This window comes from Clarias gariepinus, chromosome 13 (assembly GCF_024256425.1).
Source record: "Clarias gariepinus isolate MV-2021 ecotype Netherlands chromosome 13, CGAR_prim_01v2, whole genome shotgun sequence".
Classification (NCBI taxonomy): Eukaryota; Metazoa; Chordata; class Actinopteri; order Siluriformes; family Clariidae; genus Clarias; species Clarias gariepinus.
Window position 1 is genome coordinate 33,169,538 of NC_071112.1, and position 72,089 is coordinate 33,241,626.

Sequence of the window (72,089 nt, forward strand, 5' to 3'; positions counted from 1 at the left end):
CAGACAGGAAAACAGAATCTACTTCCTCCACATGGCGTCATTAATCTCCTCCACCGAGCTCTTCAGCTACAGGCGGCTCACACCGCGCGCAGGAGGAAGACGGAGGAAGGAGAGAGAGGAAGGAGAGAGAGAGGAGAAGAGAGAGGAAGAAGAGAGAGGAAGGAGAGAGAGGAGGAGAGAGAGGATGAAGAAAGAGGATGAAGAGAGAGAGGAAAAGAGAAAAAAGGAGAGAGAGGAAGGAGATTGTCTATTTCATCTTTAGTAAGAGCTTCATCCTGATCAGGAATCTGGAGTGTGTCCTGGGAACTCAGGGCACAAGGCGAGAACGCTCACCCTGGATGAGACAGCACACACACACACACACACACACACACACACACACACACACACACACTCTCTCTCTCTCACATAAGTTGCTTTAAATATGAATGTGTACATTATTATAAAAATAATTTTACAGAAAACGCTGCTGATTAAGTGACGCTCACATTCTCACACTTCATCCTGGATAAACAGATCACGACTGTCCTTCAAAGCTCTCACACACTGTTCTCTTCACCATGCTAATGAATCCACTATGTTCTCTCTCCCTCTCACACACACACACATGCACACACACATGCACACACACTCATCACCACTTTCATCTCTGCCACCTCATTGTGTCCTTATCCCTTAGATGTCCTTTCCTTCCTTCTGTCCCTGCATTGTGTCTCTGATTAAACCTACAATCAGCTACTAAATGTGTGTGTGTGTGTGTGTGTGAGTGTGTGTGTGTGTGTGTGTGTGTTACACACCTCCACATTTTCTCTTTCTCCTAATGACCTGACCGCCGCGGTGTTGTGTGGCTGCTGGACAAAGTTGCATTTAAAGCAAATAAAATAAATAAAGAAAGAAAGAAATCTCAAACTCACTTTTTTTTAAGAAGGTCATTATGCCTTAGACACAAAGTGCACAAAATTAAACATTTCTCTTTAAGCGAATGCCTCTGTAAAAAAGGACAGCAGCACGGGACAGAAGGAGGAGAGGTCACCTTAATCTGGGAGAATGAACGACCTGTGATATCTATCTTTTGATTGGACGTGTGATTGTGCTGTGAATTATTTAAAAAGGCATTCTGGGAAGCAAAGCCTACGAGTCAGTCTAGTATAAACAGGGATACGAGTGTTACAAGCGCCTCGAAAATGACTTTTGGATGGCTTGTATAGAAAACGTTTGTCTGGCGGAGGTGAAGGATTGCTCACCTGGGAAACCCTGACAGTGAGGATGGGTTAGAGCGGCCGAGCGGGGAAATTATTATAAGGAGAAACCATGTATGAATTAAAGTTAGCAAATTAATAACACACTGCAAAAAAAATGACGTCTCAGGAAGGGAAATATTCTTGAATCTAGACAAGCATATCTATAATTTTTTTTCAAATAAGTTTAAAATGAATCAAATATAAGATTATTTTGTTTATTATTTTTTATTATATAGTATATGTAAATATATAGTTCATTATTTAGTTTATTTCCAGTCAAATGTTACTAAAATGGTATTAAAATTACAAGAAAAAAATGTCTTGTTCTATCAGCAAATCATTTTGCTTCTTTCAAGAAATAACTGACTGAAAACTAGCAAAATTATCTGAATGATGACATTTAACATAAAAATCCTATATTTGATTTGTTGTAAACTTATTTTTTAAAAGTGGAGATTAATTAAATTATATTAAAGATATTTTTACTTTCTCACATTTTTTTTGCACTGCAGAGAACAATCCAGCTCAAACGTTATTATACTGTCCATGTTAGGATAATATATTAATATATATATAATAATTAGTGATGGACACTGTGGATAGTGAGAGTAATATATATAAATAGGAATAAACTGGTATAAATTTGCAAATGGACGGTTTTAATATAAATCCTATAAACAGATTTATTAGTTTTAATTGTTGTAAACCTCTAGCTCTTGAATCATAACGGCAGCGTAAGGAGGCAGTGGACACCAGTGTGTGTGTGTGTGTGTGTGTGTGTGTGTGTGTGTGTGTGTTGTAGGGTCAAGGTCAGCTCATTTAAGCTAGGTCAAGTTCAGGTTGCCTCTGATGCCTCCCTTATGCATTCAATTACACAGTCACCTCACTCTAAATTACCATGACAACTCAATTTACCTTTTCACCCCATTTGAGTATGATCTGTCTCAAGAAAAAGAAAATGAAAGAGAGCGAGCGAGAGTGAGAGAGATGGACATGAGAATGCCAATGGGACTTTATCTATCTATCTATCTGTCTCTCTCTCTATATATATATATAATATATAAATATCTCTTTTTGCACCACTGATTCAGGACCGATAACATTTTCCCAAAGCCCACCTACATTAATTATTAAGGACTTGTTAAACGACTTCCATCAGGACTTTAAGTCTAGGTGCTGTCCCATTAGCCAGCGTCAGCTTTTGAGGAGGCGATGGTGCCGTGTGCAGTAATGAGCGGACCCTTCACGCCCGCAGGCTGACCTAATGAAGTGGAGCTTACTGAGAGCCGCTCGGCTCCAGCGGAGCAGAGAAAAAGAAACCAGGGGAAAGTAGAAAGCTCTACTGTAAAAAGGGAAATTAAGCCCAGCGTATGTGGAGCCTGTTCCCGCTGACCTTGTTACTGTACCTGCTTAAAGCTGCCCGTTGTTCAGGTGGAAAATGGATCATGATATGAACAAAGCAGAGGAGTGTTTAATACGTCAGAGTGACTGCGTGTCTTAGAGCTGTGTGAGAAGGGGCTAAAGGCCCGGACGGACTGATGGAGCTAAAAGTCTAAGAATCCAGACCGCGGTTAGCACGTGATGCTGAATAGAGGACTTTATTATTTCATTATTTTATTCATTATCAGCCTTTTTTTTTAGATTAACAACATCCAGATGGAAGTGCTTTTTACAAAACCATAAACACTTACAGGGTAAATAATGCACCGAGACGTTTTACTGAAAGGGGCAAAAATGTTATTTTCTGATGGTTAAAAATAATGTGATTAAAAAGAAAGAATAATAAACATTCAATTTCATCAGCTTCAGTGTAATTTAAATAAATCAGCCGTAAAAATTAACACCACAAAACATTAACATGATGACACAGGTTATTAGTTATACCCCGTCCGTCCTGTCCGATCCCACCGAAACGCACCAGAACACCCAGTGCACCACTGCTCACCGGGACCCAGGGCTCGAGGCCCCCCCGACCCCGCCCACAAACTCCCCACCAGACATACAAGTCCGATCCACACAACCCTCAGCACCCAAAGCATCCGCTGCTAACGTCCAGGTGCCAGACATCACAGCGCCCCCCAGAGGCCCTGCGGAGCCACAACCCGAGGGGACAGGTCCGCCTGGGTGTCATAAAGGGAGCCTAAAACCCAGGTGTGTTTAATGATAATAGTTTGAAAGTTATGTCTGGTCAGTGTCAATGAGACAAAATTACACTTGTAAACTTAAGTAGAGTTATTTTTAGTATTTTTCCATACTTAATTAAATGTTAAATTAAAAGAACAAAGCAAGGACGACAAAACAGGTCGTGAGGTTAAATTTAACCTGTGCTGAAAATTAAAAAGAGAAGGAGAAAAGATGGAGGACACAGAGATATGGCTGAAATGAAGTCCATAAAGTGCTGTGCTAAGCATTTGGAAGTGTTTCAATACCTCCTTTAATTGATGAAAATTAAATGACCTTAAAAAATTAAGAATGCTGGTTTTAAAGCCACTTTGTCGGTGATGTGGGCTTCTGCATGATTCAGTGAACTCAGCTCCCCAAAGCCCCAAAGGACAAAGCTGTTATAGGTTACAGCCCCCATCGCCCTTCACTCTCTACACAAGGTAACGTCTCCCGTGCCCAGCTGTGGTTCGGCTATTTTTGGACAGGACAGCGTTGGCTGAGTTACGAAATCTAGCCTCCTGCATGAAGATACAATCAATTTTGTCTTCCTGCTCTCTCTCTCTCTCTCTCTCTCTCTCTCCTCCCATTTTTAGTTTGAAACAGAGCGCGCGAGAGCAAACCGTCCTCAGTCATTGATCAGAAATTCAATTCAAAAGCCTATAAATAAAAACAAATGAGTCTCCCGGTCCTCTCTCAGAAGGTGCCAGCTGTATGGAGATCAAATCTATAATCCTTCAGCTGCAGACAGGAACGGCTCCAATAATGGCTCTGACCAAATCATTCACATGCAAAAAAATTCAGTGTCGGTTGAATTATATGAATTTGGTAAGAACAGAACGATCGCAGTAGTTCGACATAAAGGATTGCTCAAACTTTCTCATATATAACTAGCTGAAGCCGGGCTGAAATAAGCAATGGGAGGAAGAGTGAAGGGAGTTAAAGGGAGTGGCCAAGTCTAAATTAAGATGTTACATGTGAAGTTTCCAATAGGACCTTGACATAACTTGTGACCTACTCACGGCTCCGTCACAGCGCAGAGGATTTGAAATTCTATTAGATTTACTGATGAAAAAAGAAAAAGGCAAATCTATAGCTCAACTCTATCAGCCAATTACTGTTGTTAAAGTAGAATTAGATGGGTATTGACAATGAGAAGAGGAGAGAGGATTAGGCTGACAGGGCGGCCGCACGGAGGGGACAGAGACAGAATTAAGGGAGATGGACTTTTAATAAAAAGGATTGTAATGGAAGGCTATTTTAATTCACAGCACTCTGTAACAAAATCACTTCGCCGCAGTTCAAGTACTTTGTGTCCTGAGGAAGAGCAGAAAAGAACCTGTTCAATCCTTCACGCGGTGGAACGCTACGTATAGAACGCGCGTCTGAAAGCTGGAACGTTTATAAAATCTGTTCGTTTAAGCGTAAAAATGGAACATCGTACAATACGAGGTAATGAGCACAGCACAGGAGACTGTGTGTGTGTGTGTGTGTGTGTGTGTGAGAGAGAGAGAGAGAGAGAGAGACTCCACTGTCAGATCTTTATTTCTTATTGGAAAACTAGCTGGAGTTAATATTGACACAGCGAGGTATGAATCAATACATTGAGAATGAGCAATACATTTTAATTTCAAACCTGTTCAAACTCCAGCAGCAAATCCATGTGGTTAAGCCGCAAAGAGGCCACGAGGGAGGGCAGAGGAGCGGGCGTTGGGTGAGATAGAAATTTTCTCTAGATCAAATTCTGGATCAACCTTCTCCACCGTGACATTTCCTGTCAGCTGATATAAACTGGACGATGCAACTTTTTAATCCACGCTTTAAAACGTTGGAGCCGAGGCCTGCGGAGGGCGCCGAGAGAGTCCACAAGACATCAGGAACAGCAGAGGACAGTAAAACAGCGGGAGTCGCGTTATATTGGGTCAGAAAAACACCACAAAGTCCTGCAAAACATTATTCTGAAGAAAAGCTAATTTTAACAGAAATCATAGGATTCGTGTGTTACAGGTAAACCGTACTGTACGCTAAAGAAAAGAGAAAGAAAAGCCTCCATCATCAAGCAAGTCAATAACGAAGCTATCGCTTATACAGTAAATACCGGTTTTATTTGGTATTTGTGTTGTGGTACAGAAGCAAAGACTCGTACTATTATCTGGAACACACTGCACCGCGGAAACAGCGACGCTAGCTCGAGCTAACACAACATGCAGTTAAACACACTAGACAAAGACGCTATCCAGACTCAAGGAGGGTTTAATGAGAGGAGATAACACCACCGGACAGGGTAGGAAAATTAGCCAACCACAAACATGATGCGTTACACCAGAAATACATCACACGAGAATTCATTCATTCATTTATTAATATTTATACCCATTATCCTGTACAGGGTGGCTTTGGGCACAAGGCGGGGTACACCCAAGGCGGGGTACACCATGGACATGGTGAGGAATCCAGCAAAGGAGTCACAGGGCATGCATGCACACACACACACACACACACACACACACAAAGTGAAATTTGGGAATGGCAAATTGGGCCAAAATGGGAATGGTTAATTTAACCAGCATGTCTTTGGAAATAGTACCGCCCACAAAACACCATAAAAGGCCGAGTGGTCGAGGTCTGGGAGTGTGAAATAAAGAATGATTGTAAAAGCACAAGGACAGAAATTTTTCAAAAAGTTATTTCAACTTACTCCTATTTCAACATAGCTGCAAAAAAAACATACAGTAATTATTCTACATTATTACCCTGCATGCTAGCACACGTGTGTGGGAGAAAAGTTCCACTTCGGCTTTTCTGTATGATGCGGGCGGCAGGTCCCTCAGGCTGTCATGTGCAGGTCATGCTGTCTGTGTGTCTGGGTTCACGAGGTCACATGGAGGAACGGGACGCTTAATCACACCCGGCAGACTAGTCATTACCGCCGTGGGCCGGGGTGAATTACCATATCACAGCCTGACAGACAAGAAGAGCGAATGAGTGGCAGCTAGTGATGACAAGCGCTCGCTGAGGAAAAGGGCCAGCACACGCCGTCACGCTGGAGGACATCTCCAAACAACAGAAGCAGGAAGAAAGTGAGGGACTGAACGGCTACACGACGGCTTTGGTACTGAGAAGACAAGATGTTGGGGACGATTTTGTACGGTGTGAGTAAAATGAGTAAAACTGAAGGACACTTCGAGAGATTTCACTTGTTTTTCTTGTGATTATCTCACTGAACATCCAGACTGCTATTAAGATCTTAACTCTTATTAAGACGTTTGTGTTATTTTTAGGAAAAGTGGTAATTAAAATCTAGTCCTGTAGCAAGGAACATCTGTTTTCATCCTGCATAATTACCCTCATTAATTAATGTTAATCAATTGAAAACAAATTATTTTTTTAACACCTAGAATAAATCACAAAGGCTTCCTTTTCTCCTCCGACCCATCCTACCTGCGCCGAGCGATCGATCACGAGTAAATAAGACGATGTGCAGCTGTGAGGTCTGTCGTTGTCCTGCACTTCGCTTCTAATCGGAGGTGAATCAGAATAAAACATCACGAGAATAAAAGCTCGCTAAAAGGCTTTCGGTTTGCGCGGTGTTTTAATTGAGCATCGGGTCCGTTGTTGTGCGGTGAGGCTGTGTGTAATGAGGCTATCAATTCATAGCCTCAGGATGGGATGTGTTAACACACTGTAGACGATTTACACACACACACACACACACACACACACGTAAATTAGAGCATGAGCACTACAATCCCACACTCACATTCACAGACTCCTATAAAATCAAACAGATCCAGAGAGGTTTATGAAAAGACAAAAAGCAGGCCCGAGGGAATCCACCCGGTGCTGCTGTCAGATCCTCTGCTGGACGTGTTAATCAAAAACTCAAGGGGAAAGGTGCTATCTGGCTCGCACACTGCCATCTTTATCGATTGCGTTGACTCCAACTCGCAGTGATTCCACTTCTTTAATTATTAAACTGGCCCAAAATAGACGTTTCGATTTACTCTGCAGCGACACGGAAAACATTCGACTGTAACAATAAAGAATCTAAAAGAAGCCGAAACTGGTGAATAAACACAGAGGAAGAAATGTGCGGAGGATTTCACTCAATACAGATTATCTGATTTTTAGTTAGAAATGGATCTTATTGCACGGATCATTTAATGTCAGTTATCAAATAAAACTGATTTGCATCCAACTGCATGTTTTAGAGGAGCAGGAGAGAAAATTTATGGGCTTTTTATTTTTTTTTTAAATTAATCATGTTAAGCAAAATCACTGCATGTAAACTGTACATCTGTCACGGAGAAGGTTTCTGTCTCATGACTCATGTATAAACTATTTTTTCTTATCTTTTTAATGGTCATATACTATCGTTCTTTTTTATTTTTGATGTCTCCAAAAAGTCACTGCTCACTTTCTAACTAAAATAAGGCTCAGATCATCTATTGCATTTTCCTAACCGATCAGAACGCAGGTCACAGGATCTGATTCAGCCAATAGCACACGCTGACCTTTTGACCTTACATACATGTGCTGTTAGCCAAAGCAGAAAAAAAAATAATAATAAAAACTTAGAGTTATAAAAGCATTAGCCGTATTCTAATGGATAGTTTTTCACTTTATAAACACACTGTTTGATTTAAGGATGTGTAATAGTGAGCACATGATGTTTCCTCTCTCTCACCTGTTTTAAATTTAATGCATTTGGCAGCCGAGGCACAAATTCTGCCTCCTTATAGTGACTCTGTGTGAAGCTCATGTACTGTATATTACATCATTCTGCCTACGCAACAGAACACTGTGGATAAATGAGACTGTGATCTCTGATCCGGAGGGTGAGGGAACTAACTAGCCTCGACTGGCGGAGCTGGAGACCCACAGTTTAGTCAAGTCAAGTAGGCTTTATTGTCACTTCCACCATATACAGTTAGTACACAGAGAAACGGAACAACGTTCCTCCAGGACCAAGGTGCTACACGCAACATACATTTACAACAAATTCACAACTGAAAAAACTAACTAGCTAACTAAGAGGCCTAATTAGCTGGCTAGCGGAGACACGACAGACTGACATTAAAACTTAATGTAATTAACAGGAGGTGAGAGTGGTGTTAAACTCATAGCAGTAATCTGGAGCCATAATGTGAGGAGAATAAACCATGGAGGTGGTCGACAGTCCTGAGAAACTCACCAGATTAAGCTAGTGCACTATGTAGGGTGTACAATCCCTTGTTCCACACTCCAAGTAGTGCCCTTGATCAGGGGTTAGAGAGGGATTTGGGATTCAGCCTTGTGTTAGATGCTAGTTAGCTTTGTAGCTAAGCGTTAGCCGTGAACAGAACGACGCGGACGGTTCAGAGGCGATTCAGAAGGACTTAGAAGTGATTAGTGCAGAGACGGCGTGTTGTTTAAGACGCCATAACGTTATCAGATGTGTGTTCTTACTGAAAGTGCTTCTGTGACTGGGTGTGAATGTGGGTTTAGTCAGACAGCTGCTCTCTCCTCAGTACTGCGGACCGTACAGACCTACTCTCACCCACGCTGAGACACACAGTCAGTGTCACTAACCACTGGACAACACCTGGGAGTTGTTTTTCGAGTGATACTGTACATATGGTTAAACGCCCCAGTGCTGTTATGCTCTAATATGACCACTTGTGGAACACACTCATCCAATCAGATTACTTGATTGCTGTTGTATAAGTTATAGTTTTATACAACATCAGTTCACATTACTAAATGACTGTGTAAATTAGAATTTAAGTTTTGAAATGCCGTTTCCTTCTTTTTGATGCTTTTACTGCAGCCACCTTTAGTCTGTGGGTATTTCTGCCCTTATTATTCATTAGTCATTATTCAGCTCTACTGTGAAACATTGTCCTACCAGTTTTGCAGCATTCCACTAACTCTGAGCAGAAAGTATAGCTCTACACACTTATTCACATGAAAAGCAAATTTGACTAGTATTGATTTGTATTGTTTACCTTTGGGAGGGATTCATGATGAACTCTGACCCTGCTGTCTGCACATCAAAGGTAAAACTGGTATTTACTGTATCTGACCATGCAAAGTTTTCCCGATGTTCAACTGATGTCTAGTTTAAATCTTTTCTCCCTCTCGTTCTTGGTTAAACCGAGTGACACCTGGCTCATCTGCCTCATCATGTCTTGTGTGTTTATGTCCTCTCACGGGGTCTGAAAGAGCTTAAACCTCAAGAACAATAAAAAACAGTTTAACTGAAATATAAGTGTTCCTGTGGAGATACAAAACTGACCAAGTGATGGCAATGGTAATGCAGATTATTTGTTAATGCATTTGTTTCTTTTGTTTAAAGCTTCTTCTGAAAGGCTGTTAAAGTGGGCAACACCTAAACCAAAGCAAATAGAATTAAATGAAAAAAAACAAAGAAACAAAAACACACAACACTCTCCCGGTCCAAATGATGACAAAATGCTCAGCAAGCTCAACCTGAATAAAACTCCATTTACCTCCAAAAGTATAGGCTCCCGTGCCTGACTTACTCGGCTGATTTGATATTTAACTAAAGAACGTTTCAGTGTCAAACAGTCTTCTAAAAACACACAACTCAGTGCAGTCATCAGGCCTCATGAAAACAAATCTATCTGTAGTAATAGCTCCTATAAAACTAGACAGAGCCATTGCAATAAGGCCAAGTAAATAGGCAACAAATCCTCGTTTAGGTTTGGGTGTGCAGTGAAGCACACCAAGAAGTAGAAATGGGATCGGGCCCTGGATGGACTGCACTGAACCCTGACTAAAACAGGACCAGAGAAAAGGCCAGAGGTCAGAGGACGAGTCGTCCCTTCTCCCTCGCCCTCCCTCTGTCTAGCAGTAAATGAAGCGCTAGTCTAATAAACGTGTCATCAAGATCAGGTTCAATTAGCAGCAATTATGGCCGCTTGCAAACTAAATACACTCGCGTCACTCAAGCAGCTTCGTATTTCAGACAGAGAATAAACATAAGGCTAAGAACAAGCCAAATACAACTGCTTTCCAAACTGAAACTGGTGTTCATAGTCTTAACCTTTTCAACCCATAAGAGCCCAGACACATTTCTCCTTTACGGGGCATGAAGGAGTGAAACACAGACCCAGGAGACCACATGGAGTGCATTTTTAAAGACGTCACATGACACGTTCCCTAAAAGCTTTAGGGTTAGAAAGCCCTTTGTGGTATTTGTGTCAAAGCGATAATTTCTTAATTTGTTTTATATCAATTTGATATTTTAAAAACTGCAGTCAGAACAGGTTAAATATAAGAATTTGAGAGGGTAAGTTGCCGCCAAGTGCAGCTCCTCATCAGTCCTCGATTAATTGATCATCAGCAGGTGTGTAGACGTCTATAAAAGCCGTCCTCTGGAGCATTCAGCTGTGTGTTAACACAATGCCAAGAGGGAAAGGCATCAGCCGTGGTCTTAAAGAAGGAAATGTTCCTGGACATCAATCTGGAGAGGGTTATAAAACTATTTCCAAACAATACGAAGTTCACCTGAAGGTCAGACCGTGCAATGCTCAGAGCAATGCAAAGAAACCATGAGCTACATCGGAGACCTACAGGCCTCACTGAGCGTGACTGTATGCTATCATATTTGAGTAATTGTGGATTCCTACAGACTGTACACACCTTTCGGGATGAGGTTCAAGTTAGTTTCATTTACAAAAAAACAACAACATCTTCAACATATCACAGAGAGAAAGGATTAAAATACCTTTAACCTTTAATTTTCCTGGGATTGGCTCGGGATCTCCTGTCCTGGATAAAGTGTCTACCAAAGAAGAATAAAGGAAAGATTTTGCATATTTACAAAGTATAAATATAAACATGATTGTGTACTTATAAATAAAGTGTAAACCTTATTACAGTCACTGAGGCTTCGAATAAAGTTCCAACAAAACATTTGCTCATTGATCCTCAGCAATAACGTCAGCACATCTCTGCTTTAGAGATCACAGGGATGACGGATCTCCGAGCGGCACAGCGAGAGGCTGAGACAAGCTTCAGGTGGACAGACCCAGGAGCAAAGACGGGAAACACAGCAGGTTCTTCTTCCTTCCCTGATATAGGACAGCCAGCGGTGTATTTTTCATTAGCGGAAGAGATTGAGATTTTAGACATACGCAACTGGAAGCAGCAGGAGAAGCAGCTATGGACCACCAACCTCACCGACAACACAAATGATCTCATATTTTATCACTCACTCAATCAAGCCAGGACGTATCTCAGCCTCCGCTTTATACATGATGCAGCAGACTGGCCACAAAAACAACACTGCTCGATGAAATGGAAGAGACCTCAATCAAACACGGGCTAAGCCTTTCTTCAGGAAATGAAATGCGGCAGCCCTCCAGGCAGAATTACAGTCTGAAAAAGCCGAAATGAGAAACAACAAAAATGCAAAACAAACAGGAAAGGGAGTTTGTCTTGAAAGAATACTAACCAGCAAGAAGGCACAAATAACTGTACAGGTTTGCAGGAGTACACTGAAAGTCCTGAAAGAACTCAGCTATTAGTTATCGCTCTGCCACGTGAACAGCAGCATGAACACACTCGCTCGACGTGACCTGCCTTGTATACTATCGGTGTCTTTGGCCGGGCTGGTCAGTGTTGGAAATGATGAAGAGAGAAGCCAGAACCCACCAATGATGGATCTCACGTACAGGCAGCAGGGGCCGGCAGCACTAAACGCCCTTCCATGCAAGGCGCAGAAAGCCTCGACTTCATCAAGGCCCCTCGCAGGATCATCCCCCTTCTTAATGGATTACCACTGTCTCCACGCAAGCACGCTACAAATAATGATAAACCGCCGGCAGATTAAAGCACCTTACACAATCCTCAATTCATTACCTTTCCCCTGCAGATAAGGGCCAGCTAATAAAAATATGATTTTCTTTCCCACCAGAACAGTCACGCTTTTTTATCCATTAGGGGAAACAAAGAAGGAAAGAGAAGGTGAGCTGGGTAAAAAAAATCAAGGGGAATAATGACCATCATTTCAATTATGTCGCCCCCATGGCGCTGGAACAAAAAGACTCTCGAGATTGATGACGCGCAGGTACAGGTGTAGAGAAGGAGATTTGCTGAAATTAGTTTGTTAAAACTTCCTGCAGGGTCTGGCGTCGTCTAACAAGGTGTCGATGTCAGCCTTATTTCTTACCGGCCCTGTGAAACGCAGCTTTAACACCTCTAGTGCTCAAATATATATGATGCAAATTAACGGGGGAAAAAAAACAAATTCAAAGTTACTGCGCTAGGTTTTGAACAACTTCTCAGAGTCATCTTCTATTTTCTAGACCATCTTCACTTTATTATGCCTATGTAAGATGTGAGTCATATCCTAATCAAACCAGCTCTGAAAAGGCACAGCAAACATGTGCACACACACACACACACACACACAACCACAAAGCGAGGTGAGAGGTCACATGTAAACCCTGTTGGTGCTGTAGGAAACTACGCCGTTACCACCATTCAGCTCGTCACATCCGCGTGCAGGGAAACTACCAGTCCGGCACCCAGGTGAACCGCGCCATCGAGAGGTGAGCGCAGGGCGGGGCAGTAGAGGGGAGTCCACGAATCCATATACGACCTCTAAAGGGACATGTGCAAAGAAATATACCTTGTTTCCATGAAAGAGAGGATTAAAAAAAAATAAGGAAAAAATATATAACTAATAACTAAAAACTGTCAACTGAAGTATGAATTTGGATCAGATTTGATGAGATTTGTCTGATGCCTTACGTTGCACAACATTTATTATTAGAGCTGCATGATTTAATTTTGACACATACTGTAAATGCAGTTTAAACTGTGATACGTAACTATTAAATGTACCATATTATATATTTAATTTAATATATTGAGGCTAACAGCAAATAATTGGACAAATGATCTCATTAATGGCATTCATTCGTACATTCATTCTCTATAGTGCTTATCCTGTACAGGGTCGCAGGGAAGACTTTGGGCATGAGACAGGGTACACCATGGACTGGGTGCCAATCCATCTCAGGGCACACACACACACACACACACACACATGGGCATGCATGTTTTTGGACTGTGGGAGGAAACCAAAGTACCCGGAGAAAACCACCAAGCATGAAAAGAACATGCACACAGACCCAAGGTGGGAATCGACCCCGCACCCTGGACGGGCGAGGCCACAGTGCTAAGCAATAACGCTAAAAATTTATTTCTTGTTCTTTTGTTTGAATTTTTTGTTCAAATGCTGCACACCATGCAGGAATTTTATTTGTTTATATAAAACATGTGTATATTATATTATATTATATTATATTATATTATATTATCTGTATTTATTTTTTTATTTATTTTGGCACAAATTTTTATTAAACTCTACTCTATGGTAAAGCTGACCCATCCAAGATGGCGTCGCTGGTGACGTTTATGGGGGCGGGGTTACCACTTCCGGGTTGGGGTTAAACAAAAAACGAACAAAAGGAAACCTCACACCCAGAAGGAGAAAGTCCGTTTTTTGTTTATGTTTATCATAAATCTGAGTAAACTGTGTCCGATGTAAGAACTTTACTCGGACTCGGTCACTGGCCCCACCCCTCCCCCTCCCCCCTCCCTTCGCTGTCTGGACGCGTCCTCGTTGTCATGGTTACCAGTAAACCTACACAGACATGGCCGCTGCAGTGAAGCTGTGTGATCAGGTGGATCTGGTGAAGGAGCAGTATTACAGGAGGAACAGGTATCTCAGGGTTTAAAGTGTTAAGACCATGTGCTTATGTTTACTGCAGTGTCATTAATCTATATTTATTTATGAATATACGTAAACAATCCAGTTACCATGGAGACAGGGTGTGACAGATATCTAAAGACCGGCTCCTGGGAACTCAGTAACCTGGAGATTTAACTGATAAAGGCTTTTTATTTAATGTATTCCAGAGAAGCAGAAGAACACCGGGAGCGAGAACATGCTGCTGCCGTCAGGATTCAGAGCTGGGTTCGAGGCTGTCAGGTGCGAGTCTACCTCAGGTGAGTGTGAGGAGGCTAAAGGAGTGTGTGTGTGCCTGCTGCGCCCCTGTACTGAACAAACATTCACTTAGAGTCACCTGGAAACCTTCTTCTGTCTGAGATGTACAGCCGGGGCCAAAAGTTTTGAAAATGACTATTAATGAAGGATTATTACTTTATATACAGTACAGTAAATGCTTCAGATGTTACTCTGTTATACTGAAGTAGAATTACAAGTATTTCCTAAGTGTCAAAGGCTTTACAATTACATTAAGTTTAATTACATTAAGTTTATGTAAAGAGTCATAAGAGTCAATACCACCAGTCCTGTGTCACGCCAACAGTAAAGCGTCCTGAGACCATTCATGTGGGGGGTGGTGGAGGTTGGAGGTCGCTTCTCAGACAAGGGAGTGGGCTCACTCACAATTTTGCCCAAGAACAGCCATGAATACAGAATAAAGTGAAACTTCTCCAAACCATCCAAGAACATGTTGGTGATGAACAATGCCCTTTCCAGAGTGATGGAGCTCCTCACCATACGGCAAAAGTGTGTCTCGGGGAACAAAGCATTGCAACTTTGGGTCCATGGCCAGGAAACTCCCCAGACCTTAATCCCATTGAGAACTTGTGGTCGATCCTTAAGAGGTGGATGGACAAACAAAAACCTGAAAGTTTTAACAAACTCCAAGCATTGATTATGTAAGAATGGGCTGCACCATCAGTCAGGGTGTGGCCCAGAAGGTGATTGACAGCATGTCAGGTTGAATTGCAGCAGTCTTGATGAAAAAGGAACAACACTGCAAGTACTGAGCCTTTACATAAACTTAATGTAGTCAATAAAGCCTTTGCAATGCCTGTAATTATACCTCAGTAAACCAGAGTAACATCTGACAAAACGTTCTAAAAACAATGAATCAGCAGACTTTGTAAATGTAGAGGAAATAAAGCAGCAGACTATGTAATAAAATAATTTATTCATTTTTAAATATAAGTATTTCTTCTCAAAACCTTTGGCCCCAGCTGCAGTACCACCTGATGGTGTTCTGCTTTTGGCTGCTTCCATTAGGGGGCGCAACAGTGGATCTGCCATTTGATTTTAACATGAGGTTTTTATGTCAGATGCCCTTCCTGATGATTGTAGTCACCATGCAGACCTAAGGTGCACCTGAGGTCTGATGTGAACCTGGTGAGAAGAAGAACGTGAGCAGTGCCTGTACTGTATATCAATGGCGCTCCTATAAAATACTTTTGTGGCCTTTTTGTGGCGCTATTGTTGAAAAGCCTTGGCCTGCGTTCTCAGCCTTGAAAGACACGTACTTAAGAACATGTTAACCTTTTTTCCCTTTAAAAAATATCTGGTGGTAAAAGAGTCTCAACCTTCTGGTGGTCCATTACAGTGTCTCTCTGGGCCTAAATTCCCGTGGACCGAGCCTCATGATGCTAAATCATTGTCTATTTCAGTCTTTAGGCTCCGAAATTAGCGAGAGCACTCAGTGCTCCGGTGATGTAACCCTCATATATTTCTTTGCCGTCAGCAGACAAACTTCCAGACGCTAGGTTCATTTAGATTACTTTAGTTAATTGATCAGTGTGTTAAGTGGTTAATTAGGCACAATCTGAGCGCCTTAAGTGCAGTTCTTGGGTTACCACCTTCCCTATATACGCATTGATTTTCTCAGGTTATAAATGGTCTTTTTAAAACCGATGGCCTTGTCGAGTCCAGCGTCGCCGCAGACGTGCATTTAGAACAGATCGTCTTGATGAATGAATGCAAATGTTCAGTTGTCTGAGACGCACCAGCCATTTAGGGCTCTTAGGAGGAAGCTTTCTAAATGTTCCCTTCACTGTTAATTTCTAGCAAAGATGATTAACTCAGAAATATTATTGCAGCTTTCTACACCGGAACGCCATCGTCATACAGAAGACGTGGCGGGCTTTCAGCGCTCGTCAGTACTTTAGGCAAAGGGTAAAGGTAAGCTGTGCCATTGTGTAATATTGATTATGTTATGATTAGCCTCATTAACATTCCGCGGTTACAGGCGTGCCGCGACTTACACCTCGACTGGGGTTGTAATGTGACAGTGCGTATTGATTAGCTATGAAACGTCTTATCCTAAACAGGCTGCACGTATTCCTCGCCTGACAGTCATTACGCACGCGGTGTTTTATGTCCATGCTTTAAGAGCCAACTTTAGAAGTATTGGCACGCTTCAAGAGATCTGGCAAAACAAAAATAAATGATACTAAGGACAAATATTCAAATATTACAAACAAATTTTATACTTTATTTTCTAAAAGCTGTTGTTTTTTACTGTGTGTGTTGTTGTATTACATCAAATACATTTTATTAGTGCTGCACAATTTGATAAAAAAATCATATTGTGATTATTTTGACATACACTGATTGCATATCTATTAAATGCGCCATTTTACGTACGTATTTAACAAGGATAACAGCAACTAACTGGACAAATGTAAACAATGTTAAGAAGATGTTTGCCAGTATTTATGATTTCTACTTATATATATATTTTTTTTAAAAGCCAGGTTCTATCTCCGTCTCTGTGTGCATGAAGTTTGCATGTTCTCCCAGTGCTTGGTGGGTTTCCTCCACGTTCTTCGGTTTCCTCCCACAGTCCAAAGATATGCAGGTTAGGCTAATTGCCCGTAGTGTGTGAGTGAGTGTCCTGTGATGGATTGGCACCCTGTCCATGGTGTACCCTGCCTCGTGCCCTAAGTCTCCTGTGATAGGTCCAGGTCCCCATGACACTGAATACAGGATATAGTGGTATAGAAGATGAGTGAGTGAGTGAGATTTTAAAATATACTTAATAAATACTAAAATTGTTGACAAAATCTACACTACAGAATATTACCTGTAATAAATTGTAGCCTTTTACGATTAAATACACACACAGGTCCATATCACGATTTAGGTACGATTCATTCCATCCATAGTCCAACTGGGGGCCAATGCTGACCAGTGTATTTATTCCCATTTGTACAATCATGGTAGGATGTTTTTTGGATTGTGCACAGGGAGAACATGTAAACTACACACACAAGGCAGGAATCAAACCCAGGACCTGGAGGGGCAAAGCAACAGTGCCAACCACTACGCCACCGTGCCACATGGAGTCAGCTATTAAAATGTTTTACTCTCCATTCAGTAACCATAAAATAAATGCCTCTTCAGAAATAACTTGTCTCTAACTCAGTATAGGCCTTAAGGATTTTTGGACACTGATCATTTTAGTGATCACATCAGTCATCAAAAAAAAACAAAAGCTATGTAACACATGCACTTGTTGACGTGAACCATCCAGCTAATGATATAAGGGTAGGTAAATGATTTAACATTAGGGACAGACAGGTTGTAAAAACAGTTTGTGTCTGGAACGGTCAGAGTGCTCGGTGTCCTTCTGCACATCAACCGCTGTGGCCCTGGTGGGATTTGAACATGTGAACATCCTCTAGTCCAGCAGCCCTGGTGTGTAGACACATGTACATGTCCATTATGTGATAAAATATTGTGTTAACGTAAGCGACTATGCAGCGTCCCCATATGTTTAAGTGGTAATTGTCACATGCTGTAAATCATTTCTACAGTTCTTTTGTTGTAGCATTAATTTGCAAGTTCTCTTAAGTTATTTTTTACCAGCAGTGAATACTCCCTGCTCTGGTTATCTAGTTTACTCCCCACGGGACGCCATCGATTATCAAACTCAGCACAGAGCGTTTTGCCATACGTCTCCATTAGGTTGCGCTCTGACTGGCATAGATTTTCCTCTGTGTTATGTATTAAGGAAAGCCATGCACCCCATATCCCCCCCTACGCCCCCCCCCCCAGCATCGATATGAGGTCTGACTTACCTTTACATCCTGTCTCTCTCAGATAGGTCTTTGTTACTTATTACATCATACTGTATAAGACAGATTCCCCGCGGTCCAGTGCCTGTAACGTAGCACTGATATCTCACTCTCTCTTCACAGACAGCATATTTTCTCATGAAGATGAATTTCTACAATGAGATGGCTGTCAAGGTAAACACGTCTCCTCCACTTGGTCCTAAGTTTCTAGTTTGCAGAAATCTACAAGCAGGTCTTCTTGTTATTGATCAGCAGAAATCAGAAAACAGTTGATATACAGTATACATACAATAAATCATCTCATCACTGTAGCAGTGAGCGTTTCGCAGTCTGTGAGATGTTAAGCTGACTTCACTATTTACTCAATAGAAGAAATTGTTCATGTTATATTGTTTAATTAGTATTTGTTACTATTGAATTAGTTTTTTCTTTTATAATACACACCTACTGTATGTTTTATTCTTCCGTGCTTTGCTTTGTTAGCTGCCCTGCAAATTTTACCAAAGAGTTTTTTTCTTTCTCTTTTCAGTTTTAGACTTTATCAGTTCCGCATGTTGTGTTCTAAGCCGTGTAAAGTGGTTTTTCTATATTTGACTGATACATTGGCACTTTTACAGGGACATCAATATGCAATGAAATCGTAGCTTTACAATCCCACGTAGGGTTTTTTCCTCCTGAAGTGAAACTTTACAACACTTACAAAACTTCACAGTTTATTGAAGAACATCAGGTTCCCACTGAAGCGCGATATTACCGTGATGTTAGGAGGAGGGAACTGGAAAGCAGAGATGAGTGAAGATTTATAAATCCGTTGGCGTGTCGAGTGTAGGCCGTAAGCCCGCGCTCTCTGTGCGTTTCTGTTAAATGAGTCTAACTGGAGCGACGGAGCCTGACCCCTTCCCCGAGGTCCCGATGTGTGGGGCCGAAGGTCCTGTCGCTGCTTAGACTCAAACAGAAGCAACTCAACGAGGCAGATGTGGTTTAATAGCTCTTATAAAAAAGAGTCTAGGAGGAAACAAGAGTGTAAAAAAATATTACAGTTGTGAAAATGGGAAAATAACTCGCAAAGCACATGGAATAGAGAATATACGAGTCTAAAGCTACATGGCGGCTTTATCAGGTTATTGTGTTATTGAGGTTATTCTTAAATGAAAGAAGGATTTTATCTCCAATATTACACAGCAATCCCCAGCTCACAGACACACATTAATCAGGAAGAAGCAACTAATTAATAAACCAATCTCATAAAAAGACCAGGATGCAGTGTTTATGATTGTTTGTGTTTTTGCCTGCAGCTATTTGCAGTCGATTTGTTTAATCGGTTATTGCAGAGGTGTAATTGTAAGACACTTACTGGTTATTAATCGCCGTGACTTTTATCCAATCCAGGTTTACACACGTTCTTCACCAAAAAGCCAAAACGTTAGCTTGTTAGCAGAAAGCAGTGTTTACAAGCGTGCACACATTGGTATTAGATCTAATTGAACAATATGCATCATCGATTTTACTTTGTCTAAAAGGTCAGTGAGATCTTGGATTTGCGGCGTGCAATTACTTTATTTAGAATTATCTATTGACTGCTGATCAATGCCAATTCTCATTTTGTTTTGTTTTTGCCTTATTATTTTTCTGCTGCTGTTGTTTTAATCTCCTAATTATCCTGAAGGACATGTGTCCACTCTGGTGCAGGACAGCAGCACTCGCTGTCCTACACACTTAGTCGTGTAACTGTGGTACAACAGGGTGCTTAAACTTTATTCATTTAAGGTGTTTTTTCCTTCTTTGTAAAGTCAAAAGTGTCATTTATATTATTGAACACATCCATCTGAATAAGAGGAGACCAAACAGACAGCGAGATGTTGTAATTAAACGTCACACACTTACAAAAGTCAAGCTGATGGAAAACGATAATCCTGACATTTCTAAATGAAATATTTTCTTGACAGATACAAAAGAGATGGAGAGGATACTACGTGAGGAAGTACGTTCATAATTTCTATGAACGAAAGAGATATTTGGATGATTTGACAAAGAGGAACGAACAAGTCAGGTGGGAAAAACTAATAAAAATATATTAATAATAAAAAATATTTACATTTATTTATTTACGTACTTTATTTTGTACACACATCAAATATTTGAATATCAAGGAATGGATTTTTTTGTAATTCATTAAAAAAATTTAACTCTCATATTCTAGATTAATTACATTTGAACATTTCAAGACTTTTCTTAGAATATTTTCTAGGATGAACCAGAAAAGTGTTTACGTTACAGAAATGACCAAAGTGTGAAAGTTTCCTTTGTGCACTCAGTATTTGATGGATGCTCCCTCAGACTCCTAACCCTAACCCTCTGAACTGCGTCAGTGTGGCGCGGCGCGGAGGCCATCGGTCTGTGGATTCGCTCTTTTTAAGATCGCACACAGGCCAAACTTTTTGCTGTCTTCTTTGGTCCATTTAATAAGATGCTTCAGGTCTTTGGTTTCTGAGCGGAGAACCCTCTCTCATCAGCGTATTGGACATTATTCCTGTTCCTTTACTCGGGTTTTTATCCCCGAATCTCAACTCATCCAATTTCCTGATAAATTTCAGCTGACAGGTTAAACGTGAACGGTGAGAGAATACAACCTTGCTGCACTCCTTCCTCTGCACTAAACCAAACGGCGTCTCCATGTGGCATTTGCACAGTGGCTTCTTGCTTTGTATACACTGACTGAACCAACCTGTCTAAATGTATTGGCACCCCTAGATCTTGTAGGGCGCTCCACAACTTTACACCATAAACTACACCATTGGAGGCTTTCTTTGATTTGATGCAGCACAACTTTTAGGTATCGATGGCATTTTTCCACAATCCATGTTTTTTCCATGTTTTGCGGTAAGGCCACAGATGGCATGACGCTGTTGAAAGCCAGCTTGAGTATCTGGTTATTTCTATTTCCATGGTGGTGCCAGGCGTTGTTGTACGATCTCGAGGAGGATCTTAGATGTGTGAGGGATGAGGGCAATCCTGTGGCCCCTGGGGTATTTCTTGGAGTTGCCCTCTTTTGGCAGGAGATAAAAACTGAACTTTTTCGAATCCCCTGGCCATGTGATGGTTTACTACTACACGTATTACACACACAACAGTCTTTGCCCTGTCTTAGAGGATCTGAGGAACCATCACATGGCCAGGGGATGTAATCTGTATGTAATCTAAATAATGTCTAATGTACTGTTTTGTATTTGTATACAGTATGTTTCTAAGATTTAACTCCACAAGGTTTTACAAAGATAAACTACTTTTGTAAAACGTTACTAGTAGATTAGTAGCATGCCAGGAATTCTTTGCCCATGGCTTATTCATGAGTGAATATTATGAAATTTAAAAATAAAATAAATAAATAGCCCTTCATTTTCGCCAGCTCTGCATTAATAAACCATGCATGCTTTAGGGCTAAAAATGATATCATCTTTTACTTTTAATAAAAAACTTGGAGTCACATGTTAATGTGGCCAATATATTTTGTTGGAAAATATCTTAAGGGTTTGGCTAAAATTAAATGTAAATTTGTTAAGTGCTCCTTGGATCAGTAACTCCAGCTCGCACCCAGACACCTCCGGCCACCAGGGACTCCACTCACTTAAGTGATGCTGCGTGCTTTTAATGGGGTTTCTCACCTGTGAGTCATTTTGTGTAATGTGCATGAAACACTGAGGATTATTTTAAAAATGCCGAACATTTTATTGCATCCTGTTGTATTTTATGAAAAGTTTGTCACATATTGGTCTTTTATATTAAATAAATGTTCAATATTATAAAATTGCAGAAAAATCTTTACATACTGTATATGATACGAGGCATATTATGATCATTATGAAAGAGCAGAAATTCTAAGATAGATAGATAGATAGATAGATAGATAGATAGATAGATTGATTGATTGATTGATTGATTGATTGATTTAACCCAATTCTACACCTAAACTAAACTGTTGTTCTCAGTGCAGTGAAAGCTTGCAGTTGTCTCCTTTTCTTATCTTAGTAGAATTAGCTTTTTATTTCTTGCACTCTCTCTAGTGTCTGTAGATATACTGCACGTCAGTATCTTCTCACACACTTTATGATTGCGCTGATTGTGTAAACCTGCTCTGATCAGCTGTGGAATCCCCCAGACACTGATATGTCACCCTTTAAAGCTCTCTATAACAGGACTTTTATTTATTTTGCTCTGGTGACCAAATAAATAAATTTCATTAATGTTTCCCAACAAAAGGCAACTAGTTCAAGTCTCCAGCGACCCTCCATTCCCTCCTCTCTCCCTTATCTCTCTTTCTACCTCTTTCTCTTTGTCTCTCTCTCCATCTCTCTCCATTACTCTCTCTCTCTCTCTCTCTCTCTCTCTCTCTCTCTCTCTTTCTCTCTCCAAACAATCAAGGATCTAAAGAAAAACCTTGCCCATTCATTAGCTGAGACTTGATGACAGGAGCTGCTATGTTCCAGTGTCCATCTTCACATCCTAATGAAATCAGTGTCTGAGCTCACGGCAGCAGTTCCACAGCGAGAGTTTGCGCAATATAACAATACATCATTTGTCAAGAAGACACTTAAAGTTTGGTTGGTTAATAAGGGCATCCTATGGGCTTGAGTAATTAGAAGCGCACGTCTTGCATATTTACTAAATGCGGAGTGTCATTGGCACCGTGGCCTGTTTCCCGCATGAATTATTTCTCTATCTGTAATAAACAGCTGGGTAATTATTACAGCCATAATCAGATGAATGTCTCTCTACCATGTTGTAGCGAGGCAGGTCTTTAGCTCGTCAGCAGCGCCGGGGCAGAGAATTGATGGGCGCTAGTGGAACGGCTACCTCCGTGACTCTCGCATAGCTTTCAAGGGCATTTATAAAAACCCGCGTTACTTCTTTACTTAACATCAGGGGTGGGGGAGGTGGAGGGCCACGGCTCCGAGCAGTCACGGTCACTCTCACGTGTTCTCGTGTCATGCACCTTAGACTTTTTACACTTTGCACCTTATTCTCAGTATGTAAGCCGATGTGATGATCTCGCGATCCCCAGGTGCTCGATTGGATTTGTACCGCGATTCTCGCTTTTAATATAATTACTTTTTATTTTGTTATAATTCTAAACAAACTCAGCAAATAATTCACTCCCACAAGACCATGTGCTGCCTGCCAGTGTGTGAAGAGTTTAGAGCACCACCTGTAGGATTGTAGAGGGACTGCAACATTTTACCACCTCAAATGCAAACATGTATTAATTTACATTTGATTTGAAACATGATACATCGCCACACAAAGGACTTGTGATGAATAACTGAATACAATTGATTTTCCTCTCATTTCTACTATTAAATAATTTTTTTTAAGTATGTGTTTGTCTAGCGCCTGTCATGTTTAGTGTTAGCGGGAGCTCACGTTCTGGTTCCCAGCCCTAGTCCCTGTACCTGTTTTGGTGTTGTGTGAATTTTATGATACATGATGGTCTTGGCATATGAAATCTTAAGGTGAAATTTTGTATTTTGAAATGCATTGTCCCATAGAAAATAATGTAAATGCTGATATCATATCATAATCATATATGTAAATGAAGTAAAATATGAAATAAATAGCTATTAAACCTGAATTAACCTTAATTTATGATTCCTTTTGGCACCGGCTGCTTCAAAAACCAAACTGACTCCCTTTTCTTCTGGCTACCGTCCATGATATCATTCTTGGGACTCATGGTTCTGTGTCTTCACTTAATCTTACACAAAGTGTAAAAAAAAAAAAAAAACACAAAACAAATCCATGAACTCACTTTGCTTTGCTTTTCACAGATGCAAACAAGTTTTGATTAGTTACCTGAAGTGTGTGTGACCGGCTCGCCCTCTCGTATGCAGAAAATACTTTGCACACTGGGGCGATTTGTTTGCAAAATGATAGTTCTTAAGGTGTGACTTCACAAGGCTCGTATGCGGAGGTACCGCTGTACTATACGTATATAAGAACTTGATTCCTCACCTTAATTTTTTGCAAATGTTTGCCGAGTGTTTAAGGCGAGCTCCTTATCTGAGTAACAGGAATAATTACTAACTAAAGACTATAGAATGCTAAAATATTGAAATACTGTTTAATTGATTTAATATAAAGTTTTATATTTAATGCACTCAGAATATCTGAATCTGCGCCCTTTAATGGATTATGAGGTTTAAAATTTAAGGCTGATGAGAGGTGTGTGTACAGGAATTTAGATGAAAACCCTGAAAATTGCTCGATGTAACTCGAAGAATCCACAAATTGTTTTTCCGAGTTAGAAGTGTGTGTGTGTGTGTGTGTGTGTGTGTGTGTGTGTGTGTGTTCTGGTGTAAGGACACACAAAGGTCATCTGTGTGAGCCTCTCTCGTGTCTCCCCACTGGTCCATCAGCACTAATGAGCTTTATGTGTTTTCCCATCGCCTTCCTCAGACACAGATTGAGATCCCCTCCACGGTTACAAATCTGTTTGGCTTTTGTCCACTGCAGAGCAATTAATAATAAGTGTAAGATATAGGTCAGGAAGGTCACACAGACTATAGCAGCAAACACACACACACACACACACACACACACACACACACAAAAGCAGACCTGGATATTGAACTACATTCAGTAAATAGAGAAAGTTGAGCTCACAGCTTTAGATTTGACTCCTGCTACGTCCTGACTGTTGAAGCTGACCGTACGCCACACAACACTGTGCAGTAAGTGGGGAGAAGATCACACAGGACATCAGGATAACTCTTAGACTTCACTCGGCATAGTCTCACAGGACAGGAAGCAGGTTTTCTTATTGTATGACGTCACATGTGTTCTGTTCTGAGACATCAAACAGATGAATAAAAGAACACACGTCTCTACAATTATTACATTACATAAGGTGTTTACATTACATGTATTTTGCTTTAAGTTTAATTTTCTAGACTAATTTTATGTCCTTTTTTATTTTTGTTGTTTTGTTTGTTTTTAGGAGAGAACTGGAAGAAATAGCGGAGCACCAGAAAAAGGAAAGAGAGCGCATTGCCGTGGAGAGAGAGGAGCGGGAGAAATACACACAAGCTCAACGACTTCACTTCCTCGTCAGCACCAAACAGGTCTCTCACACACACACACACTCATTCACCAACAGGAACTCGGCTGGGAGTTATCGCCACGTCCCCCATACAGTCCTGACCTCGCTTCATGACGTTTCCACATGTTTGGCACTTTAAAGGAGTTCCTGGGAGGCCGGCATTTCAGACTTTCTCCCTTGATGGTGTCCAAGCTCTAGTGAGACACTGGGATAAGTGCATTAGTGTATCAGGGGATTATAGAGAGACATAAAGGGAGTTTTTACTCTCAGGACTGAGTTCTGTTATTCTGTACAATCACGAGTCCCGCTTTGACTTGAACACATTAATAGTTTTAAATGACAACAGCTTATCACAGCTTTAGGAGTGTGTTTGAATACCTTAAGACGAGTTTGTCAGTTGCAGATCAGAAAGATTGCTGAGGCTGTCAGATGTTTTAATGTGTTTGTAAAGATCAGATTTTGTGTTGTAGATGATGAGATAATAAAAGCTGTAAAATAAAGACACACAGAAACCAACAAGGATTTTTTTTTGGACCCACTGAGCAGCTGATTGTGTGTTTTGGTGAATTTACACCTCTTTTGTTTTTTCGGTCTCATCGATGGTCATTATGTCCTGCAACGGCCACTAGGGCGAGAAGATGCCATCGGCAGAAATGAAGTAATAAAACGTATCAGCTAATAGCAAATGGAGAACAGATGTGTGGAAGCAGCATGATAAGGGACTGAAACATGGAAAGGACTGGAATCACCATCACATGGGTTCTGTTAGAATAACCATCGCTGTCTGTAGGATTTGTACAGAGAGAGCACGCTTTAAACCAGAGATCACCCGCCCTGTTCCTGGTCATCTACATCCTCGTACTCTAATCCAGATAATCAGTGTACCGCATTAGCAGCATCAGCCGCGGATCGTTAGGGCCGGAACGCAATTCTGTACAGTGATAGATTTCCACAAACAGGTTGCTGCTGTTGCACACATTGTATTTAAAGACATGCGCATTATTCAGCACATCGGAAAGGTCGCGAACCTCGAGCTCGTCCCGCTATAAAGTAAGAACGGCGTTCCTGCTGTATCTTCAGGAGAAGCACTGTCCGTGTCTCGCCTCCTCTCTCATGCACTTTCTCTTAGTCACTCGCACGCTGCGTGTGTGTGCTAGGCAACTTCTGTTCCCACAGTCTGACCTTGTCTGAAGGAAATGAATGGGTCTCCAACAGTTCATCGTTAACCAGAGAAAATTCTGCTGGACAAAAGTGGCTGTGCTGACATAGATGTAGTTGCTCGGTATGAGGGTCAACATCATTGCTCTTTTCCTGGAAGAACTGTAGCAAGTTGGGAGTTTACAGAGCACCCCCTCACCCCCTCACCCCCTCCCCCCCTCCCCCCTCACCCCGTCACCCCCAACAGCTGCAACGGCATCAGAAAAGAAAAAGAAAAAAACATCAGCTGTGGTTCATTAGCCGCTAATACTAGCATGTTCAGTTGCACAGTTAATATGTACATGCATAATGTGCGAAAGATGCCTGGAATAACAACTAAACATTCCAGCCAGGTCACCTACGGCAAGGTTGAAACTTCCTGGAGGAAGTTAACATTCATGCTAGCTGGAGGGCTTGACAGGTGCTGAAGTGATAGATATACGTCTACTCACGGGAGGTGACAAGTATAATTGTTTTGCCGAGGTTGAGTGATTAAAAGCAGGTTCATTGTCAGTAAGACCGTGTGCATTTTTAGAGCAGGTTTTGCATGGATACCTTCAATAAAGAGGTGATCAGACTGCCGGATGAGCGGAGCCGGAGAGAGTGAGAACAAAAACACACAAATGAGGCGTCTCAAGGCCACTCGAACAGTTGGAATGTCTCAGTGCCGATAGTTTTGTATAGTACAGTACCGTGCAAAAGTCTTAGGTCTTTAGGTAGAAACCTTGTTACAATTTTAATTTAAACATATTGTTTATTTTCAAACATCAGGATTCCACCACAAAATGGAAAGTTCTAGAAAAATATTTGTATTTCAGAAAATAAAACAGCTCGTTATATAATTCAATTTTATTTATTTAATATATTTAATATATATAAGGGACCGCCTGCTGCATGCAAAAAGAAGCAGGTGCAACAAAGATGAGCTGTGTGTGGGTCCTGACTCTCAGAAAAACTTAAACTGTAGTTAATTTACTTCTAAAAGCTACACATTGTACCTAAAAACACTGACTTTGTTTCATTACACAGTACTATATTATTATTATTATTGTTGTTGTTGTTATTATTATTATTATTATTATTATTATTGTTGTTGTTATTATTATTATTATTTGAATGTGTGTGTGCATTTTACTTGCAGCGCCCAGGTGTGTTCAACTCGCCGTTCCGCTCAGTGCCGGATGAGATGGAGCTGAGGTTGAGGGCAGTAAAACCTTTGCAGACAAGATCTGCTCCTAAAGCAACAGCAAGCGACCAGCAGCCATCTGGCTTCTCGTCTAGCGTGGAGAGACTACCACCAATACACAAGACCCCACAGGTAGAGTCACGGCGTGGCCTCACACACACACACACATACAGTATACTGTAGGAGGCTTCCTAGGAATAAAGATTCAGCCCTAACATGCCAGTATAATCCAAAATAAAAATATTAATGGTCTAGTAACATGTAATGAAATTAAGTATGTTATACTTCATTAGATTTTTTTCACTAAAAAGTCAGATATAGTTTTTTGTTTTTGTTTGTTTTTTTTTTTACAAAAAGGCATTTGAAGTGCATAAAGTGAAACACGTGCTGTAAATTGGACCACTTAGGATTCCGAAGTGCGCACAATTAAACAGTAATTAAAAACAAATTTGAATGAAGAGCAGAGTGTTGTGGCAATTACCGAAGACATTTACAAGATAACCATGGCTGATTTAGTCTGCAGAGGCTGGTATAAAAAAAATCTAAAGAGAGCTCCATGAAGCATGCCTCCTCTCTCAGCAGAGCACGTGACAGTGTAAAACTGATCCAGAGCGCCTGCATCTATCAGATTATTCAGTCCGTCTCATCGAGTGTCTCTCTGATGGCGAATACAAAGACAATTTAGAAAAAGACCTCCAGATGTTTTTTAAGTAACTCCAGACATAACGTATCATCTCGTCCACCCGCCAGAGAGGATTTAACGGTACGCATTCGCATACGCGTTATTTATATGGCGGCTGAGTCTCATTATTGGTGTCTATTCGTGTCAAACATCAGAGAACAAATCCAAGGCATGAGATTTGTTTCTTTGTATTAGAGGCCACGTTGCTCTGTGGATTCAGCAGATCCACTCAGACAAACAGACAAAGAGGAAGCATGGACTGTATTATTTATCTAGATTATACTCCTAGTAAAACCCTCTCTCTCTCACTCTGTGTAACTTTCTCCACGTTGATAAGCATCAGAGAGTGATTGATTGATTATTTGTGCCATTTGGGGAGGGTAGGGGATTGGTCAGTGCCCGGTGCTGATCTGGTCTCGATAGCATCAAGGGCTTTTGTGCCTGCATGAATTAGCCACCACATTGTCTGAAGGTCACATTAAGAAACAAAAAGCAACAAAAGCGGCGGCAGGTCTGGCCAGCGGGGGACGAGCTTTATGTCCCAGAGCAAAACAAGACTGCTGACCAACATGATGGTATGAACTTAACTCTGTGTGTTATCCTAAATTCAGTACATCAGAATATATATATATATATGTATACAGTATACAACTGCTGTACAATCGATTCATATCAATGTGGTGTGATGTGTCCATTTAATGGCAGATCATTTTGAGGTTATTAAGAGGTTAAAGCAGATACTGCACTGTAACACACACTGACTTTGGTGTGTGGTACAGTAGGGTGAAATATTTATACCTTTTTACCCCTAATCTCACTGATGGTCATCATGCCTTCAGCATCACTAGACCTGAGCTCTAATACCACAGCAGTAGCGGAGCCTGGGGGCCAGTTGGCTGCAAGAGGGACTCATCAATAACAAGTTGGGTGAGCAAAAAAACATTTACATTATCCCTCCCCCTTCAATGTCAGGGGCCTTTCAGGCCAGCTGCAGAGGTTCAGCGGCAGCGCCGGCGGCCCCTGGAGCCGAGTCTGCGCGTGGCCACATCCATCACGGCCCTGGAGGAGGCTAGAGAGGAGCTGCGGCAGCGCGAATGGAGGACTCGCCTCATCGACCAGCCGTGAGTCCCACACACGTGTCCGCACCACAAGAGCACCTACACCAAGCCTGCTTTAAGTGTGAAATCCACAGTATACGTATAAATCAGGATTTGACAAAGTAATGTAGTCACGACCAAACACAGGCTGCCTTAAAGAGAAAATGTCCTAAGGTTATGCAGGTTCAGTGACCCCACGTCAGGCTAAAAGAAACAAGCAATGGTGGCCAAAAGTATTAAGACAGGATATAACGATATACACTGATATATACAGTATATAAATATGTATAATAGCTCTCATAGTTCTCCCTGTGCACAAAACAGTTCGAGTCTGTCTGGCTGAAGAGTCGTGCTAATGACCTGAAAAAACAGTGAAAAACTGGCCATGTGACATTAGTGTTGATCTTCTGGTGCCATGGCCTGGATCATCTCCAGATCTAAAGCCAATAGCAGACTGAAGAAGGCAGGAACAGTCAAGGAACGTCTTCTTCGCGAAGCGATCGAGCTGGGATGGATTGAGTGACACCAGAGCACCGCAGACGTCCTTCTGACTCCACACCCAGCCGGATCCAGATGGTTCTGAACAGTAAAGGACTAAATACTGATTGTTATAGGACAATTTCATTTGGAGAAAATAACTAATTGTGCTTATTATCTTGATTGTCATTATTTAAAAACAAAACAGAGAATATCATTAAACATTACATTTTATTTTTGTCTCATTACGTTTGGTCCCCACTGTAGACAGGCATCATGTCCCACTGCATTTAATATTCACATGTCATAAATAGGGGCAAGTAAATGCCAGCTGGTGGTTTTCCAGTAGTTCAGAAGTTGTTGTGCTTCATGGGAAAGAACTCCAACTCCAGATTAAAGGGCGAAAGGGCTTGAAGCTTTATCCTTCCAAACTTCAGGACAGATGGTAAAAACTCAGAAGGGGCCACTTTTAAACAAGTTAGCGAGAAAATAACGGCACTCCTGAATAAAATGCTGGCTTTTCAGCTATTAATGTCCCCACACATGTACTCCAACCTTGCTGAAACATTATTAGAGCGCCTCTCAGGAATACCACCATTACACTGGATTATCATAATAACATTTTAAAACAATATTCCTTTAACAGGTCGGTGTGAAAGCCCTTCAATTTATTTAAATTACAAGCTTAGTGTGAAGTGTTTATTATGCAGGATGGCTTCAATGTTTAAACAGTAAATTAGCGCACCCCATTAAGGCAGACCACTCCAGCCGGGCCGTTACACAGGAAGTAGTTACCGCGCAGATTGTATTAGACACGTGGCAGCTCTGGGCCGAGCGGTATGAGGCGAGGGAAGAACATGTTTTTTTTATCTGGTATCCGGCAGATTTTTCTTTTCTTCTTCAGGATCATCGTATGAAGCTTCTCATTCAGGCTGAGGTGTAGCGCAACAGATTAAAGGAACTCCAAGCGAATGGACATAATTGAAAGTCAAGTGTTTATCGAGCAGCGTTCATATGAAACACGAGTAAATAATCATAACACTGTGTAGTTGAAGTGCGAGTCTTCAGCAGCTTTACAGTAATGTACTCGTACAAATATAGGGCTGGACAATATCATAAAGAAATCACATTGGGATTATTTTCACACAACATATTGTGATTACAGTTTAAACTGTGATATGAAAAAATTAAATTGCATAATTGTGTATTGAAGCTTAACCTTGAGGCTCACAGCAAATCATTGGACAAACAATCTGATTAAGTGAACGTTACCCAATATTTACTAATAAATTATATATATAAACTTAAAACACAAACATAAGTTCTGAATACATGTTTATTTCCTGTAATAAATAGTTAATTGCTGCACAGGTCAATATTACATGATGTGGATTTATATTTAATTAATTGTGCAGCAGTAATTAAATGTTATTTTGTTCTTATAATAACGGCACATTTACATGGTGGATGCTCCAGCAATAAAATAATTTAAATATGATTAAAATACCAAAACATAATAATGAAACTATTAAATATTATTATATGCTGTTATTATTATTATTATTATTATTATTATTATTATTATAAGAGTAAGAAGAAGAAGAATACATTTAATTAAAATATAAAATAATAAATCCATATGCAGTTTTTTTTAAGTCTATTTAGATTGGTCTTTGAGCTTTTTAGTTTCTCACTAATAGGACGAGCTTCTTTTTTTATTATTTTTAAGTAAAAGGTGTTTGGTGAAGTCATGACTGTGTGCAGCTGCTATAACGTAAGTGATAAGGAGAAACAAACCTATTTTTTTTTTGTGTCCAGAGGATTTATGTTAAACGAAATAAACTAGAAATTTAAAAAAGGATTTTAACATATTAAATGTTATTGTTCAGCGAGAGCCCGACAAAACACGTCCCACTCCATAATAGGCTCTATAGCGCCCCCTGGATTCATGTTAAACGGATAAAAGTTATCAAATGTCTACCCTGTGTACAGACTGGATGCGGATCAGACTCTTCCTCTTCCTCTTCCTCTCCGTGCCGGGTGTGGTGTCACTGCACACTAGCTCACACTGCCAAGAGATCCCCTGTGAGGAAGCCAAACTTCCCTTAATGGCTTTGAATGAATAAAAACTAGCCTATTAAAATGCAATTCAGAGGCAATGAAAGCTGTAAGTGAAACAGCCGGCTAGCAGCAGAAGCATTGTGTATTCGAGGACATCGGGGCCACATTAATTTTTACTCTGCGCTGTCTGTCCCATGTGCACATTAGCATGAGTTGCACTGTAATCTGTCTTGCAGGAGCGGCTGGTGTCTCTAGTGGGGAAGGATGTACGTACGAGGCCATTATTTAAAGTGCTGTGTTTGATGCAAACTTTTTTTTACTGCCCCATCAAAATTTTTATCAGTTATTTTTTGCTCCTTTATTAGGCTATCAGGCCGTAATTATTTATTTGAGCGTTAAACATATAGGTTCTCTCCTTGAGGTGTATGTAGGGAGAATACTTTTCATCATCACGCTGATTCTTGTTCTTTTTCATATTTTTTTCACTTTTTGTCATTGCCAGATTGTCAGATGTAACAGTATTTTACTTTTTGTTTCCGCCACCGGCCGTGTCGTACCCGATCCCACCCCATGCATGATTACCCACAGGAGGAGAGGCAATTATAAAGTATCCATATGCCAGGAATGATTTATAGACAGTTTACCTTTTACAAAGTGCTTTGATAAGAGGCGTGTCGACGTTGTTGTTGTGGTTGTTTTCTCCTCTTCAGTGACAGTTCCACGTGTGCATGTGGCTTTCGCATCATCTTCCAATCTCCAGTATAGTTTTTTTTTTTACATATCTTTATCTAATTGCTTTCACATTTACAATTTAACACCTGTGTTTGTTGTCAGATCATCATTAAAAACTTATAAATGTGACAAGTGTGGGGAATAAAAGGGCCTTTTAGTGCGGAAAAAGCGCTTACAGGAAGTGCCAGAACTGTTGGTTGTTTGTTTGTTTTGTGATGAGCCAAGCCGATGCCCAGAGGACGTTTAGGCATGCTCATGCAGACACCTCTTGTACTGCGCCGGATAAATCTTCCTCCAGGCAACGTGTCTTGGGTGCAATTTACAAAATCAACCTCGCTGTAATTAACATCTGGCATTTTTCCTAAGTAACAGCCATTTGCATTGAACAAGTGCCCGACAAACACACAGGCGACTCTAACAACCCACAAGAAATCAAGCGATTAAGAAGCCATTCCGATTTGGACGCAATCCGCCGCGGTTCCAAGGGAGGAATGAGCTGACGTGATGCATAAGAGCTGAAACATTAGCAGTGAGTGAGTGAACGAGACAGAAGTAAAGACCATTACTGCAATGTACGGCTCTAATTAAATCTCCACTGATGACTGTAGCAATGTGGATTTTTCATTATCAGCTGCCATTATTTGTAGCCTTTGTATAAAACATTTGAACATTAAATCAACACTTCTTAAGTAAAGAGCTTAAAATGAAATCCTTCTCCTATTACATAAATATTAACTTGGAGTTTGTCTCCTCTCTAACCGAACAGGTTCCTGCCTTTCTCAAAGGCGCAGCGAGACAAAGACTACGAGCCTCTCCTCCACACTCATTCACCGTATCGACAGAGAACGTACGGGACCAGGACCTTCCGCGAGGACAACAGGCCACAACTACAAGGGAAAGAGGTAGACTTGTAGCCCAGACACACACGAAGTACGCTTTAGCACAATATACAGTTTATATCCGGCCCGTGCGCTCAAAGACAAATCACACTGTTTTACTCATGAGGCTTAACTTTAAAATCAAATAAAATGATCTAAAGTTACTCTGACCTGTTGGCAAGTAAAACGCGGGAGGTTGATGCCGAATGTAAAGCTTCTGTAGAGTCTCATGTGGAGTCACGGACAGCAAACATGTTTATATTCTCAGTAAAAGAAAGTAAAGCTGCGTGCTCGGTGTGCAACCAACCTGCGGCCGCGTTAAAGGACGACCACGTGCAGCGTCACCGTGAAAATAAAACATGCAGAAACGTGCTTTTGGTTTTGGTATTGAGAATCAACAGCGGGGAATTAAACAACAAAAAAAGGAACTAGTGTTGTATACGTGTGTGTGTGTGTGTGTGTGTGTGTGTGTCGGTCCAATCAGCACGAGCCGGACTGTAGTCTAGTATTTAAACTTCCGGCTGTTGAGTATCAGTTCTTGTCAAAGTTAAACCAGGAATAACGGCTGTAGCTGTAGTGCAGCCAAAAAGTATTTGTCCTGCCTGTTTTTTTAAATGATTCATATCATCAAAAACATTTTATTATTACTCCAGAACCTACCTGGTCACATGTGGAAAAGTAATTGCCCCGCAAACGTAATAACTGGTTGTGCCACCCTTGGTGGAAACAACTGCAATCAAGATGGTGACGAGTCTTTCACATCACTCTGGAGGAATTTTAGCCCAGAATTGTAGAGTTTTTGCGTTCAGTCACATTGGAGGGTTTTCGTGCACGAACGGCCTGTTTAAGGATCTTAATCGGATTTGAGTCCAGACTTTGACAGGTCACTCCATAACCTTTAATTCGTTTTGCGGTTGTTGCCACCAGGCCTGGCACAACCAGTTATTCAGCACCGCGTGGCATTATCTCAGAAACTGTACATTTTATTATATTCAAAGACTCGTGCATAAGTTAATGTTCCTGATAAAACACAGTTTGCAGTACTTTGAAGAATAAGAGTACATTTGTGTGGCAGTGATCTGGGATTCCCACCCCTGCAGTATCCGCGCCATGGCATGCATGAGAGGGGAAAAGGAAGAGACACAAAAACACGCCATCCTCAAGTCATGTCACAAATTTGTCAAATCTGACAGCGATTTAATAAATACCGAAAAGTAAATGAGAGGAAAAAGCTCTCTCCTCTCAGCACCCTGAAGTCCTTACATTAGGTAATTGACTGTGTCTCTGCTGAAGGCTGTTCATGGATGAAAGTTCTTTATTGGCGCTTACCAGCAGGCACTGCCCTCTGCATCCAGTGCAATTGCCTGGAAATACCTCCTCCTAGGACGAAATAAATATGAGCGCCTACCTACTGACACGGCTCAGGCATGTGCGCTCAGTGTTGCGTTCGAACCTGCACTGTGTGATATCCTGCAGAACCAGGCTGTGATCTCCACACACTCGCTTTTCTATTAAACCCTGTTTGAAAGTGATTGTCGAGGTTCATCCTGGCATAACGTGCTAAAACAAAAATCATCTTATACACACACACACACACACACACACACACACACAAAGACAAAGTAACTCTTTTGAACCCAGCTTCATATTCCAGGGCTGTGAAGCCTGTCCTGCTGGTGTGTGACATTAATGAAGGCTCAGCGTAACAAGCGTGTGTGTGATTAGCATAATTGACGCAGCTGAGGATGTCACATTGAGGATTATCACTGATCCATAGGTAGAAGGGAGGTCCCCCGACCATCAGGGGTCAGAGGTCGCTCATCTTACTGACAAAGCACACACACACGCACACACACACACACACACACACGCACACACTCTTCTTCCTGAATTAATTAAAATGCATCATGCGTGTTTTCAGGTTAAAACTCCTGCTTATTTCTGCACAGCTGTAAATCAGGTTAATCCAGATGTTTGTAGAATGTTTATAACTTTAGAATTAAAAGTTAATTAATTAATGTTTAGGTCCTTAATAGTTAATTAGTGTTACTGTAATATTCCTTCAATAATCATTAGTCACTACAATAAACTACTGCGTCACTTAAAGTAATTTATACTAAATGCTAAATAACTTTAAAGTAATTTATACTAAATGCTAAATAACTTTGCTGACAAAAAACATAATCAGTTGTCCAAAGTTTCTGGATGAGTCAGGTTTATAAACTGTAGTTACAGAAGCACTTATTACTGATGCATTAAATAACGCTGATAATCTACTGATTCATGGTAATTAATCAATGATTCAATACAAATTTATCATGATAGTAAATAGTCAGTGGTTCTCATGTCTGTAACTCCACTGGTTTATTTAATAAACAGCAATGCCACATGATGATGATATAATAGTTTATTAATCTTAAGTAGGTTTTGTAAGTAAATAAATTGAGCTACTCATCATTACTGCGCTGACAAAATGCTAATTAATGTATGTAATGAATTATTACACACTTCTGCTACTGGGTAATGATATGATATACATTAGATTATCACTTAATAATAATATAACTATAATGTTTATAACACAGATACCATACATGTAAATTAACATTGGACAATAAGATTTATTTCAGAATAGTAGTTTAATAATAGTTATGAAATAATTACACTTTAGTCAAAATTGTTTATTATAGTAATTAGTTAGGATTGAAACGTTCAGTTGCTTCAACATTAATTAATGAGCAATATTAATAGTTAACTAATTAGATAGGAAATAATTCCAAAACCTAATAATACGTCCTATAATTATTTGTACTTTTTAGGATGTGTACAAAGGACACTCTCGTTAAAGGTTGTAATGGCTGCCTCTGGGTTGGCAGGAGAGAAAAAAAAGAAATATTTGATGCAGAAATAAAAGAAAGGAAATAAAAAAACTGGTTAAAGGAATGAAGATAAGATGATGTAGTGAGTGTGTTTGCTGTGAAACATCTGGATGAATTTAAACATTCTGAAGTGTAAGAGGCCAACGGAGGCCGCGGCAGCCGTCACTATAAATATCACTTTACGTTTTTATAAAGACCCTCGGTCGAGGACATGCAACGAAACGTCTGAGGGAACCCTCGGGAAAGTCTCCAGTGCTCAGTTCTTCCTGAGGACTCTACTGTATATTTAAGAGGAGTTATTACTGTATATGATATTAGATGAAGCGTATGGTGTAACAGTACTAAGAGCTTTGCTATTGTCTGTGTTTTCCGTCTGTTTTCACCTTCACTTGTGTTCACAGCATTCAGGTCGCATTACTGCAATAGCGTGTGGGTTCACGTTCCGCGTCATGTTGTACTCTTGTCCTAATCGGACCGTACAGAGCTATTTCATATGCAGAAGTATTTCTAGCTCTTTAACTCTCACAGGAAAAGCCTTTCGTCCCTTGATAGCAATCCTAACCGTAAATTGATTCTAAAGAGGAAATTAAATGGCACTTATTACACTGTCTAACTAGTAACCCAGTGTCATTTGTCTGTGGTTTGATGAATGTGCCATATTTGCCTGCGGTTGGCGCTCAGCGGTGAGATATGCGCCGCACACAGACCTGTCTTAATAATGAATTTCCACATGGCCTCATTCCTTTCTCCCTCACATCGACTCGCAGGAAGATAATGATGGATATGGTTATTTTCAGGTGCATTTGTGATTAAATTATACCCATAATCTTTTTTTCTTTCTCTACATTTATTCCCTCCTTCTCCAGTTCTCCTTAAAAAGGCACGCCGCGATGTACCGGGATTAACACGCTTTTACCCGGAAAGCAGCACGCAGTGATTTATCTCCATTTTAAAGTTCGAAGGAGCAGGTGTAAAGATGGCTGACGGCTCAGGTCTGCTCACATACATAGATAAAGAACTTTGGGAAGGTTTTATTTGTGTGAACAGACTAATTAACTCCTGCTTTATTAGATACTAATTGCTAAAGCTAATGTAAACCCTGTCTTGCTGTATCGATCTTAAGTGAGTAGAGTGTGCGGCGGAACCTTCTCCTGATGATGCCGGCCGCTGCTGATGCCTGGTGATGAGTCTGACCAGGTGGTGAGGCTGACGGGTGATGCGTACTCCTTAATTAGCACATTAGTTAACACCCCCTTTGATGCGGACGGCCCTTCATCAGGCTGCCCTTTGCGTGGCCAGAGCGTGTGTTATGAGCTTTGCATCAGCACCACTAGCACCAGCTAATTACAGAGCCTAATGAAGTGCAGACAGTGGCCGCGCCTCGCCGCAAAACCCTCACCATCACCTTGCATTAGACTTTCATCAATCACCCTTTTAAACTGATATATCTCGCTAGTGAAAGCACTGTGTGCGCCACGCACATTTTTCCTCGCTGGCTTTTTGAATGTTGCTTTAGTAATTGCTTTTTCCGTTCCGTGTCTTGGCCACTACGCCGCGTGTATAAGCAGGAGAATTTATAGCAATGATGTGATTGATGTATGAGGCATGTTTAAATGGGAACAGTGCTCATTATAAAGGAAGAGAAATGTCTGCTTTTTTGAACAAAGCTAATAGTGGCTGGGTTTTAACCCTACAAACATGTGCACACACACACACACACACACACACACACACACACATCAGTCTGGGCTACATTAGTGACCAAGACGCTCTGGGTGATTCACTGTAACTGTTTTATAGGGTGATAAAATTTCCCAACCCCTTCATTTGCCATGTAATAAACAATCCTCTGGACGCGTCTCCTTCCTTTCTCTATGTTATGTGTGTATCAATTAACACCGAGCCTTCGTCCATCATGTCAGAATTTCCCTTTTATTGTTCTACATACAAATGACCTCCATGACGCATAACTTTAAGCATTTAAACAGGGCCTTGATGCCTTTTAACATTTAGAACCGAACAGCAGTTTGACTTTGAATCAGTTGTAATAAATACAAGTGGCATTGAAGTGAAACTGGGACTTTTGATTGTACAGAATAACAGAACACAGCACTAAGAGTATACACTCCCTTTATGTCTCTATATAATCCCCTGATACACTGATGCACTTATCCCAGTGTCTCACTAGAGCTTGGACACCATCAAGGTGGTGACCGTCTGTTTCATGTCTGAAACGCCGGCCTCCCAGGAACTCCTTAATGGTGTTTCTTAACATGTGAAAACGTCTTGGAGCGAGGTCAGGACTGGACTGTAACGTCTCAGTGAAACAGCCTGCATTATGTGTTTAGTCCTGAACAAGCTCCAAACTTTTTTCACTGGAGAACTCTCTTATTCAAATGCTGACTAGACCCAGAAAATAATAATAATAATAATAATAATAATAATAATACAATATGTGATCAGTGTCTTTCCAGCTCATACAGAAATCAAAGATAAAAACTTTCAAAAGCGTCTTTGCATTAAGTGAGTGCCGGAGCCTCGCCCTTACAGCCGCACTCTCTCTTTAATAGTCATGCTCCACTGAACCAATACACTCCTGTCTTTCTGCTTTGCTTTGCTGTACGTTCTCCACGCGGGCGCCGGATCTCAGCCTTCAAACACTCAGACATGACAGGCTTCATTTTGCATTGTGAGGAATGGAAGTAAACAAACAACAGAATGGAAATGAACATGTGATTACTTTGTTTAAAAAAAAGAAGAAAGAAAAGAGTGATGTAGATGCAATCTGAAGGGTGTATGAAACTAGTAAACTCTCTCTCTTTCTCTCTCTCTCACACACACACACACACACACACACAGATGTTCAAAACAGGGTGAGCAGCGTGCCTGTGCAGACGTCTTTACACTGGGTTTATCAAAGCTAGCTGCTGTTGCACTTATAATCACATTAATGCAGGAAGACGAGCACAAGTCTTAATTACAGCAGGTAATAAATTAATTAACAATGCACAATATAAATATTAAGCAAATTAGTTTTGCAACTGCAGGTACGGTTTTATTATTGAGATGCTTATTTGTGATATCCACAGAATATTAGACTCATTAGACTAAACGTATACGATGCAGGACGTTGAAAAAAATGACACGATGCGCTTTTGTTATTTCTTTTTAATCCTTTTAGGTCTCCGCTGAATATGACATTGAGAAATGAGTTGGATTAAGGAGAAGCACCTGCAAGAAGAAGCAGCACCCCTTTACATTTTGAAATCACGGTTATGAGGAACATTGGGAGACGAATGAAAACACTAAACCCTGCTGAAAGAGGATGAGACGAGTAGCGTCCACATCCAGCATGTGCTAAAGTTTAACAGCATAGCGGGAGTTCAGTTAATCTGGATAAATAATTGTCCAAAAAAAATCTAAAGTGTTAAGGAATAGTACAGACAATGACATCATGCATACACTGGACTCAGGTTTGAGACTCACACCTTGTTGTTGTTCTGATGAGTGTTTATTAAGTGAGAACATGAGCTTGGGGTTAATGTGCGCTCTGTGGTCCGGTTATTCTTCAGGATCAGGGGTTTGGATCCGCCACAAGCAGATCAGATCAGTTACTGAACGAGGCACTAAGAGTGTGTGAACGAGTTTAATAAGAAGAAACATTAAAACCCTGAGGTCATTTAAACCCTAAAATATTTTATTCTTGGCTGAAGTGTGAGAGTAACGCAGTCCAGAATGTTGATGATGTATTTATTCTACATCAACAAACTGCATCTCAAAATAGCACCTCCTAAGATAATAAATAAGGAAAACTTTTACAGAATTAAGATATATTATTTATAATATTTTATCCAGTAATTAATATCCTTATAATTTGTCTTTTTTTTATTTAGTTTCAAATGTGGAGGAATATTTTCCTAAATGTGTGACTTGTGTTTCAGGCTTTGCTGTAGATCAGAGCTGTAATTAATATTAACACACACACACACACACAGACACACACACTTCTCACTTCTTCTGATATCTCATGTCACTGGCTATAAGTCCATCAGTGCTGTCTGACCTTTTAATGATAATAATCGTATTAATAATGTGTGTGTGTGTGGGGGGGGGGGGGGGGGCTATTACATACTGCAGGATTATTATTATTTTATTTAATTTTTTTTTTGCATGTTTCAGCTGCGATTTAAGTGTTTGTTTAGTTTTCCTCTCTCTTATTCGGACCCCACCTCAGCCTAAAGTTGTTGGAGAGATGAATAAATAACATAGGATGATAAAATAGCTCTTCGGTATGTGGGATGCATATTTCAGCAAGCATCTGAATAAAGCCGAATTATTATGCATTGCCATCTTGGGGTTGGACTGATTACCATATACCATAAAGGGCGTCTTCTTTTTTTATCAGTCTGGCCCTGATTGTTTTTTGCCTGTAGATCCCCGATCCTCTCCCGGCAAACGGCGGCAGCACAAGACTTACTGCAGGAAACCGCGGTTAAAATGTTTTGTGATTTTTTTTCCCTTTATGCAGTTAAAATTTATTTTATATTAGCTGCATGAAAAGGTCCAGAAGGAGACGTGGTTTTTGTTTCATGCATATTTGGGTAATATTTATACGAATCCACTCCTACCTGTGTTTCGTAGCATAAAGGTCCTAAAGAGCAAAATGATTATTCTAAATAATGGTTCACTCAATTATAACATCACATCACAGAAAAGCTGTTTTTTGGCCTTTTTATGTTCTGGAAAGATAACGTAAAACTACATATTTTATTTTTAATGTGGTGTTTATTTAAAGATGTTATTCCAAGATATAATAAACTCTAAAGATGTTTTCACCTTGTAATCACTTTTTGAGACCAAATCAATGCTATAGAGAACCTACTACTACTACTACTAATAATAATAATAATAACAGTAATACTACTAATAATAATACTAATAATAATAATAACAATAATACTAATAATAATAATAACAATAATAATAATAACAAAAATAATAACAATAATACTACTACTACTACCACTACTAATAATAATAATAATAATAATAACAATAATAATAATAAAATAAATAAATAATAATCATAATAATAATAATAATAATAATAGACAGTTACTATTTAATGGACAGAAACTTATGTCTTATGTGCAGTCTGAGCTTCCTACTAAACCCACCTCTGCTCAGGTGCCTGATACGCCCTAAACGATTTCTCAGTTTATAAACATGAAATAAACTAAAGCGTCATCTGCTTTTGTCAAACTTCACATAGTAAAGAGCTGCAGCAGCTTCAGCTGGAACAAGGAGCAGCGAGGTATGAAAGAGTCCTCTGCCTTTTCGGCTGGGAATTACACCATCAACTTCTCGCTAGCGAACATAATGTAAACTCGTTTCGGCTGCGGGCCGGCGAGATGTCAGCGTGTCGGTCTGCGGAAAGTGCATTGGATGCATTAGGACTTGACAGGGTCCTTTCTTGAAATAAGTGAAATTAATGGAGCTCTTTTCATGTACGACGAGGCCGCGGCACCCCTTTCACACTGCTTACATTCAGAGAAAAGTCAATACTTTTTTTATTACTCGATTGTGACCTACATTCTGCACTACAAGTGCTAGTCCGCTAATTGGTTTCAGGGAGAGAGAAAAAAGAATGCCTCCATGCCACAGAAGCAAATAATTCCATCTCAGTTCTTTAATGGCTGCATCTGTTTGCTGCATTAAAGTCGCCGTCAGCAGGTGAAATAAAAGTGTTCGGATTGAAGCTGTGTGGCTTTAAGTCGCTCTTAAACACACACTAATGCAGGGAGGATAAACCAACTCCAGACCGGTCAAATCCAGTTTAGTGTTCATGGGTCTTAATATTAATGAGTATCTAACTAATTACAGTTAAATAATTATAGTCAAATCACTGCATTGCCCTCACACATCACTTAGAGAACACACTGCAGTTATTTCCTACACACACCTACGGGTGTTTTCCGACATCACGTCTCTGAAGTGCTCTGTGAAACGTCTGAATCTGACGAGAATACATGGAGCTAACTCTACAGACACACAGACGGGAGCGGACGCGTAGAGCACATCCTGTAAACAATACAGTAACACTTAAAGAGGCTCATTAGTTCCCCACCTTTCAGACCCCTGTACAATCTGCACTACATGCACCCGATCTCTTCTCTCCGGCTGACCCTGGGTCATGTGACCTCTTCACCTCAATGCAAGCTCAACATTCTGTCCTTCTTCATGTCATCGTCAGCTCCACATCACAGGAGCAATGTTCAGTGTGGCTTATTCACGTTTTTACTCTGATACGCGGCCTGTTAGCGAAACACTCCTATGGAAATGATCACTTTTTCTTTTTCCCCTTTTGTGGTTTGCGAGGAAAATGCATTTCAGACGGCGTCCACTTGCGTTTCCTCCGTAGTCATTAGTGCCAGTGCTGAGTGTCTGTCTACAAGGACGGCCGTCTGCAGCATTACCCGAGGCCATGGCACAAAGATGATTGTCACGCCGACCGACGCTGACTGACAGACAAACGCGCGCATGCCTGCAAGAAGGGAAATCGTCAAAGCCCCAGTCTATGACATTAGTTTGTCCTTCATCTTTTTTTAGTCTAAACAAAATATATAATTAAACATCTCCGTTCCCTCGCTCTCTTCTCCTGCTTGTCTAATTTAACTCTCTACTTTCTTCGCTTGGCCTGAGCTTCAGCGAGCGGGCAAGCCGTGCCGGAGTGGTTTTAGAGCATCTCTGCCTCTAGGGGGGGTCGTCGAGCATTAGGGCTGATCTAATGAAAAGGAGAGGAACACGGCAACTAGGCCACTTGTAAAGAGCTGAATCCAGTCCAGCTAAAAATACCTGACACTTTTTGCAGAGCTGCAAAAATAGAGGTCAGGATGTGTGTGGTGGCGCTGGCATTCATCATTAACAGGCTGACTGAGCTCGGGATAAACCGTTAGGATTATGATGAAGAGGGCATGCTACGCACAGCAGCGCCGTCGCCACCCTGCATCACGTCCCAGCACACAGAGGAGCGAACCACGTAATCACGGCCAACTGCTGTACAGGAAAATGTACAGTAACAGAACGGAGAATATCAATAAAACAATCAATCTAAATACAAAAGAATCGTACATAACAGTGAACGGTATGAAATAATTCAGTATGTGGGGTTACGTCGAAATGTCTTCCACATTAAATTACTCCTCTGCATGCCGTCGTGTAAGAGGATGTGCTGTTCTGTGGACTTCAGCTGCATCTCGCGCTTTTGTCTCTTCAAAACATTTTTATCCAGACACCGCTCTGATACTTAACATCCTTAATTCTTAGACACATAAAATGTTCTTTGTTTCCTTTGTAGAGTTTTTAAATGTTTACATGTAAAACGTCTCTAGCAGAAAAGTAAGCATCAATACTTTTGAATTTAAAATAAATTGAGACAAAAGTGTTTTATTAACTTTTCATTTTTTGTTAAATAATGACACTCAGGATAATAAAAATATTTTGTTATTTTATGGAGTGAAATTTTTCTAAAACAATAAGTATTTAGTATAAAGTCTTTTATTCTTTAGAACTGGCCGGATCCGAAAGCCGTCCGCAGTACCCGGGTGTCCATGCCCGCTGAACTGCTCCATGAAGCATGTTGTCATAATATTATATTATCTTACATATCATATTGGTAAATAATATAATGTTTTGTTTGTGTGGAGACAGAACGTACTCTAATGGTCAAATCTTCCTCTTTTTTCCAGTTGTTCAAGACCGTCTTCACCACCTGCCAAGTCTTTGACAAGTTTGGACGTCTTTACTCCAACGCTGGGAAAATAGTTTAGCAAAGTAAAACAGTTCAATAAATAAATAAATAAATAAATGCACCATTGTTATCTCAGGAAGTGTAAATTATGAATCATGTTATTTCCAATATATAAAGCATTTCTATAAAAAGCAATGTTTTTGTAATTATATTATTATTATCTTTAGTTCTATGAGGATATTTTACAACTTTGTAATAGTTATTTGATTATTATTATTAATATTATTTCAATGGTGTGTATATACAGTAATAATGAGAGTCATTTATTTATTTATTCTCTATAGCACTTGTCCTTTACCGGGTTGCAGGGGGGGGGGGGGTTGGGGGGGGTCTGGGGGGGTGGTATCATGGTCTGGATCCTATCTCAGGTCCGTGCCACCATAATTAGATTTGCATAATATATTCATCTTGTACTTTCGGTGATTATTTCAACAAATAGAAGAATTATTGTTTCTAGTAATATTGCACTTAGAAGTGTGTTGCGTGATGGTTGACTTGACCGCTGTCCATCAGCAGACACACAGCAAGTAGGCAGCTATCTTATTGCATGCTTTCAATTTCTCCTCATCCTGGAACCCAGGCCGCTTTTTAACATACAATTTCCACTGAACAAAGAAATGTCCTTAATTTTACTGAGTGGGAGAAAGGCGAAGTCGGCCAAGTGAGGCTTCTCCTACAGAGATTTAATTTCCACAAATAATTCTGAGTGCTTTGTTCTGTTGTGGTAGTATGCATGTGTGTGTGTGTGTGTATGTGTGTGTATGTGTGTGTGTGTGTGTGTGTGTGTGTGTGTGTATACAGTATATATATATACCCATGTGTCGTGTGTGTCTAGGTGAAGCCTGCAGGCGACCATCACCATCACCCCGCTGATGAAGCAGTGGCAGAAGTGGCGATAATTTGCAGATGCACAAAGCTATCTCTTTGATTGCTTTTGGTCTCCGGTAGTCCATCACTTCACAATAACTCAAGCCGCTGCTGACTCCTTTCTTAGGAAATGCTGCTTTCCCATCAGAGTGATACGCCGTTTTCCATCAGGCCGATTAGAAAAAAACAGCCTTGGTGACTTATTCTGATTGCTCACTCTTTTCATCCTGGGTTTGATAATCCATACAAGACGCACGGCAGTGAAAACAAGGACAGGAGGTTTGTGGGTGGAAAGGCTGATTTTTTAACAATTTATGAAATGTGATTTAATAATTAAAAGAAAAAATAAAAGAACATCCCAATCGTATCTTTTCCTTCTTAGTCCTCCCGAGGAGACTCCTCGTCCTCCCAGGATAACTGCGAGCCGGACCACGATAAAAAAGTTACTGTAGATAAATTAATTAAATTTAATCATTATTCCAGTGTACTACTATATTTCTCAGGTTAATTCAATTCAATTCAATTCAATTTTATTTATATAGCGCTTTTAACAATGGTCATTGTCCCAAAGCAGCTTCACAAGAAAAAAAATGAAAGATTTTTTTTTTTTTTTTTTTTTTTTAAGAAAGAAAAGAAAAGAAAATATTTGGAAGTGTGTATGTGTGAGAAAAATGTGTCTAGATAATAATTAAATGAATGAATAATGAATGAAATGTCTCTGATGAGCAAGCCAAGGGTGACGGCGACAGTGGCAAGGAAAAACTCCCTGAGATGGCAATAGGAAGAAACCTTGAGAGGAACCAGACTCAACAGGGAACCCATCCTCATCTGGGTGATAACAGATAGAAATAACATCAAGTGTGTTGTGCAGGTGAAAGTTCAATATAACAGAAGTTGTGTAGATTCAGTTCAGCAGTAGGTGCAGAGGGCAGATGGGGTCAGATCACTGGAAGCACAGGAGCAGGATGTGTAGCTCCAGCCATCATAAAGCAGAATCTAGCTGGAGCAGGTCCTTCTCAAGATGCTTTATAATCTGCTATACGTCTCAATACTACAGCTACCCAACTTCACTTCTCAGTGAGCTGACTGTACTTAGCCCATTAAACTTAATTATAATAATAACTGATTACCTGTTAATAGAATAATTCATTGTGTCCCAATATAACTCTCAGTTAGCACACCGGACTACTTAATCTCCTTTAATATATAAATACAACAAGTCTTATAAAGACATAAATCTTATAGAGAGTGATTTTGGAGAGGAAATTGGTGCACCCTGGAACTCTTGGGCTCACTGACGGCTCTCTTCACGCTCCACAAGTCTCTCTTCAATCTCATCAATCTCTGCAAAAAGCTGCGGAGCTATTGGTTGTCAATTCTTTCTGTAGACTTTTTAAAAGAAAAGAATCTAACCATTTATCTTGTAGTGGTCTCCGGGCACTCATACCCTTACTCCTGAGACACTCTTGGACAGTCCCCAAGGTAAGAGACAATCTCATGGACACAGGACGCTGAGATTACGGAGTGACTGAAGAGATAAGGAGTCATTGAGGAAATGTCTTAAATGTTCAGTGAGAACACGTTTTCTCCCTGACATGAGTTTTTGGAGAGAACAAAGAGAGTGTTGGTGAGAACTCCTTTTAGGGACACTGGCATTGCTCTCGCACTTGTGACGCTCCTGCCAAGCTTTTCTTGTAGTCTCAGGCGTCTGCTCAAACACTCCTCGCCTCTCCTCACTGCCGTACGAGCACCTGTAATTCTCACCTTTGTAAAATCATAAGATCTTAGTTAGTCCAAATAACTTCACTCTAATTCTCAGTTCCTCCACTACCCAGTTACTCGTACTGTCTACTGAGCACACTCGACTTCTTAGTGAACCTGAGTTAGCTAACTGTACTTCTCATTTAGTCCATTAAACTTCTCAGAGTGTCTTCATCAGGCCGTAATGATCTCTTAATATCTCTTAAAACATCTCATTGATCCTCGTTAAGCAGGAGCAATATAAACATGTCTCACACTCAAGCCCTGTGGTATGTTCTTCATAAAGTGTGTGTTGGGTTTGGCTGCAGTATGAGTGTGGATTTGAGCCAATGCGTGCGGTGAAAAGTTGCTGCAGTGCCGGTAGGAGGTCCTCTACCAGTCTGCCGGCCATATGCAGTGATAAAATGCACTAATGAGTGAAGACAGGTACAAGAAATATTAAAGATTATCTCACCTTTAAAACCAGTCCCCTTTATTATCATATGGACAGTAGAGTCATTAGGGGAGGAACAATACTGAAGACCAACAACGTCACAGGGCAATGCCATGATGATACTCTACACTAGGCAGTGTGTTCTGATCAACAATAAACTGAAAAGAGCCAATCAATCATGTTGTTGGTTAAACATTACCAGAAAATCCCTGGCCTGTCAGATTCATGGTAAGAGTCATGACGATCAGCAAAAATCAGTCAGAGAGCACAAGGAACTCACAGCACTAGGAGAGTACACTCTGGACAGGACACACACACACACACACACACACACTCACAATGGTAATCTGTTCTAATCTGCATGTCTATAGACTGTTGGAGGAAGTGGCAGGGTGATCTCAGTGGCAAAGGTGTCGGACTACTGACCCTGGTTCAGACCCCATTACCACCATGGTGCCACCGTTGGGCTCTTGTTCAAGGCCCCTTAACCCTCAACTGCTCAGTTGCATAATTAAATAAAAATGTAAGTTGCTCTGGATAAGGGGTCTGCCAAATGCAAAAGGAGAATCTAGAATGAAATTCACAAACTCCATGCACACAGACCTACAGGTGGGACTCAAACCCCCAACCTCGGAGGTGCAGGACCATGGTGCTAACCACTACATCACTGTCAAGTCAAGTCGGATTTTATTGTTGTTTAATCCATATACAGTTCAGTACACGGTGAAATGAAACCGGACCAAGGTGATACATACATACAACATAAATTAACAACATAAATTAGCAAAAACTAGCTAGCTAACCAAGAAAGCTAACTAGCTGAGACAAGACAGATGAGCAGTATGAATTAACAGAAAACTATCTACAGTAAGTCCTTTATAAACAAAGTGCACATGCAAATGTGCAAACGAGTGACAACATGACAGGTTTCAGCACTCTGTGGTATCGAGGTAATGACGAGGTAGGAGGAACTCCCTTAGGCTGAGCTTCAGACAAAATATATTTGCATTTGTATAACGGTTTTAAAGTCCAGACAAAGCTCCTCCTACGGTGTGGTGAAGCTCAGGGTGTCCGGCTTCACCAGCAGTGAGAAGTGCTGATCATGTGGGTCAGTGCAGTGCTGTTGGTCATAGTGATCAGTCAATGAGGGGGTCTTCCTCCTGCTCCTCCTCCTCCTCCTTCAAAAACCCAGCTAACAGGCTGGAGCGCGAGGGGGGGGGGGGTTATGGTGGGTCGGAGGGCTGACAGTAAAGTGATGGGCTGTCTGGGCTCTCTGCTGGGTCACAGCAGGACAAGTCAGGGTAGCTGACTCGCCTCCTACCTGCCTGTCTGCTCTGTCCATCTTCTCTTAACCTCCAACTCTCCCAGACTGCGTACGGAAAATTATACACGGCAAAGCAAAACTAGTCAAACACGTCTTTTAAGAAACTGGACTAAAACAATCAGCTGTAATACACAAAACTTTATTATAAACGAATGAAACAGGTTTTTTTTTATTTCTATTATTCCACTCTGTTTTGTTATTTATTTATTTATTTATTTATTTTAAACAAACAGTGTAAAACGGATCTATATATGATCGTCTTTATTATATGTAATATTATATCATTAAATACAAACGTTTTAGGAGTAAAAAAACACTTTCTACAATATGTATTTGAGTCATTGCTACTGTCAATCTTTTTACTGAGCATAATTAAAATAATTATCTGATTAATTTATTTATTTTCAGTAACTGCTTTATGGTTAGGGTCGTGGTGCACCAGCACAAATACCTGCAACAGTGGGCACAAAGCCAACATGGATACCTGCATGTTTTTGGACATATGGAGGAAACCAGAGAACCCGGCAGAAAACCATATGAACACAGGAAGAACATGAAACACTTCAGGCAGGCAGGAACCCAGGGCTGAGGATCTAAACCAGGACCCTGGAGCTGTGAAGGATGAATGATTATCTGGTGAGAGTTGAGTCCTATACTCTGGCTATTAATAAAGGTTTACGCTCTGATTTTAATTTAATTGTGAAATAAAATGCTGCAGTTATCCTTGTGGTAGTGGAGTGAATGCATGTCTATACTGCTTTATCCTGTATTCAGGGTCTCAGGGGGCCGGGAACCCAGGAGACTTAGGGCCTGAGGTAGGGTACACCCTGCACAGGGTGCCAATCCATATATAAAATTTCCTTTTTCATTTTTTCCCCTGCATCTGATCTTTTTGTCCGCTGCCGCTACATGAAATGGCCTTCATTCGACACAAACGACTTCTCTTTAAAATGAACAGAGATGAAATTGTCTCTATTGTTCCATAAGCAGAGCATGAGCTGAGTAAATAGCAAGCTTAATGTGCTTGTAGGAACGGCATTTGAATTGTCTGGAACAGACAGGAGAGCTGCAATGAGGGTAGCGCCAGATGCTATGCCAGATGTGTAGCACAGCTCACTTGGGTGATTCCATAATTACATTTCTCATGCAGATCCGAGCAGGCAGTTTCGATTGCCATGCTGAATGCTGAAGGCCTCAGCTCCAATATCTTACCCCTGACTAATTCATGATTTGGTGGCAGTTGTGGATGAGGGACTTCAGTTAATGATCACCTTTTTTTTTCACAAATACACCGCAGCAACCCAAGTTATAATGAGCAGGTTGTTATGTCAGGTTCATGCAATCATCTCACATCCTTACAGATATTTTCTTCGGGCTTTTAATCCTCTGAATTTTCATCAAAGAAAGAAAAGGAGTGTTTTAACAGATCGTAACTTCCAACATCTCTACACAGCAGATGATAAATGAAATTCCACAGCAGTGATGAATACCAATAAGTACAGGAGGCGACAAGCATTTGTTCTTTGTAGAGGATGAGAAAGAGACAGGTGTCTGTCTTAAAAAGGTGTATTGGCAGGTGTGCGCCTCTGGCACTCGTCAGCTGCCTGAATGACAAGGCGGTATTGATAGACAGGATGTGCTGACGTTTAAAATCTCAGACAGAGAGAGAATCTGTAATTATTTTTAACGTTTATAGAACGTATCCCCCAAAACCGAGACATAGGGGTGGAATAAAGATGAATGTGTCTAAAGTAAGGCACGTCTCTCTCTCTCTCTCTCTCTCTCTCTCTCTCTCTCTCGTGTAATTTCCTGACATCCTGGTATTTACAGTGGTCAGGATGTGTCGACTGGCCAGGACAGCCAATCTGACAGCGGCAAAAAAATTGAGATGATGACAATGAATGTTTGGAGGAATGTGCCAGCTGCTGCCCCCCCTCAGTGACCCTTGGCCCTCACAGGCGCCCCGGGTTCTGGCAGGGTGGACAGGTACAGCTCAGTGTGTGGGCTCACGCCCCTGCCTGGCTCCACTCAGAGAATCAATCAGCCGAGCTGTCAGAAGCCTAACCCACGCAGACAGAGGAGGGCAGCGAGAGGCCGAGGGAGTCGCTCCCACTGGGAGTCCGACAATCAGAGCCAACAGCATGCATTACCACGATCAACCTCCATCCCTCACTCAATCCTCCCCTCTCTCCACCTCTGTCTGCTTACATCCACTCGTATCTTTAACGGTAATTGTGCATTTAAGGTTATCAGCGTATAATAGATCAACTCTTTGCATCGCAGTAACTGTAACAGCAAAGCCTTAACATTCCACACTGTGCTGCATAAAGACAAGAGAACACACTCATTATGGCAATTGAGATCTACGACCTGTCCTGCTCCAGCTGCAGACACACACATGCACACTGATGCATCCTGCCTAACTGTGTCTTGTATCACCTCAGGAAACTTGTGGCTATTTTTTTGGCGGGGACTCAGAGAAAGAGAGAATGCAAATGAGTGCAGACAGCTGGTGCCTTCCTGGTGGCGAGGAGTGATGGAGGGCCTGGAGGCCTCACTCATCAGCCCCTCATCTTGCCTCCTCCTTTCAGACAGAAACCCACCGGGGAGAAGGTGGGGAGGCTGCTCCAACAGCGGGACCAGATGGTCCGAAAGGTAAAAAGCACAGCTCATTCGGTTAGCACGACGCTATTGGTCACCTGGGCGAAGCTGTTAATGCCTTCGTGGCCCACGGGCATCCGAAGAGTTCGAGCAGCTCCACCACCTAACAGGCACCGCGTGTGAGCGCGAGCGGACGTGCTTCCAGTCGATCTCACACGTGTGTGTGTGCCTTAAGTGTTCAGACACAACGGATGCCGTCATTTCATTCCATTTATTACGTTTTAACTAATACAAATACACACGTTAGATGGAAACAGATATAATCTTGGGTATTTAATACGTACGACTTTGTATTATTACACAGGAATAACATAATTCAGGATTACCAAATGATGGTGATGATAAACACTGATATATAATAACCTACAAATATAACAATGCTGGTACAAATATGATGTAATCCTGCTCATTCTGGGAGGGACCAGGTTAGATAAAAAAATATATAAAGGGATAAAAATCATTATTATTATTTAGATTATTTAGATTATATTATCATTATTAGTATTATTAGTATTATTAGTATTATTATTGGTGGTGGTGGTTTTTGTTATTATTATAATTTTTTTATTGTAATACACAAAATGTCATTTGTATGACCACATGTACAGCATATAGTTACTGTCCTGACCGTGTTTTAAACAATATTTCAGAAATATATTACGTCTGCTTGACCTTTGACCCATCGGTAAACTACAGACATACTTTTCTTCATATCCATATATTAAACATATCCTTATTTTTAATATTTTTAATATTTATTTTTTCTATTGATTTTTGGAGGAACAAGGGCACAGCATTGACACGGCAATAAACTGGGTTCCACAGTGGGGAGGTGAAAGGTCACCTGTCCACCAAACTGCCACTGAGCATCTCTCTCTCTCTCTCTCTCTCTCTCTCTCTTTCTCCTCTTCACTGTTTGACATCTGCCAGCTAGCTGAGAACTCCCATGTCTCTCCCCCCTGCAAACAAGCCTTCATTTACAAACACAGCCCCCCGTCCGCACCTCCAGCTCATCAACATTTAGATATAGTCATCATTTACTGGGCCAGGACTGTCAGCTAACATATGGATGTCAGGTGCGAGCTCTGGTAGAGCTGGAGTCAGGATGGAGAGAGAGAGAGAGAGAGAGAGAGAGAGAGAGAACAAAAGAGAAAGGAGAGGAGGTATAGGGGTCAGCTATATTAAATGAGTTGTACAGAGGAACATTTAGACTCCCTCATGCAAGAGAGACAGGAAGTTAAAGTACACAGAGACTTTCTGGCTACTATTTAGTGAACAGTGAAAAGGGAAAGACAGCGAACAAGAGCAGGAGAGGCAGCCAGAGTAGATTATCCCCAAGATTCACAAGAGAACTGCCACAGGACCTCCAGCCGCCTACCGAAATATATCAAAAACTGATGGAAAGACACAGTTCAATTTGTCTGACTTTCATAAAAGATAATTAAGCTGTCAGTCTCCACACTCCAACAACTTCATTAGATGGGAAGCGGAGCGCGGGTCGGGGCAAAGGGACGGGAAGCCAATCAGGACGGGTTCTGATCGGAGCCCCTCCAGCACCTACCGGTCCCTTTTCTCCTTCTTTGCTAAGTACACGTCAAAATATGAACGGATCATGGACATGTGTTTGCAATAAACACTAGTGACATCTTACAGTAATTGCTTATGTTAAACAGTGCATGTTTCTAGAACAGGGAGCTTGACACCATTTAACATAACATGAAAAACTCACAGAGAGCGCGAATCAATTTAGTGCCACTGAACCATGGAGTGGTCTCGAAAAGACCTTTTCTTAAAATAATGCAATGGTACCTTAAATTGAGGTTAAGGGGTGAGCCTGCCATTACCAGTCTGTGCTCATACAAGAATCAAATTTCATATGCAGGGGTTCAGGAATGAGCGTGAGAAGGTCGATTATAGCCCAGAATTCCACTGAGGAGTGTGACACAAGGACTACTGACCTAGCTGCGATTCTGGCCTCATTAGGACACACGCTCCTTCCACTATCACACACTTAAACGATCACTTTACACTCTTCCACTTAAGAGGCCATCACGGCGGCCTGAACTTAAAAATCATGATAAAAGCAGACAAATCACTAAAGCGTAAAATTCCAGAGCACCTCCGGGTGGAAAATCGCGTGCTGTCCGCGTGTATGCTTTACTAAACTAGGCTACTGCAAACAGTAAGAGTTTTAAAAAGGCACCGGGCTAATGAGAACATTAAACACTTGGGTTCCAGCAGATGCATGCCTCATAATTACCAGGGGAGCCGATATAATCTGTTGTAAGTGAGCGTGCAGTCTGACTATTTCAAGCACACACACACACACACACACACACACACACTTTACTCCAATCCACTGTGATAAGTGAGCCAGGTGCAAGACCCCTCATTTGGTGTCCAGAATTTTAGCACTCGAGTTAAGCAGCACGGTGACCAAACTCCTGACCCTCTGATGGTGTGAATATTCAAACGCTTCCTCGTCTCTCTGGCTGAAGGTGAAGGGGGCTTGTTGAAGACATTTCCTCCAACAGATGGACCACAAGGACCCATCTGCTGGCAAGACAAGCGAACGCTCAATGATGCATCGCAAAATGATTTAGCTTTCAAGGATCCTCGGCAAGTAGTTAGCAATGATTGTGGCAGCGGCGCCATGTGCAAACACTCTATTTTAGATATGATCTATTGCCTCTCTAAACAAGGGAGATGTCTTAAAGAGCCAGTGGTGTATTTAGGAAGCTCCATTCTGATATTGTGTGTGATTCTAAACAATGTAAACTCCACACTGTTACTGTTTTAAACACAGTTCTGCACAGTTTAAAGTTTTTGTATTTTTGTAAAGTTTCTCATGATTTTTTAAAATCTTTGGAATCAACAAGTTTTTTAGCGTGTAATAAAACTCATCACTTTTCCCTTTAAATAATTTGTTTTCAAGGAGGCATAGTGGTTAGTACTGTGGTCCCCAGGGTCGGGGGTTCAATTCCCACATCAGGTCTGTGTGTGTGTGTGTGTATGTGTGTGTTCTTGCCGTGCTTGCCGGGTTTCCTCCAGGTACTCCAGTTTCCTCCTCAGTCTAAAGGCATGCATGGTGGACTAATGTGCCTGCAGTGTGTGTGAGTGCTTGTGTGCCTGAGATGAATTGGCACCCTGTGCAGCGTGTGCCCCGCCTCGTCCCCAAGTCCCCTGAGATAGTCTCCAGGCCTGTACAGACCCTGTACCTGACGATCACTATAGAGACTGAGAGAGTGATTTGCTCTCACTCCAAAATCACAATGAAAGCTTAAGTTTATCCTTCTTTTTAATTAAAAACTTAACCAACATGATACGAAATTGCATGCGTAAACAACCACAAGCAGCTGCAGGCTGATTTATTAACTGCGATAAAAACTGTAAGTGTTGAAGTTATAGCTTTTTCAAAAATCACACAAAATTCACTGATAGAACTCGAAAGGCATTTGTGATTTTAACACCTTTGTGCCTCAAAGGAAACATGCACAAATATTCTCAGCTGTAAGGGACCACCACTAGAGGGCACTGTTTAGTTTTTTGTAGTTTTTGTTTGCAGACTCAGTTTCCCAGAAGGCACCTCGGTCAGTTGAAGTGTGGTGTGTGTTTAATGTTTATGTAAGTATTGTTGGTTGTGTCCTCCTGTTGATATTTCACCGTGTGTTTAGCTAGTTGGTAAGTTTAGCTAAGTGTATGTTAGGCTATGAGCATGTGTAGCTAATACCTGGCCATGTCACTAGCCCTGGAGTCTCATCTCCCCGTGTCTCTGGTCTCTCTGGAGTCTCGTCTCCCCGTGTCTCTGGTCTCTCTGGAGTCTCGTCTTCCCGTGTCTCTGGTCTCCCTAGCCTCTTTGTGTCTCCATGTCTCTGGTCTCCCTAGCCTCCTTGTGTCTCTGTCTCGTCTCCATTCTCTCCGTGTCTCTACTCTTCCAAGCCTCCTTGTTTCTCCGGTCTCCCTAGCCTCCTTGTGTCTCTGGTGTCTGTCTCTGAAGTCTCGTCCCCAGTTAGGTCGCGGGTCTTCCTGTGTCTCTGAACTCCCTAGCCTCCTTGTTTCTCTGGTCTCCCTAGCCTTCTTGTGTTTCTGGTCTCCCTAGCCTCCTTGTGTCTCTGGTGTCTGTCTCTGAAGTCTCGTCCCCAGTTAGGTCTCGGGTCTTCCTGTGTCTCTGAACTCCCTAGCCTCCTTGTTTCTCTGGTCTCCCTAGCCTTCTTGTGTTTCTGGTCTCCCTAGCCTCCTTGTGTCTCTGGTGTCTCTGTCTCGTCTCCAGTCTCTCCGTGTCTCTACTCTCCCTAACCTCCTTGTTTCTCTGGTCTCCCTAGTCTACTTGTGTCTCTGGTGTCTGTCTCTGGAGTCTCGTCCCCAGTTAGGTCTCTAGTCTTTCCGTGTCTCTGGTCTCTCTAGCCTACTTGTGTCTCTGGTTTCTCTGGTCTCCCTAGCCTACTTGTGTCTCTGGAGTCTCTGTCTCTGGAGTCTCATCTTCAGTTAGGTCTCTGGTCTCTCTGTGTCTCTGGTCTCCCTGTGTCTTTGGTTTTGTCTTGTCCCGTTTTAGCTCCTGCTTAATTTGTGATGTCATTAAGCCTGTGTTTTGCCATAGCGCTTAGGTTTAGTGTAACAGGTATTAGAGCCTGTATTGAGTCATCGAGCCTGTGTTTCGCCATATGTTTTTGGTTATTGTTTGAGTTTGTTGTTTCTTTGTTTGTTGTGTTTCTTTATGTTATGTGAATTATATTATTAAAAAACTCTTTTGTTTGCATTGCCCCTTTGCGTTCATGCCTGCTCTTTGTGCCCACGGCAACAACAGCCAGCATAACACCCAGTTCGTTACATTAGCCTGCAAAACCCTGCGGGGTCAGGGGTAGCTCAGTGGTTAAGGCATTGGACTACGGTTCGGAAGATCCCAGGTTCAAACCCCACAACCACCAAGTTGCCACTGTTGGGCTCTTGAGCAAGGCCCTTAACCCTCAACTGCTCAGATGTGTAATGAGATAAAAATGTAAGTCGCTCTGGATAAGAGCGTCTGCCAAATGCCCAAATGTAAATGTAAAACATTTTTTAAAAAAAAGAAAAAAGTTTTCTCAAAACTGCAAAAAACGAGGTTATCTCATTTTGCTGTCAAACTGTTTACGTGATACATGTGAGGGTGTAGAAACGCAACTGGAGGTGTGTAAAATGTAAAATACCAGAACTACCAAGTAACAGTTCATCAGGTTGGATGCAGTAACATGAGCTGAGCATGTTAGCTGCAGGCTACATACAGTATCTCACAAAAGTTAGTACACCCCACAAAAGTAAGTACACCCCTCACATTTCAGAAACCACTTTACTGTACAGTATGTTCTCAAGGGACAATCCTACAGAAGAGAGTCATCTTTAGAGGCGTCAGTGTGCAGCTTGTTTAGCAGTACAGATTTACTGTCCTCTAACAATAACTCAACATGCAGACTTTATTGTCTTTATTTTGTGTAAGCACCCTTGTTATCTATCACAGCCTCAATCCTACTGGGCCAGGGGTCCGTTCTTCGTACGTCGCTAACTCAGTTAGCTGGATTTAATTGTTGTGGATTTGTCCTGATCTTGGATTCTTTCGTTTTTCGATCTGCTTCTAGTATTTGTTGTCATAGCAACATATCCGTAAGCTTGAACCTGCTCGGAAAAAGGATTGTATGTAAACAGGATTTAGCCTGCGCTCCTGGCGGGTTATGATTGGTTGAAATGGCGAGGTCACATCTGATTCAGGTCACTGACTGACTCACGTGGAAAAAGAAAAGTATATGCCCCCTGCCATGGACCCATGGACATAATTGCTATCAAATATTATATATGAACATTAATTTATAGGTTTATTATTATTATTAAATATGATATTACTATTATAATAAACCCTCGGCACGAGACAGCCGTCAAGACCATTAATACAAATTCTTGTATAATGTTTATTTTGTAACACATTTATTTTTCAGGGGTTTGTCATAAAAATATGCAAATAAATATGTATATATATATTAAAAAGAAATATTTTATAATGATAAATTAGACGAAACTAATTTTATTATAAAATAAACAATATAAAAGTATTCATGTTGTATTTGAAAAAATATTAATATTTCTTTTTTCATATACAACATATTTATTTTCATATTGCTTATTTTATTTTATTTCTCATGTAATTCGTAATTTTTAAACCATTAACCTATGAATTTATGTTCTAATATAATATTTGATAGCGATTATGTGGGGGGGGGGCAATCCATGGCGGGGGGCATTTCAGCGCATAACACGTGTTACAAAAAAAACTTGAGCCGCTCTTTTTCCATTTCTCAACCAATCAGAGGGCTTGTGATCAGTGTTTCTACTGTCGATCATATCGCCTTTTAAACCAACGCACGAGCGCGCAATAATCCTAGACAACTCAATCCAGCTACAATAATCATCAACAACAGGTGTGCTCAAAGAACCAACTTAGCCAGATCGTAATTAGCATGATGATCTCATCTTAGATGTGTCACTTCATCTCGGATGTGTCAAGCAACGTACGAAGAACGGACCCCAGGACTTCACATAACTAATAAAATCAATGCTGTTACTCATCAAATAGCTGGCTCTTTTAAATGTACTTAATGATGCAACTAATGTAATCATTATAATAATCTAAATACCATGAATCAGTTTAATAATAACATTTTGGCAGAATTCACATCAAATAAGCTTTTTTTGGTTACTGAGGGAATCCTGGTTTAGAAATACTATAACATGCATGAAAACAGGAAATATATTGTGTTTTATTCCTCAGTTAATATATTTGTACGCATCACCCATAAACTAATAAAGCAAACTTAAACACTTTATTACCAGTGTTGGGGGACATTACTTTTTTAAGTAAGTAATTACATTACAAAATTACTGTCTTTAAAAAGTGGGGGCGGGGCTTGAAGAATGACTTTCATCACAAAAACTAATGGAATAACTGCTGCCTGGCTCACGGATTACATAAATTGTCTGAATAAAGGATTTAAATAATTAATTAAAAAAATAACTGAGTACTTAAATGGCGGAGCAAATGCGTTAGATTACTTATTACATTAAAAAAGTAATCTGTGTTACACCCAACACTGTTTATTCCTGAATTTCCCAGGATTAAACTTTCAGCTATTATTAATATATACAGCATGAAAAAGTATGAAGGTTGCGTTGTGGCGTTGCGTCTCGTGTTTTCATCCTGAACTTGGGTTGCTGTCTGAGTCTCTGCATGGGTTTCCTCCAGGTTTGGTTTCCTCCCTCTAGCTGCTCCTGGTGTCCCGTCCAGGATGTACTGCTGCTTCACATCCAGAGTTCTAAGATCCAATGAATGAATAAATAAATAGATTAAGTCATTCATTAATTAAAAGCACAGGGCACGCCCTTGTCTATGTGTGTGAGATGTTCATTTGAGGCGCAAGTATAATGTTTGCGAGCGAGTTAAGGCAAGAGGGGCAGCTTGCTCAAGGGCACATTCACATAAAACTAATGATAGGATGTAAATGGAGATTTTTTTTCCCCCGTCTGAAGAAAGAGGCATCCGCGCTTAGCACGCGACCGTGTTGATGGAGTGCGGAATCTCATTACGTATCTAATACAATAACTGCCGTGTCGTTCTGGAGGGGTAACAGCAAAACCAGATTAGTCTTATTACTTTATTATGCACCACATGGCACGACTCAGAGTGGACAATTGCATTAAACAACAGATGAGATCACAGACAGGGGAGGCTCTGCCCCCCTCCAAACCATTTAATTGATTCCACATGAAATTAGCAGGGACAGATTTGGGATACCTACAATCATCATTTTGTAAACTCAGACGTCCTTTGCCATCTCAAGTGGGCTGGTGTTTTTGGGGAGAGGCCTGTGGCATTGGTCAGGACAAAAGGGAGAGAGTTTGTCATTGTCTGAGTGAGTGGATGGAGGGGGGATTAATTACCGTGACCCTGTTGTGCAGTTTGTTTTGTGTTGTGCTACTTGGCTAGCCACGCCGTTTCTCATTACTGCACCTCTCACTGAGTAACTCAGGCACTGAACTCATCAGCCTCTATCTCATTTACAGCCACTTTGTGCAGTCTAAAAGTTTTGGAACTTCTGGTGCGCCATAGGCATCAACTGACGAGTTTCTATCTAGGCTGTAATACAGGAGAGGAGCGCCATTAACACATTCAGGGCATCCCAGTTAGGGAGGGTGATCTCTGATTCATTACAGTGTCAGTGGTGTCCGAGCGCTCCGTCTGAGCGTGTGGAGGAGTTCACTTTCATCTGTTGACTCTTTAGAAATATACCGTACGTGTCAGCATGATTACTCTAAGCACATATAAATATATTATTAACTACATAATGATTATTGTCTTTTTATTGTGTGAAAATGACTAAATCCAGTCCAACCTATTCTGCGAAATATGTCTTTGCCCGCTAAATATGATGTTCATACTAAATGTTTTACATAAAATAAACTCTAAACTTATGGATGAAAGAAACATTGTTATACAAAACGATTTTAAATCATTTTTGATTGTTACAAAACCCCCAAAATCTGATTCATATTTTTGTTTGCCTCATTAGATTAAGAAAATAAATAAAGGTCAATGTACTGTAATGTTCAGTAGGGTATTACTTTATGGTGGATAACTCTTATTCAATTCAATTCAGTTTTATGTGTATAGTGATTCTAACTGTGGTCATTGTTGCAAAGCAGCTTTACACCATTTAAGAAATTATGGAAATAAATTAGACCACGTGTGGAAAAAACTATAGACTATAACTATCAGATCGTCCCTGATGAACAAGCCGAGGGAAAAACTCCCTGAGATGGTAATAGGAAGAAACCTCGAGAGGAACCAGACCAAACAGGGAACCCATCCTCATCTGGGTCCTAAGAGGCTGAAGATCCAATATAATGTGAAAGGTGCTAAAGTTAATATAAAGTCCACCTTCATCGATGGAGACTCGATGTGCACGTGCACAAAAAAATGGACTCCTTCTTAAAAAGTGATTAGTAACATCGTGTAAAATCTCATTTCTAAGCTACAAATTGATTTCAGTATCAGTTCCTTCTTTTGTACACTCCTGACCTCCTGAACACAATTCACTTATAATGACATTATTAAATTATAGTTACTGAGTAAATCATATGAACTAAAATGTAATGTATGGCTTAAGATAATCAGCGAAATAAATATCTGAGGCTTACAGTCGTATGGATGGATGGATGGATGGATGGATGGATGGATGGATAGAAAGAACTTTTTTAATCTCATAAGGAAATTGTAATGTAACAGCACTCGCTTCACAGATTGAACAACATACAAGAAACAAGAATATTAAGGTTAAAGGGTTTATTATTATTTAAAATTCCCACCTTCACCGCTGTTACCTAAGTGTTCTTTTCCAGCTTGGCATCAGCACTGTTCTTTATCAGGACAACAGCCATGACCTTGACTCCCCTGTGTCTCACACTCACCCCGAGCGGTCCTCAGAGGGACAGGCACTTGGTGGCCATGAACTGTGAGTCTCACACACTTGCGACAGTCTGGCAGTTTAAGAATGCTGTCTGTCAGTCACTCTGAACCCCTGGTGGCTAGGATTACCCAAAAAGCAGACAGGAGTGTCACTTTCCCTGTGTTTGTTCCCTTAATTCAATTACTTACTGTTTTTCAATAATACGTCTCAGTCATGTCTATAAATAAACTGACAGTTACAGCACAGATACAGTTACAGTATGATGTCATTAATACTGTAACTCCTCCTACTGCCTTGTGTTCTGTTGCAATAAGATTAACAGACAAGTCCTGATTATACACCAGACTCTTACTATTCGTTCTTTAGCCTTTCAAAATGCAGCCCTAAGCTGCTGAAATTCATGAGACTTTATGGTCAAATCCGTCCACGTTCCCCAGTGTGTGAGTTCTGCCACCGCAGAGGTCAGAGACCTGTCACTTTTTAGCCGGACGCCTCACAGCCATTCAGTGTAATTGGCCAGAACTTCCACAACAGGAAAGTCTTACCTCTGAAAGATGGCAGGTTGTGTTATAGCGTCCCATCCCAACCCTTCTACACACACACACACACACACACACACGCACACACACTCCTTCACTTATTTGATTATGTTTATGCTGACTTTCCATTTCTTCCAGTATATACATTTATTGGCCTGAACAGAAGTCAAGATGTCACGATCACGGTCCTCAAATTCTCTATCACATGAATAAAGGGTTTGTACTCGAGTCTCTGACACTGAAAGTGGACTTTATATTAACTTAAACACCTTTCCTGTCTTACTGAACTTCCAGCCTCACAGCACTCAGATACAGAAGGAACTGATTTATGGTCATGCTGATCCATCTAGATGAGGATGGGTTCCCTGGTGAGTCTGGTTCCTCTCGAGGTTTCTTCCTGTTGCCATCTCAGGAGTTTCTCCCTTGCTTCCATCGCCCTCGGGTTGGAATTTGTCCCTTTCATTTTAAAATTTATTTCCATACGTTTTTAATTCTGTAAAGTTACTTTGTGACAGTGACTATTGTTGAAAGTGTTATACAAATAAATTAGAATTGAATTTAATTGAAGATGTTCTGTTGTTTCTTTGGTTCTTTTATTTATTACATTAGTTCCTTGGCCCTTAGTTATGAATAATTAAGTCGGCTGACTAAAGGAATCACATTTCAGCTGTTAAACTGACACATTCTACTGTTCTTGTGTTAAAGCGCGCTTTCTTAAAACTCAAAGCCGTTACTTTTTTTCTGCCTGAGAACAACCCTGGGCATTCAGCAAAGTGACTGCAAGGGAAGGTGCAGAAGGTGCAAGAGAGGAGGGCCGGCGGTGCTTTAAAAATAAAGTTAGAAAGCACTTTGGTCAGGGCGGGGAAAGGAAGAGTAATTCAAATGGTTGCGCTAATGACCGGAGGAGGAGCAGCACAGCAGTTGTTTCCCTGATACGATGGCAGGTCATTGCGACAGATGTTCCCAACATATGTGGAGAATTAATTACCCACTAGTAAACAAAATCTGTGATGCAGAGAGTCGTTTTGTCCAAATTTCTTTCGTTTCGCTGTTATTAGGCGCGTAATTTTTCTTGATCAGCCAGCGCTACTCAAATGCAAGAGCCCAGTAATGGAGCGGCCGCATGAGGCCAGAAGGGTGTTTAATTGGCAGAGCTGGTTGTCAGCCTGCACAATGTGAACGCCATTGATTTTATAATTGGTTGATTGAAGCACAGCGCTCCCAGAGCACGTTTGCCTACTTTTCCTTCTAACGGCTGGGATGCCAGGAATGTTTTCACAGAGAAAAGAAACCTTGGCAGGGGAAAAACACACGGTGGCAAGTGTTCTTCTCCACAGTGAGTTAGCCAATCCGATCTGAAATGATGAGAAACTAGTTAGAAGCAAGGATGTCACGCAAAAAGACCAAGTGGACGAGTCTCTTCAACAGGACATCACAGAAGACCGAGGACAATTATGATTTCTTTTATTCAGCGTATTCCTCGATGTCGTTACATTTGGTTGTGTAATGTGATAAAGTGAGCACCGACTCAATAGAAAGGACGGCGACATCCATTAACCGAGCAAGCTGAATCTCAAGAAGCTAAAATGAAAATCAATTCATAAATAAGGAATGACATTGTCCCTACGAACAATGCAGAAAATTGCAACTGGTATTTAGAAGTCTCTCAACATCAACAAATATTGATTTCTCCATCACCTTATTCACACCCTCAATTTAATATTAGATTAAGCTAAAGAAATACTTCTCAAGGTGAATTATGCATTCCTGCACAAATCCTAATCAGATTAAGCAAACTGATCGATCTGTATCACTTACGTCTCACTCAAGTGGAGCAGTGTGTAGGACATATAGTCAGGGAAACTACATCTTCATTTTCATTAATATTTTACAAATAAAATAGAACAGAAATGGGATTATAGGAGTGTGTGGTGTGTCTGTATAATCACAGTTTTATTAACAGGACTGAGTTTTAATTGTTTAAAAAAAATAAAATAAATACAATTCCTTTAAATCTAACGACCAAAGTCTTGGAAATCAATATCAATTCACATTAAAAACACAATGAGCTGCCCGAATATATCAAATCACTGCCGTTACTCAGTTAGATGAGGTCAGTACATGTTACTACTTTAATCAAGACTGGCAGGCTGATTACGCTGATGGCTAACGCTAGGAGCTCGGAGGGACTCGACCCTGACGTATTCACCGTAGCCAATTCAACAGCAGAACTTCAGCTCCTCTCTTCCTGAGATGGGAGATCTAGTGAAGTGTAACTAAACTCTGGGAAATTAAGTTGTTAGCTAAAATGAGCTAAGCTCCGAGGCTGTGACTAAAGCTGCATGTGATTGCTTCAGGGGCTGAAAAACACTTATTACTTCATTACATCCATAACGTATTGATTTCCTGCCACGATAACATGTCAGTTGGATTTAGGCATCGCTTTGAGGAAAATATGGCTGTCTGACATTATTGTGCCGTCTTTAATAATGTCAGGGTATCCCAGTGTGCACCGCACGGGCTCTGATAGTCACCCAGTACTGGTGTTATAATAAAAATTATATTTGTCTTACCTGCATTTTGTGTCAAATATTTAACGTTAGAATGAAACAGAATGTAAAAACTTTATGAGACAACAGAGAAACCAAAGCAGAACAATATCATACACACCTGACCCCCACTCTTATGTCTAAATAAACATAAAAAGCCCACAGACATGTTCCACAATTTAGTGTAGGTGTAAGCATCGGAGACAAGTGGAGCAGGGACCATCTCTCTTAATGCTCTTGGAATGGCCATATGTAGGTGTGATAATCGGGTGTCCACATACTTTGGACCATATAGATACTGTAAAAAAAGGAAACTGGGGACAAGGAATCACAAGGTTGCACTGCATCACAGTTTTAGGGTCCCTGGTGTGATGCTCGGGTCTTTATGGAGTTCTACACAGCTGTAAGGTCACTGTGCTCACACGGGTTGTCCAGTTTTACACAAACATGCAGGTAGGTGGACTAGCAAGGCTAAATAGCCTATAGGTGTCAACGAGGGGGTGAATGGGACAATGCAATAGACCCTCATCCCATTTGGGGTGAATTCTCTCCCCTTGCACCCTGAGTTTCCAGGACAAACTACAGATCCATAGCGACCCTGACCAGGATAAAGCAGTTACTCTAAGATAACTGACTGAAACGCTATCTATAGAGTATCTACCCCTGGATGAACACTGAGTAAGAGTTTTGTAATTATATTTAACCAAGGTAAAATCTCCCAGTGTCACTGTAATAATAAATCCAGTGTTTAAAAAGTGTCAAAACTCCAATAAAATATCTTAAGCATCATGATAAATTTCAGCCTGTGTTTTCCCAATTCTTTTCCTCCCCTTGGTTTCTATCATCCTACACAATTAATCACCTTCACACCACCAACACCTTGTTCCCTGCCTCTTTCAGATCAAGGGATGTAAATCCCTGACAAGGGTATCTATATATAATATTAATGTGCATTGTTGAGGGTTTCCCATGAACACTGTGCTGACTGCCAAATAAGAGAGAGATCAGAGGCAGCTTACCCATCCTCCCCGGCCCTCTTCTGTGTTCTCAGCCTCAGGATGGATGGACCATCATTAGGCAAAGGAGTCCGGCCGTTCTCTGCAGAAATGGCCAAGCCGGAGGTACCCATCAATCTGCCCACAGATACCATCAGTGCAGTGAGATACAGGGGTTGTGTGTTGGTGCTCAGGGAATCACTGAGCTGAGCATGGCCCAATCTCATCTCCGGGCGTACATCTGTTCTTACTCATTCTCACACCCCCTGATTTCTAACTTATTTATGGAGGGGAAAAAAATCCCCAAGGAGTAAATATAGAAGGAAGGAGAAAATAAAAAGCTTTAATCTGTCCATTTGTTAAGGCCAAATTGTAATATTGTTTTTTTGTAATAGTGCTTGAATTACTGTGAAAGCGAGGCCGTTCTCTCGTACCTCTGTCCCATATTTTATTATTGTGTTATTGTACATCTGCTCTCAAATGGACGGGTGTCACAGTCCGCGTGCTTTCCCTCCTTGCCATTTAGCGCTCCTGGGAAAATCTCACGATTCAACTCAACCCCGAACGTGATACACAGTCTGTTCAACACTTACGATCACATCAGTGGGTCTCGCCATCAGATGATAGAAGATCCTTGCATCATCCCTATATTGTAGGAAAAAGATGAAAGGGCACACATTTGTTTCAAAGATAATAGCGAGTAGGAGCACAAAGCCTGATGTGAAAGGATTTCATTTAATTGATTGAGTTGTTTGTTATGTTAATACTAATAGAGGAAAGACAGCAGGATATTGGAATCAAAGAGAAAAGTGTTGAACAGGACGTGAACTGGAAAATGGAGCGATGTTGTGGAATGTGAGGTTATTGGTAATCAATCTGAATGGAGCGGTGATTGAAAAACTGTCCGTCATGCAGGTTTGAGAAACAATATGAAAATAATGGCAAGAAAAAAAGAGGAAAGAAGTGTGTGGCACAGTCGATATGAGAAGACAGATGTAGGACAGATGGGAGATGTGCTTTGTGTGATTATCTAGCTGGATGTGACACTTTACATTGTGAGGAGTTGAGTGCACTTTGAAAGAGAAATACACTCAAAGTCGATCAAACAATGCCTGAGCAAAGGCACATTAAAGCCTAAAACAATGCTCCTGTTTCATTATCAGCAGCACAGCTAATGGGACATACATATTAAACTCTAGTAATATAAAATGTATATACTACCATAAAAAATATAACTTAAACTTAATTTAAAGCAAGAAACCTAAACTTAATCTGATTGAAATAATGTATTGAAAAGAAAATTCTAAAAGACCTGACTGTAACGCTATAACTTAGTCTTCATTACATATATATATACTTTTATTTATTTATTTTACAGAGTATTGGGGGTGGTAGACTTGTTAGTCCACCACTGTCCAATTTGTTGAGGGTGTTTGGATTTGATTAAGGTTGGGGTCCCTCCCGCTGCCCACCCCGCCCATCAATCACAATGATAAGTCCCAGAATGGCGACACACTGCCTGGGAAGAGGACAGGGAGGGATATCAATTTCACTGTCATGCCGCCGTCTCCACAACTCGAAAACATCCCATGCTGTTTTGGCAGAGGTGCAGGACCGCCAAGGGTGAGGTGAAGGGGAGAGAGGATGGAGTACTCCTGCAGGGGGAGGGTGGAGGGGGTGTGGGGGGTTCAGCAAGTGGGAAGCAGTAGCAATCAGGGATCTGGGGTTGAGAGGGGTTACTCAGGGACATCCCATAATTTTAATGACTGTTTTTCAGTGTTTAGGTGAGTTGTTTGCTTTTTCCGTGTCCGTGTATGTATGTGTGGTATTGTGCTGGACTGATGACGTGGGGCAGCACCGCTGCATGTGCTCCATCAATCATAAGCAATGAATAGGGTATTATTCTACCAATAAAAAAGCACTTAGTGCACGGCTTCTTCTCTGTAAGGTATAAGGTAACTGCAATTAACCATCAATACATTTATCATCATCATCAAACAGGATGACTTTTAGGCAAAAATGTTACAGTTAGAATGTAGTATTGGTTTCTCCCTCTTAGGCATCCTTTAAAGGTACATGACTGTACAGAACCCTACAGTACAGCATTTCTCAGTTAGAAAAGGGTTTCTAAGCAGAACCATTTTATAAAGTTAATAATAAAAACTAAAAAAAGTTTCCTAAAGAGTGTTGTCATGGTGACTATGAGTAAACTGTCCCTATCTAAACACTTGGCAAAACATTATAACTGTAAAATACTGTAAAGACAAACAATTAAACTAATTTTAAATGCTTTACATTCAGGTCATGATTTCTTAAACTGTTTGCCAAACTATTCTATTTTTATAATACACATCATGTACACACCATGTTCTTTGTTTCAAGAAAATATGATTTGCATTTAGATCAAAGCGGGACTTTTGATTGTACAGAATAACAGAACTCTGAGAGTAAAAACTCTCTTTATGTCTCTTTATAATCCCCTGATACACTAATGCACTTATCCCAGTGTCTCACTAGAGCTTGGACACCATCAAGGGAGAGAGTTTTCTCAGGACACCAGAGCTGTGATTGGACTGTCTGTCTGATTCACGTCTGAAACGCCGGCCTCCCAGGAACTCCTTTAATGGCCCAAACATGTGAAAATGTCTTGAATCAAGGTCAGGACTGTACGGGGGGCGTGGCGATAACTCCCAGCTGAGTTCCTGTAATGTGTGAGTCTGTACATTTGTCAGTGATCAGGCGTTCCACTCTCTGAATGTTCATGGGAACGACTGCAAACTGTTGCAAACTACAAACTTTTTATTTTTATCGTCATTCACAGACTTACAGACTGCTTTAAAACGTTTGCACCGTGCAGAGAGTCTCATCACTGTACTGTGACTGAAGTCTTCTGTAAATGTCCATCACTTTTACGTCTTCATTCATCAGAAATTCAATCATAAGTCCCAGTTTAGCTTGAACACCCCTTGAGAAAATACAGGCATGAAATAAAATGTATATGTGTTAGTTCTTTTTTTCTTTTTCTTCTTTTTTTACACTATACTATAATGACATTTTTCCTGACTAGATCTAAAAAAACTGATCATGTGATGTAGTGTTAATGTCCTTATACATGTTAACAAAACTAGTCAGGTTAGAAAGGGCAATAGAAAATAACAAGGGTGTGTGTGTGTGTGTGTGTGTGTTAGACCAAAAAAGCCTATTAGACGTGGTTCCATTAATAAAGCAAAACTTGTCTTTACTCCCAAATGTGAATTTTAATAAAGAGATCCCAACAGGAAGTTCACTGACCCACTGAACTTGATAACTTTGTCTACGTCTGGAGCCATCTCTTACAGATGTGTGTCAACAACCTGTGATATTCTAATTCACACACGTGGTCACTATTAGCTGGTACTAGCGTTGGGTTTTGTCAAACGCCCTGAACCCCCTCTGAACCACCCTGAACCCCCTCTATCGCGTTTCCTTCACTTTTCAGTTTTAGTGTCCTTCTCTGTACCTTTGAAAATATAATGATGCAAATTACAGTTTGGCTGTTTTAATAGTCCGACCACAAAACCAGTGGAAGAGAAAGGAGAGAAAGAGAAGGGAGGACAAGGGGAAAAAGGTGTCTGCCTTTTCACTGTTGCTAAGTGCTAACTTGGGATTTCCCAGGCCCATTGTCATGTCAGCCAGTGCAGCAGCCCTTCCATTGTGATGATAATGGATTCGGTGTTGTTGGCTCGGAGGTCACGGGGTCAACATAAGCTCCTTAATGGACTGTGAAATAACTCTAACTGCATTAACCTCCCCAGATCACATGGTGCGGCACCCACTCTCCCTCCTGGAATCACAGCCCTTTATGGCCGTCACACGATTGGATTGAATTTTAATTGGCAAGGCGTGCACCTGGCAGTGGCGCTCCAAGGATTTTAATCACTGAAATAGGTGCAACTGAAAGGATATGGTAAACATGCACGGATAAAAGCTGACAGCCTCAGCGGGTGTAACAGAAGCATGAAGAGCTCCGAGTGGCCTTGATTAGACGGAGACTGCCTTTCGTCTGCGCATGCTTACGAATTGACCGCTCCATTGAGTTTGCTTGTCAGAGACCTCATGCATGCCCTCTTGCCAAAGAAATCGGTCCCCAAGAGGCTGGCGTTCGTGCTGCAGCCTGGGGCCTGTGACTAGGAATTGCTCCCTTAATCACAGTGATTAGGGGCTGACAGCAATACATGGTAATTCGGTCACAGGACATTTTAAACGGGTCCTGTGGTAGGGAGAGGACATTACGTAGCAACTTACTGTATCAGGGCATGTTTACGATAACTACACAAAGTTTACAAGAACAAATGAATGATGCAGATCTCATTTCAAGGTGGAGGCGGGGTATAGCACTTCCTGTCAAGGTCTTGATACATCTAGGACTGCATCTTGTCCAAGTAGTCAAGTCGGCTTTTATTGTCATTTCAACCATATACCATATATACATATATGTCTCTGTAAGATGGCGCCGGTGACTGCTCCGACCACCTTTTCTTTGTTTTTGTTTTTTAAGTTAGTTTAAGTTAGCATTTTAAAACCGGCAAAATCACCACCATGGGGTACATTAGTTATGATAGAGACACTCTTGTTTCCATTGGTATACAATGTATTCACATTTCGACGTTTTTAACTCCAGATCCGAGCTGGCCGAGTGAGATCCTGAGGGAAAACAAAGGACGCGAAGTAAAGCGGTGGCCCCGAGTAAAAACGAGCCGGCATCAGGAACAGGCTGAGAGCCCGTGCACATCACACACCTCTGCCTAGCATCCTACTCGCCAACGTCCATTCACTGGAAAACAAGCTCGATAACCTCAGGGCCAGGATAAAATTCCAGAGAGACATTTAATACAGCAATCTCCACTGCTTTACCAAGACATGGCTGAACCCGGCGGTGCCGGGCCACGCCATCCAGCCAGCCAAGTTCTTCTCGGTTCAGAGCATTGGCAGGACATGGGACTCGGGAAAGTAAAGGGGAGGTGGCGTGTGTTTAATGGTGAACAGCAGCTGGTGAAACAGCACGAGCGTTTTTCCTCTCATACGCACACCTGCACACCAAACCTGGAACTACTGTCCATCATGTGTCGTTCTTTCAATCTTCCTCAGGGGTTCACATCGGTCATAGTCAGTGCTGTTTATATCCCGCCTCAGCACAAAACTAAACAACGGGACGCTGCACTTATTGTGGAGGGGGACTTATAATAGTGCCAACCTCAAACGTCCAGCGCCAAACTTTCATTAGGACATCACCTGCCCCACCAGGGGTAAAAGGACACTGGACCACTGTTACACTACAGTCAAGGATGACTACACAACACAATCTCGTCCACCGTTTGGCAAAATCCAAACAAAGGTTCGTGCGCTGGACGGACCAATCGGTGGCCGCGTTACAGGACACCAGACTGGAACATGTTCCGAAACAGCTCCGATGGCATTAGCGTGTTTCCGGAAGCGGTTGTGGGATTCATCGGGAAACTAGCGGATGATACCGTAAAGAAAAAGACTATCAGAACGTTTCCCAACCAGAAGCCGTGGATGGATAAAACCATTCGCGACGCTTTGAGATCTCGCACCGCTGCCTACAATGCAGGACTTGCGTCGGGGGACATGGAACCGTACAAGGCTGCGTCATATAACATCCAGAAGGCGGTGAAAGAGGCGAAGCAGTGCTACAGGAGGAAACAACAGAGTGACTCTAGGAGCCTGTGACAGGGACTAAAGACAATAACAGACTATAAAGCACCAACATCCGGTATGACGAACGCGAACGTGACTCTGGCAAACAAGCTGAACACATTCTATACTTGCTTCGAGGTTGCAGCTAAAGACGCTAGCAATGCAAAATGCTAGCGGCGCTAACAGCTGCAGACAGGAAGACCGGAAGCGCGTTCATCATCTCCCTGCATGACGTGAGGAGAGCCTTCAAGAGAGTGAACACCAGGAAAGCAGCAGGACCAGACGGCATCTCAGGCCGTATTCTCAGAGCCTGCTCAGACCAGCTAGCACCTGTGTTCACTGAGATATTCAACATCTCTTTATCTCAGTCGGTGATCCCCACATGCTTCAAAGAGTCTATCATTGTTCCTGTCCCGAAGAAACCCTATCCTGCTTCTCTTAATGACTATCGCCCTGTAGTCCTCACCTCAGTAGTGATGAAGTGCTTTGAGCAGCTGGTCAGAGACTTCATCATTTCTTCACTTTCGGTCACACTGGACGCATTACAGTTTGCACACTGCCCGAACCGCTCCACAGATTATGCCATTTCTCATCTCCTCCACACATCACTCACTCACCTGGACACTCGGAAAGGGAATTATGTTAAAATGCTCTTCATTGACTACAGCTCAGAATTTAAAACCATAATCCCCTCCACACTCACCACCAAGCTGGAGCACCTGGGACTCAGCACATCACTGTGTCAGTGGATCTCCAACTTCCCAACTGGCAGACCACAGGCAGTAAGGATGGGCGGACATGTCTCAGCCTTCCTCACTCTCAGCACTGGAGCCCCCCAGGGTTGTGTTCTGAGCCCCCTGCTGTACTCTCTGTACACCTATGACTGCATAGCCACTACCAACTCCACCGCCATCATCAAGTTTGCTGACAGCACGTGGTGGGCCTGATCACCAACAACGATGAGACGGCCTACATAAAGGAGATTGGAAATCTGGAGAACTGGTGCCAGAGGAACAATTTTCTCCTAAACGTCAGCAAGACAAAGGAGCTGATAGTGGACTTTAGTAGAAAGCAGAAGAGGAACTACCAGACCTCCATCATCAACAGGAGCCCAGTGGAGAGAGTGAACAGCTTCCGATACCTCGGTGTTCACATCACGCAGGACCTGTCATAGTCCTGTCACATCAACACCGTGGTAAAAAAGGCCAGACAGCTTCTCTACCACATCAGACGCTTGAGAGACTGCAGACTGCCCTCTATGGTTCTCAGGATTTTCTACTCCTGCAGCATGGGGAGCATCCTGATGGGAAACATCACAACCTGGTTTGGAAACAGCACCATGCAGGACAGACAAGCTCTACAAAGTTCTAACTAGCTAGGTAACTAAGAAACCTAACTAGCTGAGACAAGA

The 72,089-nt window shown here is 41.3% G+C and overlaps 1 protein-coding gene across 5 annotated transcripts; it reads left to right on the forward strand.

Annotated features, from left to right (window-relative positions):
• Positions 1–14,048: 14,048 nt before the first annotated feature.
• On the forward strand, positions 14,049–45,292 carry spata17 (spermatogenesis associated 17). Of its 5 annotated transcripts, XM_053510320.1 has the most exons (11): positions 14,049–14,139; positions 14,337–14,426; positions 16,296–16,377; positions 18,399–18,449; positions 20,222–20,325; positions 25,267–25,390; positions 27,707–27,883; positions 29,406–29,554; positions 33,567–33,702; positions 44,306–44,390; positions 45,203–45,292. In XM_053510320.1, exons 1-10 carry the CDS (start codon positions 14,072–14,074, stop codon positions 44,384–44,386), a joined length of 1,062 nt encoding a protein of 353 aa, XP_053366295.1. In that variant the 5' UTR covers positions 14,049–14,071; the 3' UTR covers positions 44,387–44,390; positions 45,203–45,292. The 5 variants fall into 5 exon arrangements, 4 of the variants coding, with proteins under 4 accessions (XP_053366295.1, XP_053366294.1, XP_053366297.1 ...); XR_008361877.1 differs by lacking the exons at positions 33,567–33,702; positions 44,306–44,390; positions 45,203–45,292 and adding exons at positions 29,855–29,940; positions 29,984–30,211; XM_053510319.1 differs by lacking the exon at positions 45,203–45,292 and having other exon boundaries at positions 44,306–44,448.
• Positions 45,293–72,089: the final 26,797 nt, after the last annotated feature.

What these genes read in the sequence shown, in the direction of transcription:
- spata17 (XM_053510320.1), top strand. Translation starts at nt 14,072, where the DNA reads ATGGCCGCTGCAGTGAAGCTGTGTGATCAGGTGGATCTGGTGAAGGAG. An exon ending in CAGTATTACAGGAGGAACAG is followed by an intron (nt 14,140 to 14,336) that starts GTATCTCAGGGT and finishes AATGTATTCCAG; the next exon opens with AGAAGCAGAAGAACACCGGG. An exon ending in AAGAGGAACGAACAAGTCAG is followed by an intron (nt 20,326 to 25,266) that starts GTGGGAAAAACT and finishes GTTTGTTTTTAG; the next exon opens with GAGAGAACTGGAAGAAATAG.